The following is a 72,089-nucleotide window of genomic DNA, read 5'->3' as shown; positions in this document are numbered from 1 at the left end:
GAAATATGGACCTAAATGTGAAAAGAAACTATTATGGTGGGACTTGGGTGGGGAGGGGTGAGTAAGGTACTGCTTTTTGATGGTGCTTTCTCATAGCTTTGTAGCATCATTCAAGTATTGGAACATTATACATATATTCATTTGAATAAAAATAAACTAGGGAGAAGTAATAAAATATTAGTTATCAGTACCATCATGTAAAAAATAATTTTTAAAGGGAGAAATAAAAAACATTCTGGTTCAGGCTCTAGCTAGCTAAGGGAGTAAGTGTGGTGTGATGGAAATATATGGTTTGTATAGTCTCTAATACCTAGGTTCCAATGTAGGCACTTCTACTTAGCTGTGTTGCTTGGGTTTGTTTTGAGTTATCTGATTTCAGTTTCCTGTTGTATAAAATACAGAATGACAAAACCTACCTCATATGGTTATAGAATATTAATATCATGAAGGTTAAAATATCTAACACAGTAGCTGGTATACTGTGTGATGCTTAAAATATGGGAAATGCTTTAAAAAGAATTTATGATCTGGCTGAGCCTATGGCTCAATTTTTCAGAATCTTCCTGGAATTAATTTTTCAAACAAATAATAAACATGATCTCTTCTAAGGCACACAGCAATGATGTTCCAAGTTATTTAACCAAATTTAGTACGTGTTATTCTTTATAGCCACTAATCACAATATTTAATGTCTTTAGAATTTAAAAAAAATCAATTTTTCTTGACCTTAAAATCCTTCATATAGTGATAATGGATTCCTCACAGTTTTAATATTAACTCTGAGCATTACAGATCTAAAAACAATAGTACCAGGTGTTTTGTGGAAAATTTTAGTGTTATCTCCATGGCCTTCGGTGAAGAAAAATGAGACTGGGAAAACATTACACTTTAGGGGGTCTCCCTAAATTACTGAATAATTCAATAAACATTAGCTAGCAATAGAAGGAACAATGGCTGAGAAAGATGAAAGGAAAAACCAAATGTAGTGTGTATGAATAATTTGTGAAACTAAAGGGCAACTGGTGAAATACAAAGGTGATCAAAGGCTAAAAAGTCCCAGTAGTAAATGAAAGAACAAGAAGCCAAATGTTAATCATTGTACTCATAGACCAGTAAGCAACTGGTATTGCAAACCCTCTACTCTGCCAAAATCAGCTCATTTCTTTGGTAAGCTTGTTTAGTCCTGTCTGTAGTCTGCGGGAGACAGGGCCAAATAGGCTTATTTCCAGACACCAAAATGAAAGAGAAAAAATATATTGTACTTACCTCAGCACTCAAAATATGTAGAATGAAGCCACTCAACCCGGATTAAAAGGAACTATTTGAAATAAATAAATGCATGTGATTCTACATTTTTCTTCATATTCTACATTGTAATGAGGAGATCTACTGTATTTGTCCTAATGACTTCTGCTATTATTTGCCTGATTTTCCTTCTCTTATTGCCCCCTTCATATAATTTTAGGTTGGATTTGGGGATTTTCCATCTTTAGAACACAATAAATCTTCTGTCCAATTTCAATGTAGAAAGAATAAAATTAAGTCCATGAAATTACAGCCACTCACAGTAGCTCACAGTCCTTCTCTTGGAATTATATTTAGATTCTTTACCTTTAGCGTGTGTGTATGTATGTATGTATATATATATATATATATATATATATATGCAAAGGAGGTGATAAAGTCACCAAAAAGTTCAAAGTTAAACTTTATAAGAATAAACACTAATGGAGAAAATTATGTGTTTGATCTTTGCTCACATACATATACATACAACCACCTATAATCAGGCTGACCAGGTTCTTTTGAAAAATTGCTTTAGCTGTGATTCATTTGTTAGTTGTTTGGAGGATAGAAATTTGATTTCATATTAAAAATACATAGAATCACAGTGTCTGCCTCCAGGTGATTTTGACCCTCAAGTCAAACTATACTTCAGTATAGAGTTAAATAAGATCAGATCATGGAATATTTTAGACATGTTGAGACCTATAGATCAAGGTAATTATCTCTGATGCTAAAGGATATATACACATTTACTGTAATTTGGATTGTCACCTAGGGCATAGGAAAAGAAGGTTTGCACTTCCTTCTTTGAAAAAATAAAGCATCAAACATTTATTTCCCTTGTCCTAGGAAAGCTGTGAATCCTAAAGTCTCTAACCTGGAGAAGGAGAGACAGCGAAAGGGAGTAAAGAGGGAAAATTTCACTGGGCTTTTGCTGTTTTTCATAGGGCATGAAAGTTTTGTTGGTCAGCTTCACTTTGGGGTGAGAAATGTAAAAAGACTATCTTTGCTCCAATGAATTACTTTTACTCCTTTGCCAAAGATAAGTTGATTATATTGTTTTGTTATATTGTTTGATATACTGTTTTCTTATATTGATCTATTTGTCTATTCTTTCACAAATGCCACACTATTTTGGTTACTGTAGCTTTATACTAAATCTTGAGGTCAGCTAGTGACAGTCCTCCAACTTTGTACATCTTCTTCAATATCAGGATTAGCTATTCTAGGTCTTTTTTCTCTCCTTATAAATTTAGAATCAGTTTGTCAATATCCACAAAATAGCTTGCTGGGATTTTGATTGAGATCACATTAAATCTACAGATCAAGTTGGGAAGAATTGACAATATTGAGAGTTCCTATCCATGAACATGGAATATCTCTCCATTTACTTAATTCTTCTTTGATTTCATTAATCAGTTTTATAGCTTTTGTCATACGGATTTTGTACATATTTTCTTACGTTTATACCTAAATATTTCATTTTTTTGAGTGCTAATATAAATGGTATGTTTTTAATTTCAAATTCCACTTGTTTATTGCTAATTTATGGAAAAGTGATTGACGTTTATATATTAACCTTGTAGCCTATGACCATGATACAATTGCTTATTAACACCACATTTTGGTGATTCTTTTAGATATTCTACATAAGTGATTATGTCATCTATAAACAAGGATAGGTTTATTTCTTCATTCCCAATATGTATAGTTTTTGTTTCCTTTTCTTACTGCCTGGGTCAGAACTTCTAGTGGGATGATGAAAAATTGTAGTAAGAGAAGATACATTTGTTTTGTACCTGACCTTAGTGGGGAAGCTTCAAGTTTCTTGCCATTATAGTATGATATCGGCTGTAGGTTTTTCGTAGATGTTCTTTATCAAGTTGAGCAAGTTTGCCCCATTCCTAGTTTACTGACAGTTTTTATTGTGAATGGGTATTGGATTTTGTCAATTGATTTTTCTATACCTATTGATATGATCATGTAAATTTTCTTTTTTAGTTTGTTGATGTGATGGATTACATTATTTGTTTTTTCCAGTGTTGGACCAGCCTTGCATACATGGGCACCTTTCAGTTTTTTTTTTTGTTTTTTTAATCTGGTAAATGGGAATAATGGTATCTATTTCCTAGAATAATGGAGAATTAAATAAATTAGTATCATAAAGTCTTGTAAGAGAGGAAAAAATATATTTTCCTTCACCTTTTTAAGTTCTCATTTGGGGCTTCTGTAACCAAAGACAGATTAACAAGAGAAAAGCATACAAATTAATATAAAAACATACAAAATAATACAAGTTTTGCATAAAACAGGAGCCTTCATGAAAAGTTTAGGACCCAAAGAAAGAGTTGAACCTGAGCATTTTTATGCTAGATTTGATGGAGTGGAAAGTTGCAGAAAAATGTGATTGGAAAAAGGGTGTGAGCTGAGTCTAGTAAGCAGGGGGAAATTTAACAAGGGCTGTTTGTTCAGATTCCTCTTGGCATCCCTCTAACTTCCCTCAGTCTTCAGAAATAAGGATATTCCTTTCCTCTAGCTATAGGGAGGGCAACTCTCCCATGAGGGCCCCATGACTTGCTTTAGGGGAAGGTCAGAAAGTCCTTCCTGCACTTACTGTTTCTCAAATTCCTTCAGCTTAAACTATTCAGTGTTCCAGGGTGCCATATTTTGGGATATGCCTTGAACTCCATTTGGCCTTAGTGTATAAGACTTAACACACCCAAAGAACCCTGTAAATGGCAGTTTTTACTCTTGGGCAAATTCATACTAACTGATCTCCTAAAAGATAGATCTACAAATCAGAATAAAGATTTGTTAACATATAATGGGGAATAGTTGGTGAACCCTGTGGTCTGCTATTCTTTCCCATTAAAAAAATCACACGGCAATTATAAGAGACCTTTGTTTGTGAAAGTGTTTAAGAGAAGAGAGTTAGTTCTAGGAGCCAAATGTCAACATAGCTGTAGTGGAAGCATTAATTCCCAGGTAAAGACAGGTCTGGCAAGGGTCACTCTGCCCTGGGCAGTGCTCAAGGTGGTTCTGCCAATTCTCTCACTTTTTTTCCCATATTTTCCAACTGCTGGTAGAGACCTTCTTTTCTTTAGAAATGTTAATGAATTCAGTTAGACTGCTTTAGACTGATGCCACACTTCTTTGAAGTTACTTTGCATGTACCTGCTCAGCTGCTTTGAATTACTTTTAAAGTTCAGTGCTTCTGGAACAACCTTGTTTCCAGGTTCTTGTTCATACCCCTCCAGCCACTTGCTCTGCATATTTCTAGGCACTCTATAAAATGTAGATGTTTAAGCTCTTGTTATTTTAATCAAAGTTACTACATGCCTCAGTTTCCCTTCTTTTAACCAATTTCCCAGTTTTCTACAGAATAATGTCTAAATGCCTCAGTTTTGCATGTGTCTTAAACTACGACCTGTTCTGATGAACCAATTTTATCCTCTGTGCCTGCTCAACAAGAAAGCTAGGCTCCTCAAGAGCAATGAATGTACAGTAGTGCCTTGTTATCAGTCTTCCTCTTTATCATTCCTCTTGGCTTTTCCTCCGTACTGTTAGCCAATTACTCTCTCCTTTCTCAGAATTCTTAGACACTTACTTTATGTCTACCATTTTCAGTGCTCATTCACTTATTAAACAAAAAGGTTTAGTTTCAGATTCTGTTTTGTTTCCCACAGAGCTGAGTACAAGAGTAATGCACATTTTGCTAGGTGCTCAATAAATACTTACCATTGAATTAATTCTTTCAGAAGTGGGGTATGTTCGAATTCCTAAAAACAAAAAGACAAAAAAACCAAATACCCTTACTTCTGCTGCTGGGAAATAATCTGTTTTGAAATATTTAAAATAAATTTCCTAAAATAAAAGTAAATTATCAATTTGATAAACAATTTGAGCTTTTTTCATCTCAAGGAGCTGGACTTTTAAAAGGACTTTTCCATTTTCTAAAGTCAAGTTTTAGGAGTGACTTGTTAAGAAATTGCTTTTCAGCTCTAACTCATTTTGGCCTAAAGAGCTTTGGGGAGAGATGAAATCAAGCAGATTTGAAGAGGGCCCTCTTGCAGAGTGGATGGCAAGGTTGGGATGTTCGGTTAGGATTTGGGGTACTCTGAATCAGACCACCAGCTGTGTTTACCTGCAATACAGAAAGGCCTGGGGAATCAGCATTTTGAATGTTTCCTAAGTGATTCTAGTGGGAAATAGCACTGCGAATCACTCTTGGGAAAAGAAAAGAAAAATAAACATTTGCTTAGCATTGGCATGGTTTAAGATCCAGTGTTGTGGTTACAACTAAAGCTAGCTGTGCAGCCAGTCAGCTGTAGTGTATGCTGTCTCCTTCCTCACTGTCTCCAGAGCAGGTGCTGCTCCCTCCTCAACAAAGCTTTTGAGCTCCAGCACATTCACCCAGCAAAACTCATCACAGGTATTTATTTACTTTAACAAGAGGTGATATTCATGGGGTGCAGCATTGAAGTGAGGTTGAGACTCAAGATTTATGTCAGAAAATCTAATTGATGAAGGAATTTTGCCTACAATGTTTTTAGTTGGATATATATTCCATGTCTAGAAGAAAATTACCCCTAATTCATGTGTATGATATGGAAATATTTTTATGTGAAAAATTGTAATTTGAAGGGAGAAAATTATAATAAATTCCATAAAGCCCTAATGATCACATGAAGCATTTAGTTGCATAGGTAGGTTTCATTTTTAGTATTCTGGCATGTTTGGTTTTTTGCTAAGTATCTTTTTCATGTTTTATTCACTTTCTACTTACATTCCCACAATGTTGTGCAGATGTTCTTAAATTCACACATAGGTCCTCTAGCCTATACCCTCATTTTTTAAGAAAGTTCGTTTTTATAAAATGTCAGAAAACAAGAATATAAGTGTCTCTTCTGGGTAAGCTATTCAGTGTAAAGCCACAGATAACCAAAAAAGTAAAAGGAATGGCTTTAAAGAGGCATCTCTGAGAGCTATATCTCTACTACATTTGTATGTATTTGTATATTTATGCACATATATACAGATTTTGAAGCACTTTAATATGGTAATAAAAAGTTTTCTGATTTTTTTTTCAATTTATCTTGAAGCTTTGTGACTTTTTTCTCCATAGTTCCTTATCTGCTCCTACCTGTTCTAAATAAAATAAATTGGAAGAATAGAATTATGGGCAGATCCATGGAAAAATTAAACAATCACAAAGAGATTTGATAGGCTAGGATCAGATGTAGCATTAGCTTATGAAGGAGTTTATAGACATTAGATGAAGAAAGTAAGATGCCATCAAATGAATGTTAATGGAGGATTCCACTCTGAGCCACATAACAGATTATGGAACTTGTTTATGAATTGATGCCCTTAACTCCTACCCTTCTCAAGGCTCCCAGAAATATGGGGGAAGAAAGGAGACAGGAAATTAGTATATTACTGGGGAATCATATGCATGAGTGTGGTCAAGGAAATAGCTTTATTCATCTTGAAAAATCTTCTAGAAAAGATGGGCTTTAAGTCATATTTTAAGGATGTAGGGATTAGGGTTTGATAGAAAAATAAAGGAAGTATTTCTAGATGGAGTAAATTGAAATGACCTATGAAAAGGCATAGTAAATAGGACTGGTGAGCTGAAAGTAAATTAGTTTGGATGACAAGGAAGGTCTTTGTAGGGCATAATGAGAAATTAATTTGTTAAGATTGAGGTGGGAATTGATGCTGGACTAAAGACTCTGAAACCTGAATTTAATATCCTAGGCAAGACAAATGGATAAGATACTTTTTTTTAAGTTAAAGGCTAATTGTCACAGAACAGCAAGTGCACTAGCTGTATAATAAACCCATTTCCACAGCCAAACCACACTTCCAGTCTCCTCTACAGTTAGGTGGGGTTGAAGCATTTCATGCCTGGCACCCAAGTCCTCCTCCCATGTGGGATCCGTTTGCTCTTCCGCTCTTGCCTGTTGGATAGTGATTCTCAGAATGATCTTGGAAGTAAAATGTTGAAGGTCATCCAATGTCTGAGGCCTGAATCTCTGAATGAAATGGCTGTGTGAAGCTGACTCCTCTTCCCATAATAAGGAACATGGAGCATTGAACTGTATATGAACAAAAAATAATCTACTATAATATAGCCACAGAAATTGTGGGTTTATTTGTTATGGGAGGTAGCCAGCCTAGCTAATACATATAGAATACATTACACACTTGTTCTGTTGCATAAAGGAAATATTTAGGAGTATGATGTACTTGAAGAGAAACTGAGAAAAGGGATAGAGTAGAATTTTTAGTTTATATACTTTTACCGCATAGGAGTGGCTTCTTTAAAGGCATCTGTATGTTTTCATCTATCCCTGCCAATGTAACCACTTACATGTTAAAAGATGAACAAATGTTGACATTAAAAACTTGGAGGGGCGCCTGGGTGGCTCAGTCATTAAGCATCTGCCTTCGGCTCAGGTCATGATCCCAGGGTCCTGGGATAGAGCCACGCATTGGGCTCCCTGTTCAGCGGGAAGCCTGCTTCTCCCTCTCCCACTCCCCTTGCTTGTGTTCCTGCTCTCACTATGTCTCTGTCAAATAAATAAATAAAATCTTAAAAAAAAAAACAAACTTGGAATGGTAATTTCCCTATTTTGTACCTGAAGAATTGCATCATGGTTATTGGTTTCCCTGTCAAAGGCTGTGAGTTCACATGATGAGATGAATAGAAATGCACTTTGACAGAGATCAGGGTTCCAGATTAGCTAAATAATTAAGGGAAATGGGTAAGCATTGGGTGGTTGATGGAAGAGGCAAGTTGAAGAGGAAAGAAACCAGAATGGTGCCATGCTAACACAAATGGTAAAGGGAGAAAAATGAAGTGTCAGAAACGGAGTTGAGCTTAATCCACAATGACTGGGTACCTGGAGGATTTAGAAGTTTGAGAATCACCAGGCAGACAAATTTCAAGTCCATGGGTACCAGTCTTAGATTGACGCTTTTCAAATTTACATTATGGTGTACATTGAAAGTCAAGATGTTTAAAAGATACACTTGAATAAATGGTTATATCTGCTCATGGCTTGAAATAACCAGCTAATTGCTCAAGCCCCGGTGGCAAAGCTGGCTAACTCGATTTTTACTCTTCCCTTCCATAGGATAGTTGTTTCTGGGAAGTGGCTGCCCAGCTAGGGACTTGATGTCCCAGCATTCTTTCTCAGTGTGGCCACGTGAGACTAGTTCTCACCAATAAAATGTGAATAGAAATAATATCTGGCACTTCAGAGTGAAGTTGGTTAGAAAGTAGGTGATGAATTCCAAATAAATGCTTACTGTGTTTATTATATAATATATAATAATATGTAATATTATAGGTATATAACATATATATATAATTCCGATGGAATGTTGGGTCTTATTACAGCTTCTAGCAGTGTCTTCGCTAAAACCTCAAGGACTAAAATAATCAGTATTTCACGTCACCTCTAACCCATTCACAGTAAATGCTGTGTCCGAGTTAGAAAGCTTGGCTGTAGATTACCTGGGTAATTGATTAACTGAATGAATGCAAAGAGCATGGGAAGCAGCCTTCTTTTACTTTATCACTAAATGCTTCTAGTTCATTAAGGGATCGTATTTCAAGAAAGAGAAGAGAACTAACATTTATTTAATCCCTATTATTAGAACCCAGGTACTTTATTAGCATCATCCTGAGGTTCTTCTAATACATGTTTCATGTGATTTTATGCAAGAATTTAGGCTTAATTTTCTGTTATTATGTTTATCCCTTTCCCCCATGTTTTACTTTGTCCATCTCTACCAATACACAATCCTGAAGAACTGCTCTTGTCTTATCAGTCAGGGCATATCAGTTAGGTAGCTTTAATTAGAACTATCAGATAATGCAACTGGACATCATAATAAATAGAAGATTTATTTGACTTAATAGTCCAAATTCAGGTATGCTTACATTTCTTGATTCAAGGCTTCAGAGATGCCACCATTTTTCCAGTTCTCCTTTCCCTACTTTAGCCCAATTCTAAGCCTCTTTGTAGTAGTAACCGTCAGCTTTAATTTCACATCATTTTACACACATTGCATTAAAGGAAAAGCTACCCCTCACATTGCTCCCACAAAAGCCCCTATGTTAGCTCTTTTTGATTTTGTTGTTCCAATTTGGATCATGTGCCAGTCTTTGAACCAGTTGCTTTGACAAGGGGATGGGAAGCATTGTGTAGCTTACCATCAGTTGTCTGAGTCAGTCCTGCAGCCTTGGGTAGATTCAGCTTTACTAGAAGCATATGGTCTAAGAATGGGGAAGGAAAGTTACCCTAAAGGTACCCTAAGAACAAAATATGGAAAAAAAAATCTGAGGCCTTCTCTTGTTTCCCCTTTTTTATCTAACTAGCCATAATCTCTGAGTTTTTCATATCTGAGATAAGATAGATGGGTATTCCACTTTGTCCATCAGTCTGCCCAAAGAGCTTTTCATTCCAAGAGGGAAATATTTTACCAAACACTAGCCTCATGCACTTATTCCCCATACAAAGAAACACTTTTGAAAAAAGTTTAATTTTCTTTCATGTACAAGGAACAGTTTGCAATGCTCATGAACAAAGTCCAAGGGTAAATGTTGCACAACAATACGAAATTGGTAAAAGTAAGAAATTGAAGAATTCTTCTAAAGGGGATGTATTGTTTACTAGTCTAGAGCAGACTCTGGAGAAAATAATTTTTTAAAAAGTGAATTTTAAGACCTAGGATCCAACTTAGCCCCGTCACCAATTAACATGGTGACTGTGAAGATGTCAGTTCATCTTTTTGAGTCTTTTCAAACACTGTAATGTAGTGGGTGTTGCACTGGCTACACAGAACTGTGGTGATCAAATCTGATAGGTTATTTGTGGCGTCTTCTAAAGTACTAGATAGATATTAAGTAACACTGGATAATATATAAGTCAGCAAGGAACTGTTAATGTATGCTCTCAACCAGCTTTTGCCTAATCATTCAAACAGTTCTTTGAACTGAATGACTTGCCAGGAGGTAAGAACATAAAGATGAATGAGACTCATGCTTCACCTACAAAGAGTTCTTTGTTTAGTGGTAGAGACAGACAGATAAACAAACATTGATAGTACAACATGATTCATGCAGCAACAGGTGCAGTCAAAGGGAGTTAAGAAAGCAGAGATGAGAGAAAACAGTTTTTGGGGAAACAGGATATAGAAAAAGTATTATTAGTACCTGGATACTACAGTATTATAATATTTGAAATGGGCTTTATTATTAGTTTTTCATGAGTGATACAGAACATACTACAATAAATTAATAAAGAAAACTGGTTGATTTGATTGTTGAGAAAGAGTTGGAGTTTGAGGAATATTTTTGGCATCTATCTGTAGGACAGAGACTGCAGGCAAAAGGAAAAGCTAGACATTCTCAAAATTTTAGGTGATTTACATCTTTCCTAGGTACATGTTAAAGGGACAAATCCCTGTCCAAGAAAGGACTTGAAGAACATGGTGATGATTAGAATGGGAGAAAGAGGTGTGATTTTGTTAAATTAACATTTGCTAAGTAGAGCGTCAGATGGTGAGCCACAGTTCAACAAAAGATCAAAAGGGAAAATGAAATAGAAGAGTTTATAACTTACAGATCCTGGAGGAGGTACATGGCATGTCTCATGGGGCCCGTGGGGAGGTGATGGGAGGGTGCAGGCCCAGAGACCAGGGCAGCACCCAGGGCACCTGCTTTTATTAATGTCCTCAAGGGGGCGTACTTTGGGGTTCCCAGGCCAAGTCTGGATTAGTCAATTCAAACCAAAAACACTGGGGTTTTGGTAAGCCATATGGGTGTCTTATCTAAGGCATGAACAAGGGGCACACTCTGGCATGCAGGGGAGACTTTATCATAGGGGTGGTTGGGGCATCCTATCAGGAATTTGCCTCTACTCGTGACTCTGTGAACTATTGTCTAGGGCATGTCCTTGGGGGAGGCACTGGTATTGTGTCCAGAGGCAGCAATATTGTGGGATAGTTTAGCTAAATTCTCAACAGGATGGTATAAAAATAAGGGATGGTGTAGGCAATGATGCATTGGTTGATGACGGCGGAATTTTGAACAGGACGTCTCCTGCCTACTGTTTGGGAGGGAACAATAGGCCAGATATGGGATATATTTTGGATCCCTATACAGTAGGAGCTTAAATAAAATAACTTTAAAAAATCTCTTTCCCGGAAACATGTCTGAAGAAAAGAAAAGAAACACCAAGGGAGGCAAGGATGGCCCTTGCTGCTTCCATTGTGCGTCAGCTTCCACTCTGCAGCTAATCCTGACTCTAGAACTTCTAATCCAGGTGAAGGAGTTGCTGCGAAATGTGGCACAGACTTTTATGTTTTAACAAATGGTGGCTCAACAGTGAGGAGGTGCATGATTAGAAAAAGGGTCAGTCTGGGAAAATAAGAAATTAATCAAAGTGAGAACCCTAACTGACAAATTATAGGAAAGGGTTTTCTCATGACTCTTGCACTGTTATTTAATTAATTGTGAAATGTTCATTTTATTTTACCTGCATGATTTTTACCATAATTCCTCATATACTATTTGCTTTTGCTTCCTTTTTAATTTTTTTTTTTAAACTTGAAATATACAGAAGATAAGTGATAAAGGCTAATGATTTGGGTGGAGAATTGCTGAGCATTGAAAAGACTTCCTTTGATTTTTGAGGAAATGATGGAATTTGTAAATTACTATTTCTGTCAAAATTCGTATTTTTTTTTCATTTAGGTATATCTCAATAGAGCATTGACACAATATATTTGTGTATAAAATGCAACATTGTAGGAGAGGAAGTTTAGAAATAATAAATAAAGGGGTAGGGAAAGTCTTTCTAGCAGATCATAACTATTCTGTACCAGGATGTGGGCAGAACTTCTAGTCTATGTAAGCCCCAACCCAATGAAGGGCCAGATGTATAATGTAATTGCTGGCATTGTGGAAAGTTTTCCCTGCCTTGCATTCAGTTGTTTTAGTAGTCAGATAATTTTAAATAATTACTTTGGGTTTACTGGCTAGTTATTTTATAAAAATGAGTTACTTTAACCTAGAGATTTTCTGTAGCCCACTAAATTCTAAAGAAAACATAAATATTTATTCCATATATATATATATATATATATATATATATATATTTTTTGGTTATGCTCTCCTTTATGGGCCATTCCACCTTTCTTTTTTTAGTAGACCTCTCATCTCCATGCCACAAATCACAAACATTAATTTCCCCTTGTCTTTGATTAATTGTCTGCTTTATTATTCAGGCATTCCATCAACATGAATCATTAAGAATTCCTTAACAATTTCCTCCTTGTGTTTAATCTCCTCCAACACACTTATTAAATGTGTTTACAATTATTCCTCTACTTTCATCATACTACTGGCTTATTGCCTTTGACTTTACTGATTTATGGCTTCTTCCTAAAGGGCTTCTGCCTCCTCAAGCCTCTGTTGAATTAAATGCTTTCAGATATAATCAACCTGTTCATACATTGGGTCTTTATTGAATGACTCTATAGTTAGGATGGGGTTACTGAAAAGATGTACTAAAAAACACCTTCCTGATATTTTCTGAAGGCCTTGTTGCATTACACGTACTAGAGACTGCATTAATTATTATATAATAGAATTGAAGTATATTCGATACATGCTTTAGGCCACTAAAACATGTCAATAGCACATGTATCTAAAGATTTTCTAGACAGGAATTTAGAAGGCTGGGGTTCTAGTTTGGGATCTAGTATTCCTTAGCTCCGTGATTTGTCAGCTCATGTAAAAAATTAGCATATTTTGCCTTTGTTATGGCAATGATGATAAAAACAGTTATTGAGCATTCTTTTGTTAGCATAGGATAAATATTTTCCATAGGTCATCTCATTTAAGTTTCAAAAACCTGTAAGGTAGATATTTATTATTGTCATTGGTATATTGCTGTTGTCAGTAGTTTCATTATTATACTTTCTCCATTGTACATATGGCAAACTGAGGCCTGACCAAGATGAAGTCACTCTTAGGTAGTTCATTTACTATTTTAAATCTTACTCCAAGCCTTTATAAATTTCTATGGAAAGAGGAATTCAACTCTAGTGTCAATTCTAATAATAGTACTATCAAAGTAGGAGGAGCTACATCCTTCAAAATCCTAAAGAGAGATAATATAGCTCTTTCCAATGTTTACTATTTATGGGAGGTATCATTTTGAAACTGTACATTAACTTCCCTATGCAAAATCATCCCCAGGGTTACACACGGCTAGTTGATATTTTAGCAGTCAAATAGATCCATTCAATGTGCCCTTAGTCAACATATTGCTGGTTCTTTTTTTTTTTAAATTTTATTTATTTATTTGACAGAGAGAGACACAGCGAGAGAGGGAACACAAGCACGGGGAGTGGGAGAGGGAGAAGCAGGCTTCCCGCGGAGCAGGGAGCCCGATGCGGGGCTCGATCCCAGGACCCTGGGATCATGACCTGAGCCGAAGGCAGACGCTTAACGACTGAGCCACCCAGGCGCCCCCATATTGCTGGTTCTTATCACCTGGTTCTCAGCAGTGGTTTACTAGCCATTCCTTTTTGTTTCAGTCATTGTCGTAAGTCCACACTAAAAAATAACTCAGGACTTAGAACCAAATAATTATATTTTAATTCATTCTTTTTGGATTTGGTCCTCTTCCTCTTCTTCCTCCTCCAAATGTTTATATGTAGTCAAGCATATTTGTCTTGTACTTCAAGATATGATGATTGAATAAAGACAGAGTCCTCTCATGATAAACCCCTCGGAGTGGGTTGAATGATGGCCTCCAACAAGATTTGTCCAAGTCCTGTTCCCAGAACCTGTGAGCGTTACCTTATTTGGGAAAAGTGTCTTTGCAGATGAATTAAGGATCTTGAGATGAAGAGATTTTCCTGGATTATCTGAGTGTACCCTAAATCCAGTGACAAGTAAACACAGTGAGAAGCGATTTGACTGACAGAAGAGGGAAGGTGATATGAAGATGGAGGCAGAAATTGGAGTAATGTGATCTAACCTAAGAAATACCCAGGAATGTAGAGAGAGATACTGGAAGTTGGAAGAGGCAAAAAAAGAAAAAAATAAAGAAAAATAAAAAAAAGTTCTCCCCTAGAGCCTGTAGAGAAAGTGGAACCCTGACCAAATCTTGATTTTGGACTTCCTGCCTCCAGAACAGTGAGAGAATACATTTATGTTGTTTTAAACCAGCCAATTTGTGGTTATTTGTTATGGGCAGCCATGCGAAACTGATGCACACCTACATAAACAAATATTGAGAAACCAAACTCAGTAAATTGTTTGGTAGTCCTAAAATATACATGGATTTTTATGGTTTTCAGGTCTCATTTAGGTCTTTGATCCATTTTAAGTTTATTTTTGTGTATAGTGAGAAAGAGGTCTTGTTTCCTTCTTCTGCATGAAGCTGTTCTAGTTTTCCCAACACCATTTGTTGAAAAGACTGTCTTTTCCCCATTGCATATTCCTGCCTCCTTTGCTGAAGATTAATTGACCTTATAATAATGGGTTTATTTCTGGGCTTTCTGTTCTGTTCTATTGAGTTATATGCCTGTTTTTGTGCCAGTACCATACTGTTTTGATTTCTACAGTTTTTAGTATATCTTAAAATCTGGAGTTGTGATACCTATAGTTCTTCTTTTTCAAGATTGCTTTGGCTATTTGGGGTCTTTTGCACTTCTATATAAATTTTAGGATTATTTGTTCTAGTTCTGTGAAAAATGCTGTTGGTATTTTGATAGGGATTGCATTAAATTTGTAGATTGCTTTCAGTTGTATAGACATTTTAACAATATTTGTTCTTCCAGTCCATGAGCATGGAATATCTTTCCATTTGTGTCATCTTCAGTTTCTTTCATAAATGTTTTATAGTTTTCAGAATACAGGTTTTTCAGGAGCCCTGGTTCTGGACTTTTGTTTGTTGGAAGTTTTTTTATTACTGATTCAATTTCATTGCTGGTAATTGGTCTGAGCAAATTTTCTATTTCTTCCTGATTCAGTTTTGGGAGGTTATATGTTTCTAGATATTTATCCATTTCTTCTTGTTGTTCAGTTTGTTGACATAATTTTCATAATATTCTCTTTGGTGTCGGTTGTTATTTCTCCTCTTTGCTTTCTGTACTGGTTTTGGGTTTTGTTTGTTCTTTTTCTAGCTCCTTTAGGTATAAGGTTAGGTTATTTGAGATTTTCTTGCTTCTTGAGGTAGGACTGTGTTACTATAAACTTCTTTCTTAGAACAGCTTTTGCTGCATCCCAAAGATTTTGGACCACTGTTTCTTTCATTTTCATTTATCTCCATGTATTTTTGATTTTGTATTTGATTTCTTGGCTGACCATTCATTGTTTAGTAGTATGTTATTTGACCTCCATGTATTTGTGATCTTTCCAGATTTTCTCTTGTGGTTGATTTCTAGTTTCATAGCATTGTGGTCAGAAAAGATGCCTGTGTGACTTCAATCATTTTGAATTTGTTGAGACTTGTTTTTTGGCCTAATATGTGATCTATTTTGGGGTATATTGCATGTGCTCTTGAAAAGAGTATGTATTCTGCTGGGTTTTTTTTTTTTTTTTAAGATTTTATTTATTTATTTGACAGAGAGAGAAACAGCGAGAGAGGGAACACAAGCAGGGGGAGTGGGAGAGGGAGAAGCAGGCTCCCCGCTGAGCAAGGAGCCCCATGCAGGGCTTGATCCCAGGACGCTGGGATCATGACCTGAGCCAAAGGCAGACACTTAAACCGACTGAGCCACCCAGGCGCCCTGTATTCTGCTGTTTTAGAATGGAATGTTCTGATATATCTGTGAGATCCATCTCATCCAATGTGTCATTCAAAGCCACTGCTTCCTTGTTGATTTTCTGTTTAGGTGATCTATCCATTGATGTAAGTGGGATGTTAAAGTCCCCGACTATTGTTGTGCTGCTATCATTTAAAACCTTCCATTATGTTTGTTATTAGTTGCTTTATGTATCCGGGTGCGCCCATGTTGGGTGCATAAATATTTACAATTGCTATCTTCTTGTATTGCTCCCTTTATGATTATATAGTGTCCTTCTTTGTCTCTGGTTATAATCTTTGTTTTAAAGTCTATTTTTTCTGATATAAGTATTGCTGCCTCAGCTTTCTTCTCACATGATAAATGCTTTTCCATCCCTTGACTTTTAATCTGCGTGTGTCTTTAAATCTAAAATCAGTCTCTTGTAGGCAACAGATAGATATAGATCTTGCTTTTTTATCCATTCCACAAGACACTACAGTCTCAGCAGAGTTGGCTACTTAATAGCTATGTGACTTTAGACAAGTTAGTTAACCGGAGTCATCCTCTTTTCATAGACTTAGTAAAATCTCAAGGGTGTGGGAGGCAGTATTTCTACATGAACTGCTGTTTGTTTTGGTAATGAATCATCATTTTGAAAGAGAACACATTCTTCTTGACTTTGGACACTGGTAGCCAACTCAGCTCTCATAGTTTTTGTTTATTTTTATTTTCAGATTTGATGAAAGAAGTTAGAATTTTTACATAATCACACACAAATATAACTTATGTTATATTTCAGATTTTATGTAGCTGTGTGTAGTTTTGTCAGATCCATCATGCGTACAACAGTTATATCCCACCACCAACCAGGAAGTTGGGGTATGGACTAGTGTCTTATTCCCTTGAAAGTGCCTTCCTGTTATTATTGACGTATGTCTGTAGCTTTGGCCTATCCCCTTCAAACTCTTTTACTCCTAAAATCTCAAGCCACAGGTCACATAGCTAGACTGTATTGTCCCTGACAATATTTCTTTTCTTTTTCTTTTTTTTCAGTGAGACTATTAAATGAGAGCTTCACTTTCTAGAGATTTTCTTCATGATGGGGACTGAATATCCAAGTAAAGATACAAAGAGATACAAAAATGGGCAAGATTCTCTGCTTTTTCCTGTACTCTGTTTAGATATGAGTAAACATAACCCTCCCTTTTATAGATGTATTTTTTTGTCCCCTCTCCTGGCTTATACCTCATCTGTTGGTATCTGAAATCTGAAGGCTGACACATCTGCAAGCCTGGCAAAGCAATATTGGGAGAAAAAAAAATGAACTTCTAGAATGACTTAGTGGAAACACAGTGTCTGTTTCCTTCAGTTCAGAGGGAAGCTGTACTCAGGTAGCTGTTAGCTTAGTTGTAACAAGTGACTCCACTGTTTCTGGTTTGTTTCCAGGAAAGATACAAAGAGATACAAAAATGGGCAGGATTCTCTGCTTTTTCCGGTACTCTATTTAGATATGAGTAAACATAACCCTCCCTTTTATAGATGTATTTTTTTGTCCCCTCTCCTGGCTTATACCTCATCTGCTGGTATCTGAAATCTGAAGGCTGACACATCTGCAAGCCTGGCAAAGCAATATTGGGAGGAAAAAAAAATGAACTTCTAGAATGGCTTAGTGGAAACACAGTGTGGTGTTGGTGAGGCTGAGGCTATTCCTAAGTGTCTAGTTATCCCCGTAGGCACAGAACAGGTTGGCATGTCCCTACTTCCTTTGTAGTTGTCATATAGTCTTGTAACTTGCTTTGACTACTGATAAAAGAAAGACAGTGTTCTCTTTTCTCTGCCGTGATGCTCATGGAGGTTTGTGTAGATAGAGCCTCTGTCAGCCCCAGTCTTTAAGGAAATGTGATGAACACCCCTCCATTCACCCACTTGAGCGTGTAGAATGAGAGAGAAATAACAGTTTTGTTAATACTGAGACCCAGGGTTTGGTTTTTACTGCAGTACAACCTAGACTATTCTTACTGATAAAGACATAGTTCAAATTACTAAAAAAATATCATTTTTCATCTATAAAGTTACGTGGATGAACTGGACTAGATGATTACCAAGATTATTTCTAATTTCTAATATTCAATGAGTGTATGAACAAGAAAAATGGATAAAATATAGTGGAAATCATTTAAAGATCTTTTTTTCCCCCCAAACCCAGCCATAGGCAGAATTTTCTGATTTCCTTGTCATCCTGAAATATCCCAAATTTTCTGCTTCTTGAGAGCACTTTATTTAAAAAGTGAGCTGCTTAGGTTTGATTTGTTATTAGCTAGCTCTGAGCTACATTTCTGTGTCCTTCTCCACACTTCCTGGAGTTCTTTCTCCATGTTTCCTGTAGGAATGAGAAAGAGTAAAATATCTGGTACACAACAAAATAAAACCATCTGAAATTTAGTTTTGATTAAAAAAATCAAATATCTTAAAAAATTTCACAAGAACCAAAAATAATAAATACAATTATGAAAGTATATTTTAGATGAGCAGCAGCAAAATAATTGGAAGAACAATAGAAATCCACTCAGCAGACTGCTTGTCATTTAGCTAAAAAACTAACAGATCTCTAGTAACAAACACACACATACAAGGCATGAATAATAGAGACATGGAGAAAAGGGTCAAAGCAGATTTCAGATGCTATCTAATTTTTTAATTATAGAAGTCCATCCATCTCCCATTTGTTATTTCCATAATAGAATGCCAACAGAAAGGCACTTTTCTTGGATTTATCCCATTTTCTCTGCTTGAGTTGTATCTTTTAGGGTTCCTACTTTTTGTTGTATGGAACCAGGTAAGTATTGTGAGTTCCTTGGGCATTTAGATTTGACATGTAATTTAAAAAGTTTGTGGCTTCCATCTTGATAAGGCATTAGCAAATATTTTGTACAGGGCCATGTATTGGTCTGCTAGAGCTGCCATAACAAAATACCACAGATTCAGTGGCTCAAACAACAGAAATTTATTTTCTCACAGTTCTGGAGGCAGGAAGTGTGACGTCAAGGTGCCTGCACAACTAGTTTCTCCTGAGGTCACTCTTGCTGGCTTGAAGATGGCTACCTTCTTCCTTACTGTGTTTTCACATGGCCTTTCCCCTATGTGTTTGTACTCTTGGTATCTTTCTTCTTACAAAGATACCAAATCTATGGCATTAGGGCCCCACCCTCATGACCTCATTTAACCTTACTTCCTTAAATTCCCTATCTTCAAGTATAGTCACATTGAGCATTAGGGCTTTAACATACGAATTTTAGGGGGACACAATTGAGTATAACAGGCCAGATAATAACTGTTTTAGCCTTGGGAACCACAAAGTCTCTGTTGTAAGTACTCAACTCTTCCATTATATTACAAAAATAATCAGTCATAGCTACTACACAAATGTGGCTGCATTTCAATAAAACATCATTTATGGACACTGAAATTTGAGTATTACATATTTTTCGCATGTCATAAAATATTTTTTATTATATTGCTACCACTTAAAAATGTAAAAAAAAAAAAATCCTAGTTTTCAGACAATACAAAAAAACGTTGGCAACTGGATCTGGCTCAGAGGCTGAAGATTACCAACCTCCAATATTGGTCATACTGGTAATTCATTATCACATTGTTTGGTTTTAACCTTCCAAGATATGTTTTGTTGGTAAAATAAAACAAAACCACTACTCCCTGATCTTAGTAATGGATATTCTTGAAAGCATCCTATCATCAGGGAAGGAAGGAAGAAGGCATGTCACAGTTTCTTGAATATTCCACACAATCAAATCTGGACTTACAGTCTCAGATGCACAGTGGTAAGCAAGAAATATCAGCTCTGATATTCTGAGCTCTTTATAATTTTGTAATTTTAGCTCTTTATGAAGCAATTATTCTAGGCAAAAAAAAAAAAAAAGCAGAAGAGTACAGAATCAGTATTAAGTTAAGAAACTCCCAAAGGAGGCTAATCAGATATGCTTCTCTTTAAGTAATTTTACTGCATAGAGGAAGATTTTTCAAGGTCTCTTAATAAATGCTGAAATCAAGTCTCAGAAGTGTATTTTAGTTTTTCTATTTTTATCTTGTGTCCCTTGTTACATTTTCACACTTGGCAGTATTTTTTTTTTCTTTTATTCTGCAGTGAACAGGGCTGGCAGAAAAAATAATTGTTCATTGCTTGTATTATTCAGCTACATGCACACTGAGTTTCAAAATTATTTGGAAAATTATTAAAGACAACATATTTTCCAATTTGTTTCTTTTTCTTTCCTTTCTTTTCTTTTTTTTTTGGTATGATAGCCTTTCTATTCATTTTCCAACATTACTATTTAGCCTTAGTTCCAAGAATTTAGTTTAAAAAAACAACTACCACTTTAGAGTTATGAGCAACTCTGATACTAGGTTCTACCCATATTCTTTTACTAAATTTTAAGGCCATAAGATTCCCCAAAAGGTATACCATAATCAGGAAGGGATGGAGAAGAAAAGCTTCATTTGTCTGAGATAGTAGAAATCTCTTGACATAATCCCCTTTTGGAAGTTCCTTTTTTCCCTTTTTCTGGGAATTGTAGCAGAGATCTCTGGTAGAGTAAAACAGAGTTGCAGTTGCATGTGGTTACATGAATTAAAATATCACTTTCAGAAATGCACATGGGAGCAAATGGCTAGCTAGTGCACACTGTTGTAGGGATTATATCCAATTTGCCTAATTTTAGGAAGGGAAACTGTTAATCATCAGACCAAATGATCGTTCCAAATGGTCTTTAGTAAGGGTAATCCTAGATTAGCAAAATTTAGGACAAAAATTACAGAGGTCTACACCACAGCAAAATCATCTCCAATAGTGATATGGGTCATAGGAGATTATCTAAAATTTCTTATCTCTTATATGAGGTAGTGAATGACATTGGGGGCACATTTGAGTGGGAAGACTCTGCCATGAAGGGTATCAATGTGTGTTCACTTTACTCCCACTATCATTGAATTAGTTTCAAGATAGACTTGCCCTGAGTAAATTCAAATTAATTATATAATGTTAATGTTTTAAGACTATGAGGTTAATACATACACATTCTAGACAATTTGGAAAAAAAAAAAAACTGAAGAAAAAAGAATTGACCTACTTTCACAATTCAATGGCAACTGTTAACATTTTGGCACAGTTGCTCTTAGTCGTGTGTGTGTGTGTGTGTGTGTTTTAATTTATCCCTGTTATCTTTTTTAATTTATTCTCATTCCTATCAGATTTCTTTGCCTTTCTCTGTCTGAATTGTGTTTAACTTCAATTCAGAGTCAAGTATTTTGAATACTATAGGCTATAAATATCTTAGGGTAATTAAATGTGTTTTTATCTAAGGAAATGAACATTAAAAATAAAAAGTTAATGGTCCGTAGGTCATACTGTACATCCTGAAATGTGCCTACTCATAATTAATCCCTGATAAAAAGTGAAGATAAATAAAAATGGATTGAAAATAGCTTATGATTAGACACTTAATATACTTCAGAGGAGCCAAGGACTATAGGCCTGTGAAAATAATGTTAGAAATTCTATGTGAGGTCTGTAGCTATAAATTAGATGTTCAGGATAGAGAAATAAACTTAAAGATCTTATACTCTAGTTTTTTGAGATAACACACCTAGGTTAATGGAAGCATCTATTTATTCATCCACCTCTCCAACAAATACTTACCAGGATCCTGTTATATGCAAGATATGATTGATGCTATAGGTTCACATTCAGAAAGCTGAAAAGTTTAAAGAAAAAAAATAGGTTTTAATCCTAAACAACCATTCTTAGTCATTAAAACCTTAACCAAACCCAAATCAAATTAAAAAGTTAACCTCTTAAATTGTTACTTGACGCCTATCTGCACTAAGAAACATGTGATCTTCCAGATGTATAAATCAACCTAATTCAATGACTACCTCCTTTATTTCTGAAATTGTCCTTTTCAGATGGTTGTTCTTCTATCTTAAGATGGAGAAATGTTTATTCTGTTTGCTACCATATTTCAGATGTCTTTGCTATGTATGATTTCATCATTCATAACATGCCCACTTGGGATTTCCTATAATAGACCCCAAGTAGAAAGCCTAGTTTTTATTATGTAGCTTCACTAGCAAAGCACAGGGGAGAATAGGGGCTACTTATAATACTAAAATTAAAAACTTTTCTTGTCATTGATAAAGCATTTGCCATATCAACATAGGGTCTTCCCCAGATGAAAATTATTGAATCAAAACATACTGAATAAAAACAAATAATGACAGTTATTGATTCAAAACATATATAGTGCTATGAACAATTCTAGGTTATGGAGATTAAGAACTAGTCATGTTCACTGAACCAACAAATGGATAACAACCACACAACATGGGAGTTACCCAACCACAGGAATGAGTGTGATGGAAAATCAGAAGAGGGAATGGATGTTGTGTTTCCTGTAATCTAATGTCTGGGCTAAGCCTTAAACAACTAGACTTTTCTAGGTAGAGAATAGAATGGGGTGAGGTAGGGAAAGAGCCAAATATCTAAACAGGATTATTTGTAATGAGATGCCATGTTAAATCTTGCAGACATAAGCATACAAAGAATGTTGTGGAATAGTCAAGTAGTCTAGCGATGAGAAGGAAGATTGCCTATGAGAGAAAAGGCATATTGGTAGTTGCTGAAGATGGATGGATTAGCAGGTAGCCCATGGAGGCCTGGAATGTCTGCTAGAATTTGGATTTCAGCCTATGGAAAATAGCAAGCCTTTATGTGATGGGAAGCAGGAAAACTACTTTGTCAGATTTATGTCAGATTTACCTCTCTTTTCCTGCTGTCGTTCTAGACTCTTGCCTTGAACACCCAGCCCCCTCACTGTGCCTCTGCCTGCCTGTGGCTGGTAACTGCAGACTCTATTCTGTCACACACTTTCCTGCTGTGCCCCCACGTCTCTACATTAAATTTTTTCTCAGCTATGGTGCTGAAAAACAAGTTCATGTTAAGAGTGGCAAATAGATTTTGACTTCCACATCAAATATTGCACATTAGTAGTGGTTTAGTGGAGCATGGTGTTGGAGGAGAGTTGTGTTTACAATTACCAGGGAAGAGTTCCATGATCCATTATGATTGACTGGTATGTTTGTAAGAGAGGGACAAGGCTGAGAGGTTGTGGCCACTTTAAGATGATAACAGCTATCTATGGCTTATTTTTCGACAGTGTCCTGAAGATAGCTATTTTTTAAAATAATTTTTTTATTATGTTAGTCACCATGCAGTACATCATTAGTTTTTGATGTGGTGTTCCATGATTCATTGTTTGTGTATAACACCCAGTGCTCCATGCAATACATGCCCTCCTTAATACCCATCACTGGGCTCATCCGTCCCCCCACACCCCTCCCCTCTAAAACCCTCAGTTTGATTCCTGGAGTCCATAGTCTCTCATGGTTCGTCTCCCCCTCTGATTTCCCCTCCATCTCCTAATGCCCTCCATGCTATTCTTTATGTTCCACAAATAAGTGAAACTATATGATAATTGTCTTTCTCTGTTTGACTTATTTCACTTAGCATAATCTCCTCCAGTTCCATCCATGTTAATGCAAATGTTGGGTATTCATCCTTTCTGATGGCTGAGTGATATTCCACTGTATATATGGACCACATCTTCTTTATCCATTCATCTATTGAAGGGCATCTCGGCTCCTTCCACAGTTTGGCTATTGTGAACATTGCTGCTATGAACATTGGGGTGCATATGGCCCTTCTTTTCACTACATCTGTATCTTTGGGGTAAATACCCAGTAGTGCAATTGCTGGGTCATAAGGTAGCTCTATTTTTAACTTTTTGAGGCACCTCCACACTGTTTTCCAAAGCGGCTGTACCAACTTGCATTCCCACCAACAGTGTAAGAGGGTTCCCCTTTCTCCACAACCTCTCCAACATTTGTTGTTTCTTGTCTTGTCAATTTTTGCCATTCTGACTGGTGTAAGGTGGTATCTCAGTGTGGTTTGATTTGAATTTCCCTGATGGCTAATGATGTTGAACATTTTTTAATGTGTCTGTTAGCCATTTTTTTTAAAGATTTTATTTATTTATTTGAGGGAAAGAGAATGAGAGAGAGAGAGAGAGCACATGAAAGGGGGGAGGGTCAGAGGGAGAAGCAGACTCCCTGCTGAGCTGGGAGCCCGATGTGGGACTTGATCCCAGGATTCCAGGATCATGACCTGAGCCGAAGGCAGTCGCTTAACCAGCTGGGCCACCCAGGCGCCCTCTGTTAGCCATTTGTAACAGACACTTCTCCAATGAAGATAGCTATTTAAAAAAAAAAAAAAAAGGTTTCCCAAGCTTTGGCCATTCATGTAACAAGGAATATTTGCTATCTTCAAGTATCATGCACACTTCTATTTACTTAATAATTTTTTATTTTTAAATAAATTTATTAAGCCAAAGAGAGTGGAGATATATATATATATATATATATATATATATATATATATATATATATATATATATCCAAAGGATAATCACCATGCATGTGGATGATGAAAATCAACTTCCAAATAGTGGAGAAGGGAGGCAGAGAGAGGATGAGAGGCTTTAGCTGAACATGTTCATTTTATCGAACATGTTCTTTAGGAAGAATCCTAAGGAAAGATTCACATCTTTTAAATCAAGGCAGTGGAAACATAGATTCCTGTTATGTTTATGTACCTCTATAGTTGTGATATATTTTGTAGTGCAAAAAACTAAAAACTTGTGAGTGATAGGAAAAAAAAGACAGGTTGAAAATGGCAGCGGCATCTTCTAGAATAAAAGCAGAACTCAGGGCGCCTGGGTGGCTCAGTTGGTTAAGCGACTGCCTTCGGCTCAGGTCATGATCCTGGAGTCCCGGGATCGAGTCCCACATCGGGCTCCCTGCTCGGCAGGGAGTCTGCTTCTCCCTCTGACCCTCCTCCCTCTCATGCTCTCTGTCTCTCATTCTCTCTCTCGCAAATAAATAAAATCTTAAAAAAAAAAAAAAATAAAATAAAAGCAGAACTCAGTAAGAGGCACCGATCGGAAATGCCAGAGCAGGGGCAGGGTACAGAACAGAGCATCTGGGACTCCTGAGTTAGATTCCCAAGGGCAGAGAACAACACTGAGTGTCTAGATAATGAAAATGAGTGAGGGCTGCTGGAATTAGGGTTTCCAACATCACATGTCCCCACTGCTGCACAGGGGGTTCCCCTGATAGGCGGTGAGGTGGATTTATATCACCTGATTATCTAGTTTGCCTCCAGAAGTCACTTTGAGTGTGGTAGTGGCAATCAGTCACTCTAATGTGGATTTAGACCACCTGATAATTTTGCTTACCACACATACCACCCTTTTCTTCATAGACTTAATTTGCCATGGCAAGTTTTTAGGCATCAGCCACTTGGTACAAGGGAAAGAAACTTGGAGATAGGGAGGATTTTTGGTGGCAAGATATATGAGACTTTTCATTTGGCTACATCTAAAGATAGTGTTTCATCAGCCACTTGGTACAAGGGAAAGAAAGTTGGAGATAGGGAGGATTTTTGGTTGCAAGATATATGAGACTTTTCATTTGGCTACATCTAAAGATAGTGTTTCTTGAGATTACTCAGATTATAGAAGTTAATTTATGAGCCTGAGTAACAGATAAAATGTTTTTGAACTATTGTATTAAGAATGCCTTGATGAATAGTGGCAGAAGTGAGCTGCGTGATATAGGAAGCAAGGACGTAAAAACACGATACCACCTCTACTTGTCCTTATCTCTCCACCATGTAGGGAGGAAGACCGGGTCACATGGTGAAGCCTGTAGAGGTGTATTTTCTTCCCACCGATGCTGTGACAAATTACTGCAAATTTCCTGGCTTCAAACAACATATATTTATTATCTTCTAGTTCTGTAGGTTGGAAGTCTGAAACAGGACTCGCTGTGCTAAGATGAAGGTGTCAGCAGGGCTTTGTCCTTTCTGGAGGCTCTTGTTCTTCCAGCTTCCAGAAGCTGCCCACATTCCTTATCTCCTGGTTGGCTTCCTCTGTCATCGAAGCCATTAATGGCAGGGAAGTTTATTCACATGGCATCACTCTCCTGATTGATTCAGGAGAATGACTCTCCTGCCTTTTCATCTTCCATTTTAAGGATCCATGCATTAGTTACTGCTCACCTGGATGCTTTAGGATAATCTCTCCATCTCAGGGTCAGCTGATTAGCAACCATAATTGCATCTGCAACTTTAATTCCTTTTGCCATGTGTCTTAGTTGGTTCAGGCTGCCGTAACAGGATATTATATATAACAGGATGTAGGCTGGATGGCTTAAACAACAAACATGTGTTTCTCACAGTTCTGGAGGCTGGGAGTTTGAGGTCAGAGTGCCCGCCTGGCTTATAGATGGTGTGTTTTTGCTGTATCCTCACATGGTACATCTCTCTCTTGTCTCTTTTTGTAAGAGACTAATCCCATTTTCCAATATTCCCATTTCTTCCTGACTTAATTACCTCCCAAAAGTCCCACTTCCAAATACTATCACTCTGAGGATTTAGGCTTCAACATATAAATTTTGAGAGGGGACACAAACACCTACATAAGCTAAGATATTTACAAATTCCAGGGATTAGGATGTGGACATCTATTTGGAGGCCACCATAGGTGTTTTGGCTGACAGCCTGCACTATGGTCAGACCTGACAACTAGCATTAACTACCAGGTTTGTGAGTTAACCAACCTTCAGCTGATTCTAGGCGCAGCCTACAGACTACTCCAGCTGATGCCAGTCGAGTAGAGCAGATAATCTGTCGCTGCCACGCCCTGCCCAAATTGCAGATTTGTGAGTAAAATAAATGCCAGTTATTTTGGGGATTGGATGTTACATATTAATACATTACTGGAATGCTACTTAATAATAATATGGACAAGTAAATTTTGCAATATTCAAATGTGTAAATATCAGCAATAAAGTAAAAGTAACCTTAATAATGTCATTCTAAGAATACATTTTTCTGGCAAGTTGACCCCCATACATAATTAAAAATGTGCACAAATGCTTGATTTGGTATCATATGATCATTTGCTCATGTTTAATTTATAGTTAAAAAAAGCTCTAATTTTATAGCTTTCTTGATGATGATTCCTCACAAGAAACTCACAGATTTTCAAGAATTTGTTAACTTTATGATTTTAGTGAGAGAATTTTTTGCAGAAACATTTAATGACTACGTTGCATGCCAAACCCAGTAACAGGTTATTGCCCATGGGGAGAAAAGATTGGAATTATTTCCTTAGTAGGGCAAGTTTAGTTTCCTACGTAGGTTTAATTCCATATATTGTGGCATCCAGATGCAAACTCCAAATACAAGGAAGAAAAATCTGCATCTTTTTTTTTTTTTTAAGATTTTATTTATTTATTTGACAGAGAGAGACACAGCGAGAGAGGGAACACAAGCAGGGGGAGTGGGAGAGGGAGAAGCCGGCTTCCGCTGAGCAGGGAGCCCGATGTGGGGCTCAATCCCAGGACCCTGGGATCATGACCTGAGCCGAAGGCAGACGCTTAACGACTGAGCCACGCAGGAGCCCTTGCATCTTTATATTAATATCTCAACCTCAGTATTCTCATGTCTAAATCACATTCCACCAAAGAAGAATCTTTCTTTGAATATGAAGCACTTATATTAATAACTAAAAACAAACAAACAAAAATCTTAGCTGTATATACTTGTCATTGGTTGGGGTAAATCTTAACTACTGTTAAGTAACATAATAAAAATGCTAAAGGGGCGCCTGGGTGGCTCAGTCATTAAGCGTCTGCCTTCGGCTCAGGTCATGATCCCAGGGTCCTGGGATCGAGTCCCACATCAGGCTCCCTGCTCGGCGGGAAGCCTGCTTCTCCCTCTCCCACTCCCCCTGCTTGTGTTCCTGCTCTCGCTGTGTCTCTCTCTGTCAAATAAATAAATAAAATCTTAAAAAAAAAAAATGCTAAAAATAAATGAAGGTTAATGTTCTGATGATTTTTACCATTCTTAATATAGAGCTGTTTTAATTTTTCATCCTTCTAATAAAGCCCTTTTATGTAAAATTTTGTCATTTTACTATTTGTGATAATAAAAAATATCTGCTGCTATTTATTTTGAAACAATGCAGACATGCCCATAAGTACGGCAGATCAATTGCACATCACAACCTGTAGTTTGAAGAACTAAGCTTATGACGTAGTAAAGATCATACAAAATGGAAGCTCAAAATGAAAGACCTTTAAACACAAATGGATAATTCCAAGGAATCCATGGTATTGATTTTGGGGAAATAAATGTGCATCCTCTTTATTTCATACCATTGGAATCTGTTGTGATAGACTCTAAAGCAATATTTTATTTGCCTCAATTTCACATGTTGCTCTGATAATAATTATTTAAAGCCCTTAAGGATCTCAGTGTGGCAGGTTATAAAAATGGCCACGATCCGTCGCGCTACACCTTTCAAGAGAGAGTTTCTTTCCTCACCCCTTGACTTGGGGCTAGCTTTGTGACTTGCATTTGATCAAGACAATGCAGTGGAAGTGACGTTTGTGTCTTTTAAGCCTTAGCCTCAAATGCCCTTGCAGTTTTTGCTCTCATGCTACTGGAACCCTTTAACTGCCCTATGAACAAGTGTGGGGATCCTGCTGGACAATGAGGGATCATGTGGAGAGAAGCTCTAATTGTCGCAGCTGCCCTAGACAAGTCTATCATAAACCACTATTCCCAGATAAGGTATCAGACATATAGTAAGCCCAACTAAGAACAGTCAAATTTGGCCCAGATCAGAACTGTCTACCTGAGTCTAGTCCCAATTATTGACCCTCAAAACCATGAGCAATAAATGGTGATTTTTTTTTTTTTTCAGCCATTGAAGTTCTGGAGTGGTTATATAGCAAAAGCTAACTGATGCACTCTAGAGCTGGATCAATAGAACCTTTCAGTCCTACAGTCCAGAGGTTAAATCCAGCCTATCACTGGTTTTTCTATGGCTAAGAATTAATAATGTTTTTTTACATTTTTAAGTGGTTGAAGAAATGCAAAGAATATTTCATGAAATGTGAAAAAAATATCTGCAATTCACATTTTAGTGTCCATAAACACAATTTTATTACAATACAGCCATTGACAGAAACTGTATGTCCTGCAAATCCTAAAGCATTTACTATCTGGACCTTTGTGGAAAAAGTTTAACTCCTGATTTAGGCATATATTTCTGCTTCAAGACAAAATGAAAATCCTGAATTCAGATACTAAGCTAATGATAAATTGCATAGCAAATGGGAGTTTGGGCTCATATTTGAAACTCTGTTTTCTCTGTCCATGGCACCTTAACACGTGGCATGTTTTGCATTAGCAGCGGCCTGGCCGACTTCATGCTGTACTTTGGTTTCAGTTTCCTTTAAGTGTGGTTGCTTGCCCTGTTGGACATCTTGAGTTTTGTTTTCAGTGGCTCTGAAAGATGAGTGATGGTTTCTCGTGGTGCTCAGTCATTCTGGGCATTTTGCAGCCAGTCCTGGTTATCTTTGAGAACACATACCTTTCCCTGTTGACTGCCAAATTGTCCTCATGTTGAACATCAATTTCATTTGCCCTTAGTTGGGCTTTTCAACTCTTGTTGCTCTCAACCTATTTTTTCTTTCAGCCTATCTTTGGACTCTTGAAATTATTATTTAAATATTTTCAGCTTTGTATATTTGTCAGCAAGGTATAACAGGCACAGTAAAAAAAAAAAAGAATAGATTGCTCTGAAATAATACGTATTTGGAATTATAGCAATTAAGTTAGAGCAAAATTTAAAATGGATATATATTTCAAACTTTAGCTTGCTGAAAGCTTCTAAATGATATGTTCTCTTATTCTGTAGGAGGGGAGAAAACACCTCAAAACTTGTAGAAACTCTTAATGTGAGTTCCTCCTGTGCCACAGAACTGATATATTAAGCAACTATCCCATATATGCCATTGGTTTTGGTAAAAGGCATCCGGCCATTTTTAATGTGAAATGTGTATGTGTTAAACACATATACGTACAGAAGGTTAATTCTATTTGCAGAGATGAGTGTTGCTTGTTTTTATTTTCTACTAACAGAACATTTTCACTCAAGACTATTTCTTTCAATAACTTGTTAAAAATATTTATTTATTTATGAGAGACAGAGAGCAGGGGGAAAGGCAGAGTGAGAGGGAGAGGGAGAGAACCTCAAGCAGACTCCCCACTGAGCGCTTAGCTGAGGGGATGCGGGTCTGGATCCCATGATCCTGAGATCGTGACCTGAGCCAAAATCAAGAGTGGGTTGCTTAACTGACTGAGGCGCCAGGCACCCGTCTTTCATGAACTTTATGTTCTACTTTATATTCAACTTTCTTTAGGGAAAACTTCCAAGTTAATATTTTTTATGAAACTCTGTAAATAGTTTTTCTTTTAATGTTTCCTACTAAGATGCCTTTATAAATATATGAATTTCTCTATTTTAAGCAAAATGTGAATCAAAGAAAATGGAAAATACATCATTTATATTGGAATTATTTTATTTCCTCAAAGACTCACATATTTTGTGGGAAATGAAGAAAAAAACAAAAAACAAAAAGAATTTCTTATGAAACCCCAAACAGTTAAAAACAATGTTATACTTAATAACATGCTTGTACTAAACAATACATACATTAATTGCATGTATAAATTTGAAATTTGTGTAAAAATGAAATTTGGGAGATATGCCCGTAAGAAGGGAAAAGGAAAACACTAAAAGATCATACCCTCAAATATGAAACCACCATATTTTCTCTAGCATATCCTCAAAAACCACTTGCTTGGTGTTCTGAAAGTCCTTCCATAAAAGCAAAATTGGAGGAAGGCACAGTTTTTGCAAACTCTGCTTAGAAACAGATGAAAATATTGGCTTATCTTTCATGTAATGTTTTCTGGTGGTCACTTATCTGGTGGATAAGTGAAGACACTGAATTGCATTTGGAATTAGAGAGCGGGAATACAGACTTAACAGGTGTTCCTGTTTATTATAATAGCTGTTAACACACACCTGCATTTTACATAGACTGAAGATTTTGGCTAGTCTCCAAAAGCCCCTCTTCTAGAGAAAACTGTAGTGGTTTACCAAGACCAAATCTATTGGGCATTAATTACTTTGCATGAGCGTGGGTAGATACACTAGCTGTGGCTAGAAGAATGAATACCAACTTTTGTTGGAGGGCTGAAGAAAATTATCTTTGCAGAGAATGTCATAATTTGATTATGGAAGACATTGTTTTTGTTCAGTAAAACACCATAGAAAGTCACTTCGAATTGGAAAATGAGTGCCAGGGAGCACTGATTGGAAAGAGATGATAGAATGGATAAAATAAAAAATTAATGGTACTTCTGTATGATAAACAGCAGAAAAGGGAGGACCAGAGGAGAAAGGTAAAGAAGCATTAAAAAGAGTTAAAAAAAAAAAAGGTACGTTCAATTTTAAGTTATTTGTATGTTGTACCACTGTCAAATTTTCCATAAAGTCGGTTGGCAAACCCAAAAGCATTTTTGTATGTATCCTATTTTGTGTGTGTGTAAATCACAAAAGTGAACACAGAGTTCCTTGATTTAGGCAATACAGTGGGTGCAAGGAGGGGGAATGACCTGTATACCAAACCTGTTAAGCCTAAATGTAGAAAAAGATATAACTAGGAAAAAATATATGGTAATTTTCCTCTTACAATATCCCCATCTTCCAGAAGATCTTGGGAGGTGTTCAAAGACTTGCACTGAACTTAGGTGGGGTTCAAAGAAATTGTATTTGGACAACTTTCAACAGCTATTAAAGTACTCATAGAATAAAAAAGATACCTCCTCCTCACTAGCAACCAGGAGCAACAGGCAAATTCTCTTCCAGTCATTTTCTCTCTCTCTCTTCCTATCCTTCCCACTCTCTTTCCCTCTCTTTCTCTCTCCCTGTGATCCTCTAAAAACCATGTTCTAGTATCTCACATTAAAAACAAACCCAAAATTAAAAATACAAAAGTCATATTTCCTTCACTTCCAATCTTCCTTCAGATACCAGATTATTATTATTTTTTTGAAATCAGATTATTTTTATGTTCCTTTTCAGAGAAGTGCTTTCTAAAGTGTTGTGTATGCCCATGGTCTCACCTCCTAATCACTCATCACTCTTAAGCCCGTGCTAAATGGCTCTCATGAATGCCACTAGCAATCTTCCTGTTGTCCAACCCAACAGACATTTTTCTGTCTTTATCACAGGCAGTCCCTTAGTGGTATTGACACAGTTCGTAACTCCCATCTCATGTTGATCTATACTCCGTTAGGTGATCCTCACAGTATCGAGGCTTTCATACTCGGGGGTTCAAAATCCCTTCTCCCTGTTTCATCCCTGAGCACTTGGATGTTACATGGCCTCTGAAACCTGCCCAAAAGCAAACACTTTTCTCCCCTGCTCCACACCCAGCCTCCTCACCCCCACAGTGTTCCCCATCTCAATGTAGGTAAAGACAACCAAACCTAGAAGTACCTCCCAACGCTTTCTTTTGAAAAATTTCAAATGGCAGAACTGTTTCAAGAATAATAAACACAGAATGGTTAATATATACTTCCAACAGTTACTTTCTATTAATATTCCTTTTCATTTTGACTGAACCATTTGAAAATCAGTTGCAATCATCATACTGTGCCTGTAAATACTATGAACAAGAATGAGAATATTTGCCCACAAAAATGCAAGGAACTTACCATTGATATGATAATATTAACTAATGTAAAGTTCATACCAAAATTTCCTGAAATAATCCCAAGCTATCCTTTGTAGCTCTTTCTTTGTTTTAAAAACTAAGGTTCAATTTTTATACCATAACAACCACTCATTGTAAATAGACAATTTGATGCCTTCTATAAATTTTTTAGAGTTGTGCAGCCATCACTGCATTCCAGTTTTATTTATTTATTTAAAAGATTTTATTTATTTGAGAGAGCGAGAGAGCATAAGCAGGGGGAGGGGCAGAGGGAGAGGGAGAAGCAGACTCCCGCTGAGCAGGGAGCCCCATGCAGGGCTCTATCCCAGGACCCTGGGATCATGACCCGAGCCGAAGGCAGACGCTTAACCAACTGAGCCACTCAGGTGCCTCTGTGTTCCAGTTTTAGAACATTTCCTTCACCTTAAAAAAATTCCCTCATATGTGTTTGCATTCAATCCCTGTTCCCACCCCAGCACCAAACAACCATTAATCTGATTTCAGTCTTTACATATTTGCTTTTCTTTATATATTTGCTTTCATTTAAATGGAATCATAAACTATGCAATATTTGGTGTCTGGCTTTTTTCACTTAGCATAATGCTTTTGAGGTACATCCATGTTGTTACATGAATGATTAGCTTATTCATTTTTATTGCTGGGTTATATTCCATTGTATGTATAGTCTCACTAGAAATCCAATTTCCCCACATCCTCATGAATTCTTGTTCTTCTGAATATAGCAGTTTGAGTGGGTATCTAGTGGTATCTTATTATGATTTCAATTTTCACTTCCCTAAAGACTAATTATATTGGGCATCTTTTCATGATTATCAGCTATTCATATATATACTTTGGTGAAATGTATATTCAAATATTTTGCTCATTTTAAATTGAGTTTTACATTTTAATATTATTAAATGATAAAAGTGCTTTATATTTTGTATACAAATCTTTTATCAGATATGTGACTTCACATGTTTTTCTCAACCTGTGGCTTGTGCTTATTTTCTTAATTTTGATGAAGTTCATATTTTCTCTTTTTTTTCTTTATAAATCATGCTTTTGGTGTCATATCTAAGAAATCTTTGCCTACCACAAAGTCACAGAATATTCACTAATTTTCTTCTAAAAGTTCTATAGTTTACCTCTTACATATAAGTCAGTCATACACTTTGAATTAAATTTATGCATGGTGTGAGTTAAGGAGGGAAAATGACCTTAGATTCATCTCACACCATGCATAAATATTGAATAGTTTTGAAAAAGAACAAATTTGAAAAACAAAAAAAAATGATGCTAGGAGAATTCAATTTTTTAAATAGTCCTTTCTGCATTTGATTGCCCTCTGTTGAAATCAATTGACTACAAATGTGTTTATTCTTGGTCCCTAAATTCTGTTCTACTGACCTATCTGTCTTCATGCCAGTATCACACAGTCTTGATTGGTATGCTTTATAATAAGTTTTGAAAGTGGGTTGTGTTCATGTAATGTATGGTGATTAACATAACATAAAAAAAAAAATAGGTTGTGTTTGACCTTCACACTTGTTCTTCTTCAAAATTATTTCTTCTAAAATTGTATACATTTCATAAAAATTGTAGAATTAGCTTATCAATTTTTATAAAAGACATTTGTTGAGATTTTGATAGCGATTGCATTGAATTTATTAATTTGGTGAGAATTACCATCTTAACAATATTGAATCTTCTACTCCATGAACATAGAAAGTCTCTGCTTATTCAGACTTTCAGTAATTTCTCTCAACCATGTTTTATAGATTTCAGTGTACAGATCTGTATTTCTCTTGCTAAAATTACTTCAAATAATAAGTTTATATTATGGTTAAATAACAAAGTTTACATTATGGTTCAATCTTGATGTGCATTCTATGGGTTTGGACAAAATATAATGATATATATCCATTATTATAATACCATATAAAGTATTTCCACTGCCCTAAAAGTCCTCTGTGCTCCATCTATTCATCTCTCCTCTTCCTCTCAACCCCTGGAGCCACTAATCCTTTCATTGTCTCCATAATGTTGGCTTTTCCAGAATGTTAGATAGTTGAAATCATACAGTATGTAATCTTTTTAGATTGACCTCTTTTACTTAGTAATATGCATTTAAGTTTCCTCCATTTTTTTTTAAGACTTGATGGTCTTGAAATGATATATTTCATTGTCTAGATGGACCACAGATTATTTATCCATTCACCTACTGAAGGACATGTTGGTGACTTCTAAGTTTTGACAGTTATGAATAAAGCAGCTATAAACATTCATTGTGTAGGGTTTTGTGTAAACATAAGTTTTCAACTCCTTTGGGTAAATACCAAGGAACATGATGGCTGGATTGTATGGTAAGTGTATGTTTAATTTTGTAAGAAACTTATAAATTGTCTTCCAAAGTGGCTGTACCATTTTGCATTCCCATCAGCAATGAATGAGAGTTCCTGTTGCTTTGCATCCTTGCCAGCATTTGGTGTTGTCATTAATTTTATTTTTTAGCCTGAATTCTCAGGAGTAGCCTCTATATCTGCAAATTTGCATAGGTAACCAGTGTTTAGTCAGAGGTTGAGCTCAAACACTTTGAGCCAGTGGATCTATGTGTAGGTCGAGAGCATGGTTTTCTAGACCCTGTCCTGTTTTCCATATGCATGTGAAGATTTCCCTTTATTCAGGATTGTATAGAGGGTTTGGGCCTTTTCAGGTCTCCTCTGTATATGCACACAGCCTTCCAATCAGCTGGGGATGTGTGGACACCTCTCCAGCTCCTACATGGTGCTTTCATTTTCCAGATCTCTATCTTAAATTTACGTCTATGCACTGGTCTCCTACTGACTTCAACCAATTCCCAAACCTGCAACTTACAGAGCTATGTGCTGTTTGCATTTGTTTACTACTAAGTGTTCTCCTTTTACTGACAAGTCTCCTTGATTTTTTTTCCCTTCGGCACAAATCGCATCAGCCCCCACCAGCAGCTCCTCCCTGCCCTGGTAGAACTCCAGCACCATCTCAGCTGGGAGTGGTCAGAGGGGATGGCAGCAACCCCAGGCAAGAAAGCCACAGAATCCCACTGTTCTTTTCTCAAAGTTTAGAAATTTTTCATAAATAAATATTTCTCAGTTGTTTTTGGTTGATTTTCAGAATCCAGAAATGGTTGTTTTGGTAACTGAATCAAGTTATAGGCTTTTTGAGGGAGAAAATTTGACTTCTTACTATTGTTGGAAATCCCGTTCCTTTTGCTTTTTGATCTAGTGTTCAACTCGGGATGACTGCTAATCATGTGTCTGTAGTCTTCTTTGATCTCTGACAGTTGTCTGTCCATCCCACCATTTTTTATTCTTTTTGACAATGATACTTCGAATAAAGTATAGTTTTGATTCTCCCCCTTTCCTTTCATTCATTCATCAAATATCTTCATTTTCATTCCATTCATCAAATATCTTTTGGGTTTATTCTCCCCTCCCCCCACCCCAGCCACCAGAGGTCCTAAATCCATCCACTTCTGTCCATTCTTATTGTCCCCACAATAAACCAACTCACTGTTATTTCTTTTCTGGGTCACTGTAATAACATGTCTCCCTGCTTCTACTCATTCTCTCCGAGTCTATTCTGAAAACAACAGAGTGATTTCTTTAAATGGTGCAATATTTTCTATATTTAAACAAATTTTTCAGAAGGCAAAATACTTTTTATCATCTTAATTATTTTTAAGTGTACAGTTCAGTTCTGTTACGTATATTAACATTTTTGTGATGCACGTCTTCAAAGTGACTTCTAAATCATAAAGCATGTCCTATCATTTCCCTTATTAATATTATTTTACTTGAGGGGGGGAGTGTCGTACTACTTTTATTTTTTCTACTCTTAGAATAAAATCCAAACATATCATCATGGCCTAGAAGGCCAGTATCTTAATCTGTTCAGACTGCTATAACAAGATACCATAGACTGGGAGACATGAACAACAGAAATTTATTTCTCACTTTTCTGGAGGCTGGAAGCCCAAGATCAAGATGCCAGCATGGTGAGGTGAGGGCCCTCTTCTGGGTTCAAACTTCCTTGTATTTTCACATGGCAGCAGGAGTTGAAACTTTCTCTTGGGTCTCTTTTATAAGGGAACTGTCTTACTCACCACTGAATATCCAATCTCTCTTTTTATTAATTTTTATTATTTTATTATTTTATTAATATATAATGTATTATTTGTTTCAGGGGTACAGGTCTGTGATACATCAGTCTTAAACATTTCACAGCACTCACCATAGTACATACCCTCCCCAGTGTCCATCACCCAGCCACCCCATCCCTCCCACCCCCCTCCACTCCAGCAACTCTCAGTTTGTTTCCTGAGATTAAGAGTGTCTTGTTTTGTCTCCCCCTCTGGTTTCGTCTTGTTTCATTTTTCCCTCCCTTCCCCTACCCCTCTGTCTTGTTTCTCAAATTCCTCATATCAGTGAGATCATATGATAATTGCCTTTCTCTGATTGACTTATTTCGCTTAGCATAATACCCTCTAGTTCCATCCACGTCGTTGCAAATGGCAAGATTTTGGGTTTTTTGATGGCTGCATAGTATTCCAGTGTGTGTGTGTGTGTGTGTGTGTGTATACACACATTGTGTATATATATATATATATATACACCACATCTTCTTTATCCATTCATCTGTTGGTGGACATCTAGGCTCTTTCCATAGTTTGGCTATTGCGGACATTGCTGCTGTAAACATTGGGGTGCACTTGCCCCTTTGGATCACTACATCTGTGTCTTTGGGGTAAATACCCAGTAGTGCAATTGCTGGGTCATAGGGTAGCTCTATTTTCAACTCTTTGAGGAACCTCCACACTGTTTTCCAGAGTGGCTACACCAGCTTGCATTCCCACCAACAGTGTAGGAGGGTTCCCCTTTCTCCGCATCCCCGCCAACATCTGTCATTTCCTGACTTGTTAATTTTAGCCATTCTGACAGGTGTGAGGTGGTATCTCGTTGAGGTTTTGATTTGGATTTCCCTGATGCCGAGAGATGTTGGGCACTTTTTCATGTGTCTGTTGGCCGTTTTGAATATCTGATCTCTTAACAATGCCTAGCATATAGCAGTAGCCTCTTACCCCATCTCCCATTAGAAGAATGGGAAGAAATCAGAGAGGGAGACAAACCATGAGAGACTCTGGACTCTGGGAAACAAACTGAGGGTTACAGAAGGGAGGGGGTTGGGGGGATGGGGTAACTGGGTGATGGGTATTAAGGTGGGCACGTGTTGTGATGAGCGCTGCACGGTGTTACAAGCAACTAATGAATTGTTGAACACTACATCAAAAACTAATGATGTACTATATGTTGGCTAACTGAACACAATAATAATAAAAAAAGAAGATTAACTGAAAGAGAAAAAATACTATTCTCCTCAAACTCCATTCTTAAAAAATATTAAATGAGGAGACCAACAAATATGCTACAGTTAACAACTTAAATAAGTGTGAAGATAATTTCTCTTGGTGTTTTTTCCTCGTGTTTTTCAACAGCATGAACATTAGTTATTAAAGTGGTTTCAGATGTTCATTTTGTATAAATAAGGTATTAAACCAGAATGGTTTAATAAAAAAAACCTTCAAATAAGAAAGCAGAAGCATGGACTTGGCTTTGTCTCTTATTTAAACAAGTTGTATAATTCAGAGTTCAAATTATCCATTTAAAAATGGAGATAATATGGGCATTGCAACCTGGGAACATCGTTTTAAACTCAAGAGACTCATAAAACAGATGCCATTTCCACAAATACATTTATTTCGTATGTTACATGTGAAAAAGGACTATTTAATGTTATTCATCATGTGGAAAACCAAAGCATAAGAGCTATGTCTCTGCAAGTCTGCATTCATGGTGATTCTATCATTTTCTTCTAAGGAAATTTTCAGCATTTTAATCAGTTTATCTCTTGTCTCTTGAAAAACTTTCCCTCTAGACTTTTTTTTTTTTTTTTCAGATCTTGGCTTCTAAGGAGAAAAAATATGAAGCCGCAACTTACTGACTACTAATTCATTTAACCTATAAATCAGCAGAAACAGAAAAATAATACGCATCATTTCTAGAGCTTACAACTTCCATAAATAAAAATTTCATTTTCTGGTACTGACAACCTGAGTTTCCACTATGCTAGTGAGTCCTCAGCATGTCACTTGCTCTTTATGACTAAAGTAAATATTAAAGCCCACACACTTGATAGATCCGCAGCAGCCCTCTTTTCCTCTCAGCTTTTGAAATGAAATAAGAGTTCAATAAAATGGTGCACTACGAGCCTTTTGTTCAGATACATACAGTATATCTTTCGATATGTACAGCATATTCATTTCTTCCAAATGTTTTATTTCCTTGGTGCTTGCGGTTGGTGAAAAAACAAAAAGCTGAAGTGCTGACATATTTACAGAGGGATTCAGAGCGTATAGAGTTTATTGGACACCATTATCAAGAATAGCGTTTAATCTGGTTGGAACTTTCTTTTCTTCCTTTGCTTTTTTTTTTTTTTTTCCTTTCATTGTCACAACTAGGACAGGACCAAATGGGGTCTGAAAACATTCAGGTCCTTTTTCCCAGGAGACAGAATTGAAGTCTAAAAGACACTTAGTCTTGGAGATTTAATTCCAAGCAGTCCCTCTTCTGAAATTTGAACTTGGATACCATCCAGGTTTTCCTTGTCTCCTTTTAAATCACATTATATATTGTAGTAGCAGCCATGCCAATTAACACATTCCTGTATGTTCAGGGCATTCAACAAAGCCTGCAAAGATAAAATGGTAAAGACGTTCCCTTTTCTTTTTCTTATATTTAATTTTTGTTTAAATTTCCAGTCCATTGTGCTCAGGAGGAAAAAGCTGGATTTACTTGTAATCAGCAAGGATCCCTGTATTCATAATGTAGTGAAACAGAAAACTGGTGTTAATTTCAGGAGGGGAAATGAAACTTGATAGGGCAATGGTGGATGAATTACCAGGACTTTTTCTGTTATAGAAGACAGATACTCAAATCAATGGACTTAGGCATGAAATAGGCTTACTAATACATTTAATTTGGTAGTCGAGAAATTGTCTGACTTCAGACAAGCTTAGATCTAAGAACCCCAGATAAGGTTATCTTTTCTTGCTTCATCTCTTCATCTGGCTTCTCTTGGTCTCTTTTTTTCCTACGGCAGACAAGCACTCACAATATGGTGGAGAAGCTAGCTACCTGTGGACATCTATGCATCATCTATTTATTCTATGATCATGAAAAATAAAAGCTTTTCATCATTAAGTCCCTCATACTAAAAGTCTTTAGGGCATACTTAGTATGTGCCAGACCTCTCATGAAGATTACATTCTGCTGGGGAGGGACAGAAGATAAACTATAGTATAACTGATAGAGATAACCATGTGCCCAAATCCCATTTCTTCTTTCTCTGACAAATAACTTCAGCTACCACCAGATGAACTTTAAGAGTTCTTCCAATCAAGAGGTATTATTTGATGTTTATTTCTTATGTTATAAACCCCCAGCCATTAATGGCTTTGAAGATAAAGTGAGACCATGTGCCAAAAACATGGACAGCTTCTAAAAACTGAAAGAAAGCAAACAGTTTCTCTCCTGGAGTCTCCAGAAGGAATGCAGCCTTGTTGGCATCTTGACTTTAGCTTAGTAATATCCGTTTAAGATTTCTCATTTTCAGAACCGTAAGATAGTAAATTTTGTTGCATTTTAAGCCACTGAGTTTGGAGTAATTTCTTACGGCAGCAGCAGGAAACTGATGTAGCCTTCATGTGTCACCATTGCCAGCAGCACGTGTATCTCCATTAACTCCTGCCTTCTTGTTCCTTCTCATGTCTTCTTTCCATCTTTTACTTCTCTCTCTCATGGAAATAGCCCTTTTCCATGGTGATCTAGCCACTATAATTCTACTCTGCCCTTCTCTACACTGAATTTGTGGTCCTAAGGGGAAATACTTCTTACCCATCCTAGACACACCATTTAGGGATTAATGCTAAACATTAGCTATTGAAAAAATGTTTCTTTCTTTTTTCTGCTTCTAGATATAATATTCCGATTATGTCTCTAGGATGAGAGCCTTCTGTTTTCCTGTGGCTTAAAAAAAAAAAAAGGTATGTTCTAGATATTGTCTAACGTGCTTCATTCAAGAAATAATTATGAGAGCCCACTATGTTATATACTGCTACAGATAAATGTATAAGAAATAGTATCTAGATTGTAGAACTGATAGAAATGCCATCTTTCTATAACATATAAACCTAACTGATAGGTTTTAATAAACAAAATCTAGGCAATAGTATGTATGTTTTGAAGGCATTTGTTGGACATAGTTATTATTTAGTAAGTGTTTAATACAAGTAATATGACAGTGATTTCCCTATTGCCCCCGTTTGTTTGGAACTATCTACACAAATTAAATTCTGATTTCTTTGTATCTTTTAAAGAAACAAATATATAGTCTTCTAGGCATTGAAGGAAAAATCAATATAAAGAAATGATTTCATTGTTTTCTGGCATCACAGTTGCCCTGAAATTGTTTGCATATTATAAAATCTCATGTGCACTGCTTTTAAATCCCGGTAAAGCAAGTATTACGTTATTGCTTTGTTATAAATTCCAGAAGCCTGTGTTTTGTTTTGTTTTTTCCTTGCTATACATGATGAAAGACAAACGCATCTCTAAATGATCAAGCAAAGGGGACATTTTGGAGCATGTACTGTCCATTTATTCACAACCCACCTCCCCACCCCATGGATGCCTGAAAGCAAGCATTATTTGAGGCTTGTTTTAAATCAGCTTTACTATAAAACATTCGGCTCCTGCCAGTGTTTCAAAGCAGTTCTTTGAACAGCTTGAAATCATTAGGGAGGGAGGGGTGGCAAAAATTGGAGCTTCAAAGACCTTGTCCAACTGAAACAATACACCACTCTCAGAGCTAACAAATCAACAGGGAAGATGCTGCAAGCAAGGTCAAAGCTTACAATAAGGTCATTTACTTTTTCAAGGTTGTAGAGACCCATTTGCTGGCCTGCAACAATGATTCAACCAGGCATAACTAGGAGAAAAAAGTAATAATTTGAAATATCATTTGCCCTGAAGATGTCACTTATGGTTCAGTTAAATAAGAAAATGTCAAGGAAAAATGGAGTGATTTGATTGTCTGTTGAGTGTTGAGTCTTGCCTGCAATCAACTCCATTCAGGCTCTGAACTTTAAAGCCTTGAATGGGGCTGATTGCAGTCCTACCACAAAACATCCTTTTCCTATTACTTAATTAACAACATAAATATATATTTTCCCAAGTTGGCATTTTGTAAGTGCAATAAGAAAATTGTTCTACTTGACCAGTGTCCATTTTTTTGAGAAATTTGATAATATGTCTCCTCTAAAACCCTGTGCTTTTTCAAGGGATGAACAGTCATTATGCACATGGGCTCTAATATCAAACTGCCTGACTTAACCTATCAAATTTGCTGCAAAAAGTGCAATTTTGGCCAATTAATCTGGGAGTATCTCCTTTTCCTTTTCCGTAGAGTGGAGCCAGCATTGACCGCTATCTAACCACCTCTTAGTTGTTGTGAGGATTAACTTTTACAATACTTGTAAAATGATTGGAAAGGTACTGGTTACATAATAGATGCTCAATAAATATTAGGATTTGTACTAGCTAGCCTTTTTCACAGAAACAGAACCCATAGGATATGCATATGTACATAGAGAGATTTATTTTGAGGAATTAGTTCACAGGGTTGGGAAGGCTTGGTAAGTCCAGTCTGCAGGGTACATTGGCAGACTGGAGACCCAGGGAAGAGTTGTGGTTCAAATCCAAAGGCAGTCTACTGGCAGAATTCTTTTTTGCTCAGGGAAGGCAAATCTTTGTTCTATTAAGGTCTTCAGCTGTTTGTATGAGGTCTTTCCTCTACACACACTATGGAGAATTCAATGCTCTGAGTATTTGTGTCCTCCCAAAATTCATATGTGGAAATCCTAATCCCTAATGGGGTGGTATTAGGAAGTGGGGCCTTTGGGAGGTGATTAGCTCACAAGGGTGCAGCCCTCATCAATGGGAATAGTGTGCCCTTAAAAGAAGGGGCTTGAGATCATGTTTCCTCACTCTGCTCTCTACCATGTGAAGATACAAGAGGTTGGCAGTCCACAACCCAGAAGAGGGCCTTCACCAGAACCCCATCATCTTGGTAGCTGATCTTGGACTTCTAGCCTCCAGAATTGTGAGAAATAGATTTCTGTTGGTTTTAAGCCACCTAGTCTGTGGTATTCTGTTATAACCCCCCTGAAATGACTGAAACAGAGGATAATCTGATATACTCAGAGTCCACCAATTTCAATGTCAATTTTCTTTAAAAAACTCCTTCGGAGAAATGTATGACCAAATATCTGAGCACCATCGCTCAGACAAATTGACATATAAAATTAACCATTACACTGTTATTATCAATATATAATCTCATTCTCAATATATAATCTTCAGTCTGGATAACAGAATGGGGGAAAAGGAAGACTTTTCAGAGAGGACCTATATATCTGTGCCCATGTCCCACCTGTCCGAGCCTTTGCCCTCAGTTGTGGGAGTTTGAGCAAGAGAAAGGTCAGTTTGAATGAAATGTATTTCATAACTTTCAGTGCTACCTGGGTGTAAAATAGACAATTGTGAGTATAATATGCCTGATGATAATAAAGGCTTGATATCTGTCAAGTCAAACTTCCATGATATTTTTCCACCCTCTCTGTTAGACCAAAATTTCTTGCCATCCCTCTCATAAATGGTAAGGCAAGCAGGGAGAATTATTTCTGAAAAGGTATTTTTGAAATGTGTATGTTTTCTAAAAAGGAGTGGAGAGGGCCTTAAATTGCTCCTTTATTGTTTTTTTTTTATTTCTTTTCAAAAAAATTTGTTTGAGTATAGTTGACATACGTTACTTTTAGGTGTACAACATAGTGATTCAACAAGTCTATACATTATGCTGTGCTCACAACACATGGAGTTACCATCTGTCACCATGCAATGCTCTTACAGTATCATTGGCTATATTCCTTATGCTATGCCTTTTATTCCCATGACTTGCACATTCCATAACTGGAATCCTATCTCTCCCACTCCCCTTCACCCTTTACCCCCATCCCACCACTCCCTCCCCTCTGGCAACTAGCAGTTCTCTGTATTACAGTATTTGTTTAGATCTCTATCTTTAGCATATCAAAGCACAGTTGTCTATCAGATGGTTTCACTTATCTGTAAACATTTCTCTTAACTACCTTTTCTATTTAGAGTGTTTATTTTAACATTTTTTCCCCAAAGAATTCATTTATTTCCATGTTCTCATTGTTAGGTGCATAGTCAGTAACACCCTTTGATCCCAGCAAGCTTTGGGGCAAGGGGTCACTGACCCACCCTACTCTTCAGGAGACTTAACATTTTAGAGGGCTTCATTAAAATTTTGTAAGTCTCCCTCTCTCCAGTGAGTGGGTGAGCTGGAGGGCAACAATGCTTTCTGGCCAAAGTATCCTGAGCTGGGACAAGGACCTGTGTGGGCATTGGTCCTTGTATATCCCCTTCGGGATACTTTACCCTTCATGACTATCAAATGCCTCTTAGGAGTTCCAGGACTTGAGCCTATAGGGATTATCCAGGGCCCTGTAGCTTGGCCCTGGTTCAAGAAGAGTGGCCTAGTGAACAGATTGGTCCCATTGGCTTGCAAGATATTTCTCTCCAGAATAGCACATGATTGTGCAGTTGTGTCATAATGGGGATGGCATGCTGATCTTTTATGACTCAGTTTTTTTTTTGTATAGAGGCCTCTCCAAAAAAATTTACCTAGGAGGGGCCCTGCATACAATGATCCTCAAGATGATCATCTAAGTATAAACTGGATTAGTATTCCTACAGAAATGGGCATTTTCATCCACTCCTGCTGGGAAAATGAACTGGTGCATGTTTTGGGGGGAGATAAATTGGCAGTATCTGCCAAAATTTTAAATTCACATCATATGGCCTAGAAATGCAACTTCTAAGAATTTTTTCTTATAGATGCAAAGTGTGTAAAGATTTATGTAGATGAATGACTGATTATATGGTATTAATTATGATAATATGCAGTTGGAAAGTGTCATTTATAAAAGTTACATAAAGTTTTACACACATATATAGAATGTATTCACTGGGAACAATGAGGCACACATCATGTATGACATAGCAAACGTTTCAATTCAGTTTCAAATAAGAAACAAATATATTGTTAAACCTTTGGAAAGATATTCAGGAAAATGATTAAGAGGTTACTTCCAGCAACTGTTAGAACTGAACAGTAATGAGAAATTTTGTTTCTGTTCTTTCATTCTTCAAATAAAGTGTTCAAAAAAAGGTAGCATACAAATGGGTTGATCAAGATCGTGTTTCTAATTCTGGTTCAGGTCTTATACTCTGTAGTGAATTGGGCCAGTCCAGGAGACATGAAACTGGATTTAAATCCTGGCTCTGTCATTTATTAGTTGTGTGGCCTCGGATAACTTACGTTAAATTCTCTTCCTCTGTAAAATGAGAACAGTAACACCTATCATAGAGTTTCTGTGAACATGGTATGAATTAAAACCAGTGATGTTCTTATTTAGACCCAAGCTTATTATAGGCACACTCAGAATTTTTTGGCTATTGCTCTTGGCTTCTTATGCCTTGATACCCATCCAAATATGTATGTTACCAGAACTTCTGAATCCAGACTGTGGCAGACTTATATGCTCACTTATACATCTCATCATCACCTTAGATGAAATGCATTCAAGACCAAATATTATCTTCTGTCTTGAAAAACCTTCCCCTCAACTTGCCTGCATGTTAAAGTCTCTGCCATTGTCCAAATTATGCAAACTTAGAACTATGGAATATTTTTGATTCATCCTTGTTCTTCATATTTTGGAAGGTCATAGGTAATATTAATTGAATATGAATGTCCTTTCATTCCAATTCAACTACCATTTATCAAAAGCTTACTGTATTTTCAGGTATTATAAGAGACTCTAGGATATGAACAGGATAAATACAATGCATTCTGATAACCAGGTCAAGGTTAAGGAGTACAGCTAGTTAAACAAATTATAGTACAATGTAATCAATGTCTTAATAAAAAGTAAGAGCATATGGTTACTTAGGTGGCAAATCAATAACTGCCCTTATAAAGGATAGGTATGTTCTGGAGTTAAAGAAGAAGAAAAATTGAGGGGTGTGATCAATTCTGGGAAAGTGTAGCATCTTAAGTGATGTGAGAACTAAAAATTTATGTTATTAAAATAGTGAATAGAAGGCAAAATTTGCACTTGAAAAAGTGAGTGAGTTGCAAAAAATTAAGAGAGCAGGCAATAGATTTTTTTTTTCCTCCAAGAAGTAGCATCGTGCTACTTTGGATGGTTTTGGATGGGTTTGGAATCAAAAGGAACTGTGGCAATATCACTTTATAAATACCTATTTTCTGTCTGACCCTCTTAAAATCATTAATTTCTCAGAACCTCAGTTTGTTCAATGTAAATGGAACATTGGGATGATTAACAACTTATGTAGTTGCTATAAGAATGAGATGCCACAAATGAAGTGTCTAGCCCCAATAATGTTACAAAGAAGACTCAATACAAGTAAAACATTCTCTTATCTCCCTTATTCAATAATTGGGCAATAAATAAAAAGAAGTGGGGCAATTGCTTAATGGGAGAGGAACAATCGAGGGCATGTTTTTTATTTTGTTTCTTCACAGAATTAAAAAGCTTCCTTTTCAGGGGAATGAATCCAAGGAGAGATGAACTGTAGGAGAAGAATGGGGCTGTATATTTTAGATCAGTACAGTTCAGTAGAAATAAAGTGAAAGCCAGAGATGCAAGCCACCTCAGCTAGAAACTACACTAAAAATAAAAGAGAAACAGTAAAATTAATTTTGGTAGTATAGTTTAACTCAATGTATCCAAAATATTAGCATTTCAACGTATAATCAATATGAAAATCACTAATGAGATGTTTAAAATTATTTGATGTAAAGCACTTAGCAGAGAACCTGGCATGTAATAAGAGCTCAGTAAATCTAGTTATTTTTATTATAATGTTCCCAAATAAATCGTAGCTCTTTGAAAGTCAGTATCACATTCCTTGAATATCTCTCTTGCACCATTGCTTTGCTAATAGTATACCCACTAATAGTATAACCTACTTCTGACCTAGATTATTGGAAGAGCTTCCTCACTGGTGGTCTTCCTGCTTCTAGGATGATTTTTTCTCCACTACCCTTAGATTTATCTCCCCATACCCAAATGCAATTAAATTAGTCATCTGCTTAAAACCTTTCAATAGCTCTCCATTGCTGTAAGAAAAACTATGAACTCCGTGTGTCTTTGATTTATATTGTTATCCTCTTTATTTCCCCACATGTTTTCCCCAACTTCAGTGGGGAGGACTGCTTTGTGCATCACTGCCTTTGGGAAGCCATGTGGCAGGAATGGAAGCAGAGGTGGTCAGTAAGACTTCCTGGATTTGTGTATAAACTGCTGGGTCTTCAGGAGATTTCAGATCATTTTCCTGGAAGTAATATGGAGAAAGGGATTTGAAAACATAACCAGAGTGCCTTGGAGAAGCAAAAGGGAGAAGGGGGCTCTTCTCTCAAATGAGACAGACTTTCCAAATGCAAGAAGAGGAAAGAGAGAGTCTGTGAATATTGAGAGGGTAGTGACCTGGTGTATCTTCCTAGCGGGGGCTTGTGGAAGTGCCAAGACCCAGGAGAAGAGCAACTGTAATGTGGATTGGAGATGTATATGGCTTTTTGGATGAAGAATCCTATTTCCATGTTTCAGGAGCACAGACAGTGTCCTCCATAAGCTGCACATTGCCTTTTTTGTTCCATCTCTATGTTCCAATTCCTCAATGCCTTGTCTTCCTCAGTTATTTATACTTAATCCCTGTTATACCCAGAGAGGCATTACACTATAAAAGATAATAAGATGAACTTTGGAGCCAAACCACTGGGGTTCAGATCCTAACTCTTTCACTTGCAAATAATATATCTTGGGCAAATTATGCCACTTTGAGCAAGCAGTTATACCTTTCCAGGTCTCTTTTTTCTCCTCTGTAAAATGGAGATAATAGTATCTAATAGTATCTACCTCATAGGGTTGTTATAAAGATCAAATGTGTTGCATGTCAAGTACTTAGAATAGTAACTGGCATACTGAAAATGCTATATAACCATAGATTATTTATTATTATTTTATCAGTGATTTATTATGATAAAAGCAACTATTATTCATTTCCATGCCTGTCTTCCCCATTAGTCTATAGGCTGTCTGAAATCAAAGACCCTGGCATTATTACAAAACCTTCCAAAACAATTCACTCTACATGATTGTTGAGTGAATAAGTGAATGTTATATGGTCTCTTTGTATCCCTGTCACAGTCCTTTCTAGAGCCTGATTCAGATCATACCTTCAGAAAAGAGAACCTTCATAGAATAGAAGACAAACTGTTGGAGGGCAGAGTGTGTTGTGTTCCCATGTGGGGTGCTGGAATCCGAGGTGCAGCATAACGTTGGTGGATGTAGCAGACACCACTGCTTGCCTTCCCTCCAACTACTCACAACTTCTTCCTTTCCAACACACACCTTGTCTTGTTTAATTATCCACCGGCCTCAGTCAGCGCTAGGTGCTGTGGGGGCGGGGCTTGGGGGGAAGGTGGGCAGCAGTAACACAGCCCCAGGAAGGGCAACCTTATTAGAATAAACCAATCATGATGGTGTCATTCCCTCCACCAGGGACTGGATGAGGCATGGGCCTGTAACCTTTTCCTCCTCTCTCCATTGGACATTGTCGTGTAGTGGCCATCTTATGACCATAGCAGCTAATGTGCTGAATTTAGCAGAGTAATTGGCAGAAACTGCATACCTGATGACATTTTGTTGATCTTCGGAATTGCACAATCTGGGGATGATTTTCTTTTAAGACTTCTATTTATAGGAAAAGATAAATATTCTTTGTTCGTGTTCAGTTAGAGGGATTTTTTTTGTTTTGTACTGTGCAGGAAAAAATCATTATTAACAACCCACTGGACCAAAGAGGACATATCTGTCGATCAGCCAAGAGATTTTCATGTCATTATAAGGAATTATTAGGTTTCTCACAAGAAGTTGTTGAAATAACTATATTAAAACTAAAATAACAGCTCTGTAATCATTTTTCTTAGTGCTGCCTTTTACTGGTTGGTGAGTCAACCATAACTATTTGCTTCAGGAAATAATTTAGAATATAGAGAACAAAATTGCTGCCTGAGAGAGAGGCTTTCTTCATACATATATTTGTTTATTTTACTAGAAGCTAGAATCAAATTAGTTTTGTCATTTTTAATTTAGGTGCAATTTTTTCTGTGATCAAACTTTCTATTAGTTTGATACTGAGCAGTAACTCCAATTCCCTTGTCTAGTGTTGAGGATGATGAATCACAAAGTAATAAAATATGTGAAGATACTGCTTTTTAGTAGACACATATTCTAATGTGCAAATAGTTTTTTTTTTTTTCCCTAGTACTTCACTTGGTGACTTTAGGTTTCATAGAAAACATAGCTTATAAAAATAACATTTTGTTTTTATTTTTAAAAAATACCCAAGCATTGGGGCGCCTGGGTGGCTCGGTTGGTTAAGTGTCTATCTTTGGCTTGGGTCATGACCTCAGGGTCCTGGGATCGAGCCCTGTGTTGGACTTCCTGCTCAGCGGGAAGTATGCATGTCCTTCTCCCTTCGCCCCCTGCTCATGCACTTGTGCTCTCTCTCTCTCAAATAAATAAAGCTGGTCAGAAGCATTGACCTAATGAATTAACTTAAAAAGTGGCGGATAGAGTTGTTCTTAGGATTATCATGTCTGCTTGTCAGGAAAAAGGCTGAGGGAGACATATGTAAACCTAAATTAAACAGGCTCACTGAGTCTATGTGACAGACTAAGGTCCATTCTTTCTAGACCATGGTGTGGATAGTTTTGATATATGTCTGTTGTGTTTTGGAAGCAAGATAGGACTGAACTTGTATGTGTGTCGGGGGGCAGGGTTTAAGTCTGAGACTAGGGATGGGGGCCGGACATTAGGAGGATTAATTGCTGAATAGCTAGGAAATTTAAAGGCAAAAATTAGGGAAATTTCCATAAAGTAGCATCTCATCAAAATTTTATAGCTCCCTTACAGAGATTGAAAAATTTTGTTACTAGCTTTAGGTTGCAAAATAAGTCAAGGTCAAAATTAAACACATCTTCAGGAGTGCCAGTTTTAGATCTAGTTTCTTTTAAATCTTATCTCGGTTCCTCAAAAGAATCATTCCTATATCCAACCCTAAAGATCCCTGCTGTTGACATCTCTCCATTTAAAATTATCATAATCACCCCAGTGAAGGAACATGTATTTAAGAATGTTCATACGCACTTCAGATTGCCCCAACTGAATTAATGACTAATTCTGAGACTCAGGTAGTAGGCCCTGCGAGAGGTTTTTGAGGCTGTGTGTCAGACTTCAAAGCACACTTTAACTTTGACACAGCAGGCTCCCGTCTAGCAGGACAGAACTGCCTGTGGCCGTGGCCCCCAAGTCCCAGTAGAAGGGAGGACATTTGCATTCACACCGTGTGTATTTGCTTATGGCGGAGCTTCAGTTCTCATGTCATTCACTAGCATTCCCAGGAAAGCTGTATAATGGAAGATGAAAGTGAATCTGAGGGAACCCGAGGGAAGCAACACACTGCTTGGGCCTCCCAGAGTAGTTACTCTGACCGCTTCCCCCCCATTCTTAAGTGGCACTTTCACCCCAGTGTGGGTCTCGAAGTTGCCATTTCTCCTGGTTGGAGGCTAACTTTTGCCACATTTTGATCTCTCTTTTTTAGAGCATTTTGTTTGACTGAATGTTAAGGAGCTGCTCGTCCCGTTTCCACACTTGCTGAATTGGCTCCGCTCTGACAGCCCTGTCTCACTTTGATTGGCAGTCACAGGGGACAGGCAGTGTTTCAGGTCAGTGCAGCTGGAGACTCTGAAGGCTGGCCTGGTGACAATTTATTATTTCTGATGACTAATTACAGGGAGGTTTGTGTTTCGTGGGTGTTTTGATGGGTGGCTTTGGCAGAGTGATCCCCTTACTGAAATACTTCAACCTTTGTGAACACTTAAAAGATACTCCTTTTCTCTGCGGGTTAAGGAAGATAAGGAAGTGGAAAATGTTCATATGGTCAATTTCATGATTTCCTAGAGAGAAATTAAGAAGGTTTGGGGGGGGGAGATGACTGATCTCAAGATTTGAAGGATTAAGGACCAGTCCCACAGAAAGGTTTACTAGGCATTAGAAGGTGCTTATTTGGAGGAAGTTGGTAGAAAGCATATATCCTAAGAATGTAATGTGATTGTTTTATCTTGATTGAGTTAAATACCTCAAATTTTATATGCCTGGAATTTAACATTATCTCAAAGGCTCATAAATCAAACTTATCTCCCTAAACACTGGATTATTTAAAAAAAAAAAAAGACCTGTATCAGGCCTACTTGAAAAGAATGGGTGTAGTGCTAACCAACCCAAATTATGTGTAAAATTTATATGAGGAAAATGGCTTGAATGAAGCATAACAAATTATCTAATTAGATTAGCAGATTATAAAAAAATAGACAATTATAACTGTTTTTGCTGTAGCAACAAACAATTCCAAAAATCTTAGTGGCTTAAGCAACTAAAATTAAACAACATTTATTTTGTCACTCAAGTTTCATGAATGCCTTGGGTCAGCTATGACGCTGCTGGGCTCAGCTGGGTTCCACTGGCTTTGGCAGGCTTGGCAGGACTTGACTGAGTAGGCTTGGTTCCATGTAACTTTTATTCTGGAACTCAGAGTGAACAGCCAGCCATTATCTGGGTCATGCTTTTTTTCACAGCAGAGGACAGAAGCTCAAGAAGGTAAAGCCGCACCACAAAGGTAAATTTAAAGTTTCTGCTTGAAAGTGGTATCTCATCCATTCATACTCTATTGACCAAAAAGTCACTTGACCAAGCCCAAAGCGAGTGAGGTAGCCAAGCATATTCCAAGTAAAAGGAAGCATGATAAAGTCAGGGATGAAACAAATAATTGTGAACAAATAATATCTACCGTAATGATCCAAGATCTTAAAATAGCAAAAAGTCAACCTTAGAAATTAAACAACAGAAGGAAAATTCGAGGGCAATAACAGAAGTGGGATAGCTGTGACTGAAGTCTATTTAGTTTGTAAATTCTGAGAAATATTTGTGTTCCCTAGAAGATACTGGATTAACAAAGAAACTCTCAACTTAGTATTTGGCAATGCTCTGATATATATCTTTTGCCCTGCACTTACCAGACTTGTAGTAAAGAACAATTTGGAGAATAATAATGATCATTTGCTCATCACTTCTTCAGAGCTAGGCTTTATGCTAAAATCCACAAATCTCATTAAGCCATCCATGGATTCTCTTTCTCCATGGAATTCAGGTTAAGAAAACCTTATTTGGTGGAGGTTCACCTACTTCCTAAGCTTTTAGATGTGATTGAGCACTCAGATTATTTCCATTTTCTTATTAGACTTTTTTCAATATGTAGGCATTTATCCTGAGCCTTGTCCCCTCTTGGATCCGATGGCTATAACAGCTCTATATAGCATATCATCACACAACATCCAGAGGGCAGAAGAATGTTTTTTTTCTTTTCTTTTCTTTTCTTTTTTCTTTTCTTTTCTTTCTTTCTTTCTTTCTCTTTCTTCCTTTCTTCCTTTCTTTCTTTCTTTCTTCCTTTCTTCCTTTTCTTTCTTTCTTTCTTTCTTTCTTTCTTTCTTTCTTTCTTTCTCTCTCTCTCTCTCTTTCTTTCTTTCTTTCTTTCTTTCTTTCTTCTTTCTTTCTTTTTTTCTTTCTCTCTCTCTCTCTCCCCCGCTCTCTTTCTTTCTTTCTTTCTCTTCTTTTAAGAGGGAGACATTTGCCAGAAGTCCTCTGTCAGACTCTTTCTCATCACTAGCCACAATTCTGTCATGCACAAACCATTGGTGAGGGTTAAGGAAATATCCTGATTGGGACCTATGCTGTCTAATATAAAATAGCCATTAGTTACATGTGGCTATTTAAATTTAATACAATTAAATACAACTAAAAATTCAGTACATCATTTGCTTTAGGTACAGTTCAAATGCTTTATAGTCACACCTGGTCAGTGGCTACCATATTGAATAGTGCACATTGTAAGTCATGTCCATCACTGCAGGAATTTCTATTATATAGTACTGGTTTAGAGAAACCAAGACTCACATCTTAGAGCCCAGGAGGGGCCTAGCCTTCCTTGAAACACGTGACCTTTAACCTGAACAAAATCATGGTTCTATTGGAAGGATCAAGGGGGCAGAGGGATGTGTATTATGTGAAAAAACTAACAGTGCTGCCGAAATGTCTGAGTGGTGAGAGAGGATGTGTGAGATGACTTGAGGGACTAAAAGCAATAGGTCTTGTGGACTGATACAGTGAGGCAAGAAAGAGGAAGAATTCCAGGATGGCAATAGTTTTTTGGCTTGGAAAACTTGATAAATGCTGGTCCCATTCACTGAGAAAAGGAATGAACGGAAGGGGCGGTGTTGGAGGGAAACAAGAATAGATTTTAGTCACATAGAATGCAAGGTATACTGGTGGGAGAGGATGGTGAAGACTCCCGTAGGCAGTTGGCAATCCAGGAATACTGTCATTTCGGTTATCAGCAGTCTGAGAATATCTATGGCTCTACTGAAACCTAGAGCAGCACGGAATGAGGCACTGAAGATGATCTGGCTTAAGATTAAGTGGTTCTTCCTAATATGAATTTAAATATGGGGAAAGGGTGTACCTGGCTGGCTCATTCAGTAGAGCATGTGACTCTTGATCTTGGGGTCGTGAATTCAAGCCCTACATCGGGGGTAGAGTTAATTTAAAAAAACAAAACAAAACACTTTTTTAAAATAAGTAAATAGATATGGGGAAAAGAAAGTAGAATAGTAACAGTTTCTTTCTTTTGATAAGAGCCAGTATTAAGTGGTAAAGAGATAAATAGTGCTTACTATTCCAGAGTAACACTTGTTCTCTACTGAGACCAGAAGTACAGATCTTCTTCAACTTGCAATGAGATTGTGTTCCCATAAATTCATTGTAAATTGAAAATATCAGAAGTCAAAAATGCATTTAACAAACCTAACCTATTGAATGCCATAGCTTAGCCTAGCCTACCTTAAACATGCTTAGAACACTTACATTAGCCTATTGGGCAATGTAATCACATCTAACACAAGCCTGTTTTATAATGAACTGTTCAATATCTCATGCAATTTATTGAATGCTGGACTGAATGTGAAAAATAGAACCTTTGTGTGGGTACAGAATGATCGTATCTGTTGTTTATCCTCGGTATCACATGACTAAACTGGGAGCTGTAGCTCGCTGCCCTCCCAGGAAGAGCTCCAGATTCAAAATTTGAAGTACAATCTACTGAATGCCTATCACTTTTGCACCATAGTAAAGTTGAAAAATAGAACCATTGGGTCTGTATTTTCCCTGATTCAGTAAGAGTATCACAAATTGCAGTAGACTAAAAAACATTTAATCATATATTTATTCCGTTTGTGTACAACACAATTGCATATTGAATATGATTCACAATAGCATGTATTTGTATTCGAACTAAATGTACGTCATCTTCATAGTTTGTCATTTGCTAGAATGGTTTTGCTCAGAATATTAAAAAGATTAAGGGAGCAGCCAGCCAGTAGTATCTGATTCACTTTCCTCCAGCTTGCCATTGAAATTGTCATGAAACGTGAAGAATATGGGATCTTCAGTTACGAGGAAGGGTGCGGCAATTTCCCCTCTCTGAAGGCAGAATGAAAAGGAGGTTGTAGCAAAAGAGTAGCTTTACATTGATACCCAATATGCATCCTGCCCACAGATCAACAGGGGAGGTCAAGTAGGAGGATCAAAGGACGCCTCTTCCTTTCGCACAATTCCTCATTTCCCTCTCAACATAGTCCAGGAGATATGCTTTCTGAGAAAACCAAGAATGTCATTTCCTGCTGTGCCCTTGAAATTTCTTTGTAAATCATTTACTGCTATCTAATACATACATATGTGTATGTATACACTAAACAAAAACTAATACTGGCTCTGAGAAAACTTACTGGTAAACGAAACACTATTTGAAAATTCAGGATTTTATACTATAAAGGCACTTGAGATATGAAATATGTACATGTATATACACATGTATGCATATGTATGATATGAACTTATGCATAGGTATATATCATATGTGTATGTACACAATATGTGCATGTGTATGTACTATATAACGTGCATGCACATTGTGTAGATACATACGTATACACATAAATTGATATTTATTGTCTGTCTCCCCTGTGAGTATATAAACCCCATGGCAAGAACCTTGTTTATATTTATGCTGAAAAGTAAAAAGAAGATTAATAATTGGCTAAAATATATCTTCAACTTATTTATTTTTCTTCTCAGTTAGTCTGGTAATATGCATAAGAAAAGATGTATTATTTCCTGATTACTTCTGCAAATGCATAAGGTGACCTTCATGTATTACAACGGAGAGACCCATGATTCTAATAGGATGGTGCAATTGCAGTTTGTTTAAAAGTTGACAAACACTAACACCAGCTCTGAGAAAACCTATAGGCAGACTAAGTGCTATTTGAAAACTCAGGACTTTATATTATAAAGGCACTTGAAATAGAGGCCAAAAGGATTTTATGGTTATTGCTGGGAGGTTTTGTGAAATGGTAGACTTTCCTCAGATTCTTAATACAAAGCACATATTTGACAATCTTCTTCTAGAAGCTAATTTATTTTTATTTCTTTAATCATAGAAGGTAGTGTGCCCATAACAAAAATGTTTTTATTTAGCTCTTTTATCCATGGAATAAGTAATAGATACAAAAATAATTAAGTGGAAATTTAGATCTCTAAAGTTAATGCAGGAGATAGCTAGTACAATTGTGGTTAAGGAAACAACACCAAATATGTAAGTTATACTCATTGCCCAGTCTTTTAATACAAGTGGGGAAATCACAGGAAATTAGGGCATGTGTGTTTGCATGTGAATACTGCATACAGGAAGGTAAATAAGCAAGTGTGAATGGAATGGGGAGAACTAAGGTGTAAGGTAGGCTAATACAGAATTTTGTTGAGTTGAAAAAACAGAATAAAACCAAGCCTCCAAAGTTATCAAATTGTGAGCATCATGCATTCACATCCTCTTGAGAATTAGATTGACATCTTAAAATATGAAATCTTTTGCTTCATCTCGGTTCCATATACATTTAATATTCTTTTTGACTTTTTTGCTTTCTATCTGTTCATGTCTAGGCAACATGAATACAGGAAATGATAAAAAGTTAAAAGCAAATATTTCAAATCAAGCAAACATTTCAACTTACTAATTTATTGACCGTTTTAGACAGGTGTGTGTGTGTGAGAGAGAGAGAAAGAGAGCGAGCATGAGAGAGTTGGTTTGTGTGCATTTAAGGCATAACTGAAGATGGGTATCTTTATAAGTGCTTATGAAAAGATGTTTCTAGGTATGAGATCTTTGTGTGGCTAATTGTGCAGAAGCTACAGATCGATACAGGTAGACATCTTCCCAGACTTTTTATGAGGATAGCACCTCAGAGAAGGGAATAGATTTGATATTTGTTGTATAAAAGGTATTAAACCTATTTTTCTTTGTACGTTCAGGTCAATATTATTTATGGATAGTTCACAACCTGCATGTAAAAAGTATTTATATCTGTATGAAAGTTATATAGCCTTCTATAACTTAAAAAGGATATTTGGAAAACAGAATGGTGGTATATTCCAGAATAATAAAATTGAAACTTTAATAATCAGAACAAAGCTATTTCAAAAGTTAATAAATGAAAGGTACAGGATCAGTAATATGAGTCAATCTAATAGAATTTGAAAAGTAAAATACCCATTTTTGATCAGACACTGGGGGAAATAAACAATAGGATCTAATCAAGTCCTCACTTGCTCTTGTGTGGTCTGGTCAGATTTCAGCGTGAGGGTTCAACGGCTCCATGATCTGTGCCGGGGGCAGGGGGAGAGGGTGGCGGTGTGTATGAATGGTGGGAAATTGTCCGCATAAAGAGGTTAATGGGAAGACAATTCTTTACCAGAAACAAAAAGCGAGTGGTGGTGATTCCTCTTGTCCCAATCGAGTTGACCACAGAAAAATTAGAATAAACAAGATTTTCAAGAAGGGCAAATATCTGGCAGCCTTTCCAAAGAAACAACATTTCTTTTTTCAGTAGAGCTATAGGTCTTAAACAGATGATTCTAATCTTCTGGATTTTTTTAAATTAAAAATTCCGTATGTTTCAGGTGACTTTTTATATATTATAGCTTTGGCCAATAAGTGGATATTTGTGAGTAGTGTCGTGAGCGTGTTTTTATATTGGTTTTTTTTGCACATTGCAGACAGGTACAAAATTTTCAAAATTTCAGAATTTCCCAATGAAAGCCTCCGCTTCCCTCCCTGCCAAAACAGTCTTTGTTAGCTTGCACTCTCTCTTCTACTTTCACTGATCCGTGAGCCAATACAAAGTCACAGCTATTGCTTTTTACAACATATGTCTGTGAAGGTCTCTCACTGCACATGTCAAGACAGCGCTCTTGAGCATATGTGAGTTATTTATCATCAAACAGATTTCGTAGTAACAGGTGCATCCACAGGACCCAAATGTATAAAAAAGACTAATTTCCTTTCTCCTCCTAAAAGACAGTGACTAAAAGTGATAAGATAATGGTTGGAATCCTCGACAACTAAAAGCTTCCAGCAGATGTAGCTCTTGAAGCTTTTACTAAACACTGGGAAAGCGTTATGCAATCATTGCAGGCAAATCATTGCAGGCAAATGGGGGGGGGGGGGAGATGACTGAAGATGTTAATAAACTCATATGCTCCTGTCTTAGAACAATGGAATGTTTAGACGTGACAGCACCCTTCAAGGTGCTCTCATCCAACCTCCTCGTTTATGAGGCCAAAAATAGGATGGATGGTTTGCATAAACTCCAAAGTTGTTCCTACAGAAACCAGGTGTTAATGACAACTAGCCCAGGGCTCTCTGATCCCGACACCCTTCCACCTTTCTGTTAACATCAGCAGACGTCTCATTGTTTTGATCCCTTAACTGAGTACTTGCTGAAATACCGCTTTCTCTACCCTCTAGCCATATTTATTACTCCCCTTTTTCTTACTCCAGATTCGTGAAATGCTCTTTGTGCTTGTATGAAAAAAATGTTCAGTGCGCTACAAGTAATGATTTGAAAAGAATATTATCAAGCAGAAATTCTGTGCTGTGCATGTCACACCTGCGGTGTAATAGTATTTCCTCCTGGCAGCATCCATATGATCACTTGACGCAGAATTAAAAATTAGTGGCTCCAAGAGAAGGGCTGGGCATTCCCCCTCCCCCTAGGCCCCCGTCACTGGTGGCTGAGCTCGAGAACACTCACTTAACGGTGAGTGCAAAAATCAGCTCTGAACCTGGCCACTCTGCTGTGTTGTGTCACTTGCTCAGATCGTGCATGACAAATCCTCAAATGCGTTTGGTGACATTTAGAGAGCACTGTGGACTCTGCCAATATGCCAGGCAGTCAGAGTGTGCATGACAAATTATGAAACACACACTGTGAAAATTATGGACCCTGTCACGGTGCCAATCTGCTACTGAAAACCTACTGCTGCTAGAAGTAATGTTGGCACAAATTTGTTGCTAAATTCAGTCGTATTTCTAATTCAGTAATGGATTGATCCTAATAGTGAGTTGCTGTACCTGTTTAGGTCTCAAACAAGTACTGTGGGGGCTAATGACCTCACCTGCTATTATAGGTTCAGAGAAGACAGATACTCTTCTGTCACTCTTCTCTGTTGATGGCTTTTATTTGCCTCTCTGTATCACAGAGGTAAAACACAAGGTTTACCCACGGCCCTCAAATCTTGGTCCCCTCGAGGATTTTTCAGTTGCAGACCAGTATACTATAAGAGCAATTTCCACATGCACTAAAAAAAAATAAAAAAATAAAAAATGGGGGTATTTATATCCCCACTGCATCTTAACACAGACAACACACTCTCCACCTCCAAGATATTTGCCTGAAAAGCCAAGAGCCGCAGATTAGGAGCTGGAGTAGGGGCAGCTCTAAGGAGCTCCACTGGAGAAGTGGACAGTTAGAACCTTGACCAAGTTAGTGTTGACGCTCAGCGAATCATTGCATAAGATCATTAAAAGAAAGGCAGTAGGAAAGCTACTTCACAAACACAAAATAACAACAAAATTTCGGTAATCCATTGAAAGTATAAGAATATAGTAGCTGGATATTCATAAAAATACGGCCAAGGGCACAGTCCCACAGCCTGATAGAATCAGTCTCATAATTTCTATCTTTAGAGTACGTACTTTCTAGAGATCACCTCTACTGATTAATATGCAAATAATGTGGTAGTAATATTTAAATATGAAATATAACTAGTATGATATTAAGTTTTCCTTAACAGAGCTGAGAACTAAACCTTTTTTTCTGTGTATTTCCTTTTATCTTTATAATTGCAGCTTTAATTTTATTGCCTTACTTTTGTTTGGATTAGTCCACATTTTACTTATAGGGAACATGGAATTTGTACAGTAATATCATGATGGTTTCTTTTCTAGATATTTTTGCGGAGTTATCTTTGGTAAAACAGACTCCAAATCATGTTGAGCATTAGATGGATTAAAATAATAATCATGATATTTACTCTTACCACACTGAAAAAAAAAAAGTGAATAGTGATCCCCAAAGCAAGCCTATTTATATCAGATTTATTATAGTATGTATGTGTCCCTTGTCTGTTTTTTTTTTTTAATTTTCTTGGATTTAGATCATCAGCTGTATGTAGCTGTTATGTTTGCTTATGGAATCTACCTATAATTTAGAATTTCATTAATTTTGTATGGATTATTAAAAAATAATTATGGTCAAACTCTTTTTTTCCCCTATTGACTTTTGTGTGGAGCTTTTCCCATAAAAATCATGGGGCCTTAGAAGGTATATTGACATTTTTAGCTGGTTTTAGTATCAAAAAATAAAGGCCCTGGTGTAAAAGAGATTTGGCAAAATCTAATAATTCCTGGATCTGGAGCTACCACCATATGGATATGGCTCTTGTGAATAATATGAAAGAAAACAACAAAAAAAGAGGGATGGAAGGAGAAGTCTTTCCAGGACTTTCCCTGCATGGGACATGCTGAGGCCCTGATTTTTAGCTTCTGTCAATACCAGACGTCTTGAGAATGAAGCCAAGATACACCCTTTGACTTAATGCTCCTTCCTCCGACGAAAAGAGCTGCCGACAAGGCAGCTACTGGCTAGGCTCTCCCAGACTTCAGGGAGTCTGTCTAAACTGTCAGTTAGCAACTCTTCCCTCAAATGATATGGAGGAGGAATTCCAAAAAATTGAAGAAGGCTAGAGCAAGGATTTGAAATAAGCAGGAGCCTTTCATCTAGGAAATAGTGATAGAAATAGTGCAATGGTTGTGCAATCTGAATCTGAACTTTAATCTTTAATTCTCCTAAATATGAGAGCAGGGTGGGTTTTTTGTTTTTTGGTTTTTTTTTTCTTTTTGGCCAGAAAGAGAGTCCAGGAGGCTGGCCAGTGCCAAGTGGAAAAATGGCAGCACTCCCTCCTTCTATGTCTCTGATTATAAAACAGCAGGAGACATCATTAGGGTAGCATACACGTTCTGCTCTGGGGCATATGTCAGGTTCAATACTGGGAGCAGATTTAAGCTTTGCCAAGGAAGCCAAGTACTTCTTCCTGTGACTTCTCCAACAGTGAGATGCTGGGCTTGTGCTGCTGGCAGTTTTGCAGAGAACTGTGGTGGTGAGTGACACAGATGGTGTGGAGGGTCTGACATTGCATATTATTTACCAATCAAAAAATGACTCACTTTATTTTATGCACACAATTATAAAGGGCCACCTGTACCAATGTGTGCCGCCTGCTTGTGGGCAACAGCAGGAAGAAGACATGCATCCACGTAAAAGATAAAACTCTTTTGTCCTTTGTTATGTATTTTTGTAGTTTTGACACTACCTTTATTCAGATTCAGTTTGTGAGAATTTAATAACACGCCTCCTCCCATTAAGACTCTGTCTCATGCCATTTGTACAGAGAGAATTCAATGTTAAGCCTACCATCTTGGATCCAGTTTTCTAGATATAGTCCCTGAAATATCAGAAGGCTATATTGTAAGGTGATTTCCTTGTCTACCCTAAAGCAGAACGTTCTAAGAAAGTTCCAGTGTATCATCCAGACAGACATTTCTGGGGTGTGCTGCAGATATTTAGGAAATACCCTAATTATTTAAAGATTTAACAGTGACATTAAATGGTATCCTCTGGGCATTAAAAATAAGAAAACCAGCATTTCTTGAACACTTGTGGTAGATATTTTATAGGTACTGTCTCGTGTACTCTTCTCAATAACTCTCTAAGGCAGGTAGTAATATTCCTCTACACAGATTAAGAATTTGAGCCTCAGAGAATTTAAATAAAATTTCAAGTCCACACAGCTAGTATATGGTAGAGAAAAGATTCCAACCCAGTATGTAATTCTAAATCCTGTTCTATTTTCGCAAAGACTAAAGTGCATTCTCCCAAAAGGGCTATCTTTAAAAAAAAAAAAAATTAATTATTTATTCATTTATTTGAGAGAGAGGGAGAGAAAGAAAGAGGATCTGAAGCTGACTCCATGGGACTCAATCCTATGACCACGAGATCATGACCTGAGCTGAAACCAAGTCAGGTGCTCAATCAACTGAGCCACCCAGGCACCCCTCCCAAAAGGGCTATCTTATTCTATATCTTTATTAGACTGTTGGACCGATTTTTGTATTTTTGCTTTTTTTAATGAAAATATCTTTTTATCTTTATGTACCTGTCCATTGTAAAACATTATGTATAAGGAAATATGTAAAAAGTGAAAAATCCCCTTGTTATGCAGTTTAACCCTTCCTGCCGCCAACCTTCTTCCCACCTCTAAGCATTAGCTACAGTTAGGCTTGGAGAATATATATATTCCAAATTTATTAATGTGTCTACATGAACATATCCTAGATGAAATCATGAAATACATGCTATTTTTAAAACTATTCACTAAATAGTATATTTTGGGTATATAGATCTAGACCTAGCTCATTCCTTTCTTTTTGTAACAATCTGTAGTATCCCATATTAAGGATAAAGGGATATTTCCTATTTTTATGTCTTCAAGTTTATTAATCTTATGAACTTATCTATACTGTTATTTATATTCAGTGTATTTTTCATATCAGACTTTATAGTTTCATCTCTAGAAGTTTGGTACCAGTGCTATTTATATCTTCCATGTCCCTAGGTAACTTCTAGAATATATGAAATAAGATTCTAGTAACTTCTAATTTTCCTGTTTCCTAATTCTTACATGTGTGTCAGTTCCAGCCTGGTTTCAAGTAACTGATTATTCTCATTATGAATTGTGTTTCCTTGCTTCTTTGTATGCCTGGAAATATTTGGTTAGATGACAGACACTGTGAATTTCATTTTGTTGAGTGCTATTTTTGTATTCCTATAAATATTTTTGAACTCTGTTCTGGAGTGTAGGTAAGTTTCTAGGAAAGAGTTTGATCCTTTCAAGTCTTACTTGGTTTATGGTTTCTTAGTTCCAGAGCAGTGCTCCCATTTCTGAGATAAGATAAGATTTCATAAAATACTCAACCCTCCATGAATTATGAGTTATTTTAATCTGGACAGTGGGAAAAGACACCACTCTTGAACCTGTGTGATAACTGGTCACCAAGCCTTCTAATGCTTTTGAGTTGTTTTTTCCTAACCTTGAGTGGTTTCTTCACATGCGTGCAATGATCAGTATTCTGCTGGAGACTCAAAGGGACTCTGCAGATCTCTTGATTCTTGGATCTCTCAATGTACAGTTCTCTTCTATCCAGCACTCTCTTGAAAATTCTAGCTGCTTTGGTCTCCCTAAATAGACAGCTTCAGTTCCTCAATTCAAGGAATCTACTTGCCTTCCTCCTCTCTTCATTGCAACCTGGAATCTCTCTTAAGGTAGTAAGCTAGGGATAAGGTGGAATTTGTTTCCTGTGTCTTAGAGATCACCGTCCTTCATTTCCTCATGACTATTGCCTTGGAAGCTGTTGATTCATGTATTTTGACACTTTTTTTTTCTTCTTCCAGTTATTTCAGGCAGGAGGCTATATCCAGTTCTTGCTTTTCCAGTTTGGCCAGAAGTGGAATTCATGCAATTTTCTTTTAAAATTTAAAGTCAGATTATATCAATCTCTTCTTAAATCCCTCTTGTGGGTCATTTTGTCCTTAATGTATTCTCTGAATTCATTAATGCCACAAAACCGTGTATAATCTGTCTCCTGTCTGCTTTCTGGCTTTATATCCCGTTCTTCCAGAAGATTTGTATATGTGGGAGAGGTAAGATCCTCTTCCTCTTATCTCTCTCTTTCTTTAAAACCAGAAATATAATAGCTTTATATATATTCTTCAACAGTTTGCCTTTTTTAACTTACATATACTATAGATATTTGTATCTCAGTACATAAAAATCTACCTTTTCTTTTCAATGGCTGCATTTTATTTCATGAAAGAAAATATAATTGGCTAAATTCTAATAAGTTATGATGTACCCTTTCAATCCACACAGACCACTATGGCCTTTTCCTGACTTATGATTATATTTTATTTGAAACTCTTAGTTGTACAAATAGGGGCTTCACAAAGGTTCTATTTTTTTTTTTTTTCAAGAGTCTGACTTTCTTACTCTAAATTTCTATATGAACAACAATTACTGCCTCTTAGAAGGAGTACATCCAAGAGACTATCCCTTTTGGAAATTCCTCTCTAAGAGCTATATGCATGCCAGTGTTTGTCCTAGCACCTCTATTTCCATATGTACCGCATATGGATACACAGTGGTTTAGAGAAAGGGGGATGGGGCTGGTTTGTGAATAGTTGAAGCAGCACCTTCCTAAAAAAGTAACCTGCAAGCTTTAAAAATCTATGTATATATTCCCTGTTACATATAAAAATACATCATATATGTCATATATATGTAATTTAAACTGACAGTTTCAATTTTTCAGATTGTCAATTACTTTCTGAGAAATTCAAAATTAATATTTCAGCAAATAAAATTGCGTTTTTAAAGAATTGCAATATATATTTTTATTTTGACCAGTTATTGGGAAAGAATATATTGATACTTGCTCACCTTTGTTTCCTTAGGGGCTAGCAGAGTGTTTGAACTCACAGTAAGTCTGAAATGTTATTTGTTAAAAGAATGGGTAAATAAAAAAAACACTCGGTTTTAATTGGGAGAATTTACTAACAAAATTAGCAGTATATTCTAAATGACTGCCCATCTTTAATAAGCTCATCATGAGTTTAGATTTTTGTATAATGATACTTGTATCAAAACAGTGAAGTCATTTATTAGAATATGGGCCTTGCCATAAAGATAAGCTCTGTGAGGACCAGGGATATTTCATTTTTTCACCACTATACCTATACCAATGATAATAGTGAATGACATATAGTAGGTGCTCAATAAATATTTGATAAATTAATAATTTTGAACATACATTGTTTAAAAAATGTTTTATTTAGCCATATCAGGTAAAAAGTCCAGCCACCAAATGTAATTAGGATTTCATGTTGCTATATTTTTGATAAAAGAAACTTGAATATACATTTTGTATTATTCTGTCATATATTTAATATGATTCTTCTGTTATATATTTATAATGGCTATATATTCTAGAAGCAGGTAAACTTAACCTCAAATATTATAAATAATTGTCTTCTATTATTTTTTCTTTTTTTATTTATCTTTTTCTTTTTTTCTTTTTCTTTTTTCTTTTTATTTTTGGGAGAGAGAGAGAGAGAGAGAGAGCGCGCAGGGTGGAGAGGCAGAGGGAGAGGGAGAGAGAATCTTAAGCAGGCTCCATACTGGGCATGGAGCCCAGTGTAAGGGTCGATTTCATGACGCTGACATCATGACCTGAACCGAAATCAAGAGTTAGATGCTTAGCCAACTGAGCCTGCCAGGTGCCCCTATTTTTTTTTTTCTTTTTTAGAGCCAATATGATTTGTGGTAGATTGAACCTAAGCAAGCACCAGGCATGGGTTATTATTGACTTCAGTCAATTAACAATGACAGATCCTGGCCAAAGTGACATTTTCCCCCCAGAAATAGGCCTATAACCCAATCAGGGCAATGAGAAGCAGGAAGAACTTTATAGAGAATCCTGGGAAAGAGAAAATTTCCACTTTTTTCAGAGATTGCTAGAAGATATATTTTTTTTTCTTCCCTGGGATAGGGTTGTAGGACATGAGGTTATGAAGTATGCCATTATTATAGCCATTTTAATTCTAATCAGAGGGGCACCTAGAACTTTTGGGGAGGGCATCTTACAGAACCTGTGAATAAGACAAAATTAGGAAAAGTGATAAGGAGACTTAGAGAATTTGGTCTGTGGTAACATTGCTGAGCCGTGAGGTCATGCATGATACAAGGCTTGTGCGACCTCTAAAATTTTATTCTTGTAAATCAACAAAAATTGAGCTTAAATCCAGTTTACCTGTGCTTATGACATAAAAAGACTAAATATTACAGGTGAAAAATGCTTTCTCCTGTTTTGCAAGATACAGTTTTATAATATCTTTGGAAAATATAATACCATATGTAAATAAGGAATTCAGAGGTAATTATTTTGATCCATTTTTATTTGAGTCTGTCTTCTGGATTTCATTTTGCAGTAGAATGCTTCAAAACTCATCTGTAGAAATCCATAATTGTAGGTAAAATTTAGTGTTGAGTGATTCGTTATTAGAAGATATAAAATTTGAAACTGTAATTTCACCAGCTTATTTGTGTGCTGATTTTATAGACCATTGCGAGGTATGTATTAAATTCAGCTCCAGGGTGAGTAAAAATAGCAGTTTAAAATAATTTTCCAGCCCCTATTTACAATAAGTTGACCATTTAACTCTCATGTTCACCAGTGAGGTTTGTTGAATTATTTATCATAATTCTCAACTCTGTAAGTCACATGTTAACCCCGAAGGTTTATTGAGAAAAACCTGAAATAATTATTTGCTCAAGATTAAAGGATACTTCTATTTATTATTAATAAGATGGAAGATTAAAAAAAAAAAACTTTGAAGAGTCAAGGAAAGAAATCTTGTAATAAATGAAAACTAGGCATTCATCCATATTTTGAAGCTATGGAAAAAGAGATACCATAAAATAGCAAGGCAGTTAACTTATCCATGTAGAAACTCATCCCAATTCTAAACACATATTTATAATACTATAATCGTGGTTCAGACTGATGTCTTGGGAAGGAAAAAAAATACACAAAACATCTAGATGAAACTATTTATTATTGGTTACATTTCTTCCTAGAGCAGGAGCATATTTAATTAATTTATACCACACCTGTGGCCATACAAACTTCAAATTGGGCAGTTATTTAAAGTTTTTCATAGCCATTTGGCAAAACATCCTTATTTTAACTTTCTTTCAAATAGTACAACAGTGTGTTCCCTCAAGTAAATGTCAGTGAGTCTTAATGGCTAAGATTTAAATATAAGGTTTTCAGATAAATTGGGAATATTCAAGTCAATTTCTTGAGTAGGAGAATGCGGTAAAACCTCATTCAGCAGGATACTGTTTAGGTCAGGTTTGTTCATCAACAGCTGTAAGTGGAGAGTGGTACTATCCCTGCCTCTAGAGAAACAGGAAGCTCAGAGGAGTGAAAGAATTGCAGAAAGCTTCTAAAGTTAGTAATTTGAAAGCGACATTTGAATAGAGAATTAAGATCATATATTACATTTATAAGTTTCTCATATCTCCTCTTAAATTGAATTAATACATTAACAAAGATTTTTTTAAAGAATATTATTTTTACATTTATTTTAACATTAACATAGAGTGAAACTGAAATTTTTGGCATACATTCCCATGAACTGTAGTACATGTAGAGAGTTGTGTAACCACCACCTCAGTCCGGATACAGAAGAGTTCCCTTATCCTCCAAAACTCCCTTGTACTATCCCTTTGTAGTTATACGTTCCCCATCCCTGACCGCTGACAATACTGATCTATTCATCACTATGGTTTTGTCTTTTGAGAATATCATGCAAATGGAATCATACAGGCACCTACTTTATTTCTGCTCTATCTATATTATTTCCTTTCTTCTGCTTTCTTTAAGTTTATTTTCTTCTTTTTCTAGTTCCTTGAAGTGGAAGATTAGGTTATTAATTTGAGGTGTTTCTTCTTTTGTAGTGTAAGCATCTGTTTTTTATTTTTTTATTTTTTTAAAGATTTTATTTATTTATTTGAGAGAGAGAGAATGAGAGAGAGCGAGTACATGAGAGGGGGGAGGGTCAGAGGGAGAAGCAGACTCCCTGCCGAGCAGGGAGCCCGATGCGGGACTCGATCCAGGGACTCCAGGATCATGACCTGAGCAGAAGGCAGTCGCTTAACCAACTGAGCCACCCAGGCGCCCCAGCATCTGTTTTTTAAAAAGTGTTTCCCTAAAAGTTCCCTAAAAAGTGTTTAGCTACAACCTACCAATTTAGATGTGTTGCATTTCAGTTTTTTTCAGTTCAAAATATTTTCTAATTTCCCTTGAGACTTCCTTTTTTATCTATGGGGCATTTAGAAGTGTGTGTACTTTTTTAATTTCTAAGATTTTTTGTTATTGATTTCAAGTTCAATTCCACTTTGACTTAAGAACATACTTTGTATGATAGAAATTCTTATAAATTTATTAAGCTTGTTTTTATGTTCCAGGATATGATCTATTATGATGACTGTTCCATGTATACTGGAAAATATATGTATTTTCCATGTATGAAGCTGGAACAGGAGGGCTTCTCCTAATACTCTGTACTGATGCCTATGTCTGGGTTTTTTGCTGCCTTGGGTTCAAGCTTGAAGATACCAAAGGGGGGAAAAAGAGGGCAGATTCACTACTGTTTGGTGGTGGTACTTTAATTCTGTTCTACTGCAGTTTGCTTGCTATTATTTACTTTTCAGAGTCCTCAAATGTCCGCTTCGTGCGTTCTCTCCATTTGCAGTCATCAGGAGAGAATGAGGAGGATGGTCTTACTGCATCTTACCTAGTAAGACAGTTATTGAGCTAAATTTTTATTATCAATTTCAACACTTCTAAAATCACACATGCCTAATTTTATTTTGCTTTTCAACCATGCCTAATTTTAGGTAAAATCCTTTGTTTATAGAAAGTGATCATTCGCAAATATTTATTTAGCACCTTCTATGTACTGGCACTGTTCTAGGCATTGAGGATATACCAATGAATAGAATGCCAAAAAGATCCTTGCCTATGCTGAGTTTACATTCTAGTGGGAGGAGATAGCGGATGACTAAAAATATGTACTGTGTCAGATGGTAGTAGGTTCAGTAAAGAAAAATAAGGTGAAGATGGGTGATTTGAAGTGCTGTGGAAAGAGTTACTGCAGTTTTAAAAAGGATTATGAGGGGCACCTGGGTGGCTGAGTTGGTTAAGCATCCGGACTCTTGGTTTTGGCTCAGGTCAAGATCTTGAGACCACAGAATTGAGCCCCACCTTGGGCTCCCTGCTGGGTGGAGAGTCTGCTTGAAATTCTTTCCCCCTTTCTGTCCCTCTCCACTCCCATCCCTTCTACTCCCCCCCCCCACATCCTCTCTCTCTCTAATAAATAAATAAAATTAAAAAATAAAAAAATAAAAAGGATTATGAAGAAAGTTGTCACCAAGAAGGGGATATTTGAATGTGGAAAGAGATTAATATTTGATTGTGTACATTGTGATCACCATCTTTGAAAACTGATTTTGAAATGGATGAAGTTGAGATTTATATACATTTTATATAATTCTCTCTCTAACTGAAAGTTGTAGTTATCTCAGTCACGGATGCTTCATTATTGGTATAGTGAAATTATTTCTGAATAAATACATAAAATGTAAAGCCTTTATGAAATATCATTAAATTATTAGTTATATGCCAAACACATCAATTTTAAACTTAAACCAGACTAAAGTAATCTTGATAATGTGTAAAACAAAGCTCAGTTGGCCATAAAAGATCCTATGCAACATAAGCTGGGTCTCTGCTGGACTAGTAAACTTTTGTGATTTGACATGGAAAAGTCAATTTACTTTTCCTCTAACTCAATTCAGTAGTTTTCATTTAAGATTTGAGATTGGTTTGTCCATATCGATTACCATGGGGTGGAAATCATTAAATTAAATCTGTGATAAAGTTTTAAATAGCATCTCTGTTTGTCAGATGCTAAAGCACAGCTCCGATGTTGCTACTGAGTGTCACCTCCAAGCACAGTCTTTAATTGCTTATATATCTTTACCCTTTGCCAGAGTCATAAGAGTGATGTGGGCAATGCTAGGGCAAAGTCAGTTGCCACTAACTTAGGGTAAGATTCCATGTCCAGATATTGACCTCTACAGTTGCCATGTAATTCTAATTGACTCCCTGGGGAATCTCAGCTTGAGCCCCGGAGGGCCCAGTTCAGCTTTGGAGCTGTGAGTGAGTAAATGATGACAGAGGTGGACTCAGTATGTTTGTGTAGGTGGACGTGTTGAGAGTAGAAGGTTATGAAAAGGCCACCATCATTACTTCTAAGGCCCAGTGGAATTTACACCTTGGTTATCAGCTTTTACCTTTAGCACAATTAAATATTTTGAAATATGAAAGCACCTGAAACTTATTAAACCAACAGTCAATAATTCTTTCAAAAACAAAATAAAGAAGGCACACACATATATATAGATATGTATATACGTGTAATATATACATAGTACACACATTCACAAGTATATACATGCATATATTTGAAAATATACAAATATTTTTAAGTATATGTAACTAGAGATTCACATACTTAACATTTTTTAGAGTGATGCCAAATAATTGGTTTTGCTTTTGGATACTCTAATTTTCTCTTTGTTCTTGAATACAGCTTGAAATATGTATTCGCTGTTAAGAAATTAGTCTACTTTCAAATGCTTTAGCTTATTCTAATTAAATTCTCAATTAAAGGGAAACGTATTCTTAAATTTCTGTATGAGAATGACAAAAAGAGTATCTAGGGATTTCTTCGTTCCTGCATAAGTGATCATCACAAATTTTAAGTTGGAAATGGCCCAACTCTAAAATTACAGCACTCTATGATGCATAAATTCTGACTTCTTAAAATATTCTTTTTTAGTTTAAAAATAACTCAATTGTTTTATAATAGGGAAAGAAAGCAGATGAATACTTGGACTTAATTTGAATAACACCTTGTATTTTATCTTAGTAATTAAAGAGAACCATTCTTAAAACATAATTTAAATCTGAATAATCTGGTGTCACTCTGGAGAGATAACCTAATGTGAATGGAAGATATAAAGTACTGAAGATAAATCCATGGAAAGATATGAAGTTGTAGAAATCTTAGAGAATCTACCCAAGGAAAAAAGGCTCATAAGCAGAAGATAGGCAGTAGTTTGCTCTCAAAAGAACCATCTAAATGAAAATGAATGTTAAAAACTGCCGATAAAAAAAAAAAAAAGATTATTCTTTTGCTGTGAATTCACTTGGGGAATCTTTTTCTTTCTTTCTTTCTTTTTTTTTTTTTTTTTAAAGATTTTATTTATTTGACAGAGAGAGAGACAGTGAGAGCAGGAACACAAGCAGGGGGAGTGGGAGAGGGAGAAGCAGGCTTCCTGCCGAGCAGGGAGCCCGATGTGGGACTCGATCCCAGGACCCTGGGATCATGACCTGAGCTGAAGGCAGACGCTTAACAACTGAGCCACCCAGGCGCCCGGGAATCTTTTTCCTGTAACTCACCATACACATGTATAGAACATTTGATAAGGTGAGAATTTAAATAAAAGAAAGTTATAGGTGTAGTTTTAAGCTGTTTGTATGATTATAGTTTCTTCTGGAAGTAGTTATACTGTTAATTTGTATATGTACTTTCAATGAGAGAAAAATATCTCATAAGAATCTTAATATTTAATTTCAGTACTATCAGCTGACTTATTGAATGCTCTCTGAGACAGGTGAATATTTCATATTTGATTAAAATATTCACAATAGGATATCAATTACATGAAATGAAGTGTCGCCATTTATTATTTGACAAATACCTTTATCAATAAGACAAACTAATAAACTTTCCTCTCACATTTGTGTGTAATAATCACTTTGTGTTGTCAAAGACAGTGCATTCTTCTGCCATGTATTTTGTGAGTTGGAATCTTAATTCACATTGAGAATGTGTCTGTTGTGTTACTTAAGATATTTTTTCATGAATGTTGTTATAACTGGTTTGTTTCAGTCCTTTGTTAACAATAGTTAGTAGTGGGGATAGAAAGTTGGAATGGAAAACAAAATTTCATTGTTTCAATTTTGGAGTTTTTATATGAATAAAAGTAAAAAAATACCGGAAATATGTCAGAAAAACAATAATTTAGAGAATGTTAATATTAAGATAAAATGTAGCATTTGGCCTAGAACATCACCCTGTGGGGAACTGAAACATAATTCTGTTGTATTGAAAAGTGTGTTTTGTTCATAATATTGAGTTTGTAAGGAATTATAACAATTTAGAAAATGTTGAACTCTTTATTATATTTTTCAACATTAGTAATTCCCACTTCCATCGTTCACGGTTTTTCCTTTAAAAAAACAATATTCCTTCATACTCTCTAAGTTTCCTTTATTGATCTTAGTGTTTTTCAAACTGCAGGTCGAAATTCACAAATCAGTCACAGGGACTTTTTAAAAAATGAATAACTACAGAATATAAAATAGTAGAATCCCTTGCATACATTATTCTAAGACTAAGTTTCCTGGAAAGATTTACTTATATATACTGGGCTGCAATGAAAACTGAATTTCTTTCTGTAGATGTTGGTAAAATATTACTGAAAAGCTGCTGGACCATATGAAAGCAACTGAAGAATATTATATGTATGTGTATATATATATACTCTTATTATGTCAGTGGTTCAT

This window comes from Halichoerus grypus, chromosome 1 (genome assembly GCF_964656455.1).
Source record: "Halichoerus grypus chromosome 1, mHalGry1.hap1.1, whole genome shotgun sequence".
Taxonomy (NCBI): domain Eukaryota; kingdom Metazoa; phylum Chordata; class Mammalia; order Carnivora; family Phocidae; genus Halichoerus; species Halichoerus grypus.
The sequence above is the reverse complement of the archived record's forward strand: the minus strand, read 5'-3'. Positions refer to the sequence as shown.